Source organism: Rhipicephalus sanguineus, chromosome 11 (genome assembly GCF_013339695.2).
Source record: "Rhipicephalus sanguineus isolate Rsan-2018 chromosome 11, BIME_Rsan_1.4, whole genome shotgun sequence".
Classification (NCBI taxonomy): domain Eukaryota; kingdom Metazoa; phylum Arthropoda; class Arachnida; order Ixodida; family Ixodidae; genus Rhipicephalus; species Rhipicephalus sanguineus.
In genome coordinates this window covers 102,294,782-102,366,870 of record NC_051186.1, presented here as the reverse complement: position 1 = coordinate 102,366,870, position 72,089 = coordinate 102,294,782, and the positions used below count along the sequence as shown (strand labels likewise).

Here is a 72,089-nt window from a genome sequence, read left to right as displayed (position 1 = left end):
CCGATACGAGACAGATTGAACCAACATGCGGCCGCCGCTGCACTGCGAGCAACAGGAACCGCGACTACGAGCCGTCTCGTTCGTTGTAAGTGCATCGCTCCGTAGCTTAACGCAGATAGCGGGCACCTGTTTTTTTATTGTGTGTGTAAAATAACGGCGACGAAAACTGTACAGCAACAAGCATTTTGTGATCGCGAGCTGTCGTTCATCCTATAGCCGTACCGGTGCCGTACTCCTGGGAGAGGCCTAGCGACGCCGTCGGCCACATACCGGCGGGGCGACGCGGTCCTTCGCCGGTGTTGCTCGTGAATGTGTGCCGCTGAAGCGTTCGTGCACGGCCGCTCGTGGTTCGTGTACGATTATGTGCATTTTACAGACTTACGCACAGTACTGCTAAGGCGGATACACCTCATGCGAGGCGAGTGCCAGCTGATAATCAAAATTCGCTAATTAAAAAGGCGTTGAATGTTAGGCGGGTTTATAGTAAAAGATGGGTGTGCCTCAGTGGTATCAATAAGGCCACCGCAAATTTACACGTACGCCATGAATGTTTATAGCTTAATTACACGGAAAAAAAGTGTCCCATTTGAGCAACATTGGATGTCAAGATGTGGTGCCTATATATACTCGGTGACCAAAGTTCGGTTGTGAAGCGCGGGTGGCGAGCGGTTGTCAGTGTGAGTGTTGTATTACTTTGCGAACCCTGTGTGCATGTTTGTGTACGTGTGATCGAGTTTACGTGTTTCGATGCTAATTTAATTAAAGATTCTCAGGCGCATGGTGCGACAGCGAACAGCATTTTTTTTTCGATGGTTATAAAAATTTACTCCCATACTTACCTGGAAAAGCTACCCTATGGATGTAAACAAATACTCCCCTCAGTCCATCCAAAACCTCCGTCCTTAAGGGGGGTAAATTTTTTACTCCCCTGGATGGAGTTTATAAAACCCCCATCGGGGCGTGCGCTAGAGGACAAGTCCATTTACTCCCATCTCGGCTCTTTTTTGCTTACAGTGTATTCATGCCCTCACCGACTACACTTAAGCCGCAAAGGTGCGAAATGGGAGTAAGTGCTGCATTTCGTCCCCGCAACAGGTAGTTAGTCCCCGGAGGGATTAAATGCAAGACGAGGGTGCCGTGTGCAAAGTGAGGGAGGAACTGTTAGACCACAGGGAGCGACGTTTACTCCCACGGAACTTTCCGGCGCAGTGGCGGCCTCGAACGAATGGTCAGCATGCGCGTATTCAGAGTCCGCTAAAGAAATGAACTGTTAACAGTTTATTTAAGTGTAAATGGTCTTGTCAACTACGGCAACTGCGGCAGAAGTAAAGTAATATCGTTCATATGGCATAATAATTAACAAATGTGAAAAAGCTCCCACACACAAAAAAAAGTGCTCGCACCCAAGCTGTATCAATGCGCGGCGTGGTGTTCTCGTCGTATGCACGGCAAGCAAGGACTCGGCGGTTTCGCGGTCTGTTGAGGGTGTGTTCTCGTTTCGTGATTGCAATTGCTGTCACTTGTGGTGCACTGAATCATCTTCGCGCTGTGGTAAACGTGATCTGCTACTGGAATGAAGTGCTACGCTATCGAAATGCTACGCGCCGACCGGGACATCACCTGAGAGGTGACTGTAAACAAGGCTGCCATCAGTCCGCGTGATTTTACCTGTGTGCAGTTGATATGTAACGATCACCGCTTGTTTAACACTCGCGTTCTGCGCGAACAAAACACGCATGATTGATGAGCTCGCGCGATACAGCGTCGCGAGTGCGGCCCCGCCTGCTATAGAATTACAAGCATGATGGTTGGGCCATCGAAACATGGTAACCTCGGTGAAGGCTCAACATTAGCTGTAGCAAGTACAGCTGTTCAAAAATAGTTTTGTTTTCAGTGCTGCCCAAATAAGCGTTGTTTATCAGAAATATTCGCGCCTTTTTAAAAGAAAATTGACGTAAACTCCGCACAATATCTTCTATTGCAAGGTAAACAAGTAATTTGGGAAGATTGGCTGTTAAAATAGTATGTCTAGCTAAAGGCTTAGCACCGCTAACACGGGCAGTCGGCGACGGCATGGCGATTTCGCTCGTTTGTAGCGATGCTAGGAATCATTTATTTTTCTATCTCTCAAATGAAGAGCAAGCTTTATTGATAAATAAGTGGGCCCACAAGCGGGTCGCTGTGAAAGCGTGAAACGTTAAATTCGAGGACGGGTTTTTCGAACTTCATAACACATTCTGAACTGTTCCATTGCACTATATGACAGGTTCTGTGAAAGAGCAGTTTTCGTCTAATTTTTACGCATGCGGCATTTCTAACAGACGACATGTGACGTAACTGCAAGTGCACGAACAGTTTTGCCGGAAATATTAGTGCTCCTGCGATTACTTTTTAAGGAAATCGATGAATGAGAGCTTTGCGCCTCCTGAGAAACGTCTTCCACATCTTGCAGCTATGAACACGCTCTCAGCAGCTGTCGATGGTGCTGTTGCACTTCCTGACGTCGTCTGGACAGCATCCATTCGCATAAAACATCGCACTTTTCATTGTCTCTCCTATAATATAGGGAAGCCATCCTATTTTCTGTATTCAACAAAGTTGTTCAATTTATGTGTACACACGATGCTGCAGAATTGACACGAGTCGTTGAATAAACTTGGTTGTTTCTTTAGACGTTTTCGTTTTTTTGTCATTAAGCAGACATTTTCGCTGAACGATATAACCAACCGTGTTCTGCACAATGAGAAGCGAGCAATCTTGACACGTCGACGGGAGCATTTATGAGAACGTTTATATATACATACATTCATCAAGCGCCCAAATTCGCTCGAAACACGTGCGCAGAAAAACCAATCCAACGCATTTGACACTTTCATGAACGTCATCACCGAATGGTTGCTTGCGAAACACTGAAGGCTGAAGTCTAATATAAGGAATCTTGCTCTTTGACTAACATGGCAGAACGCGCAGCTTCCAGACGGTGCCTGTTCATATATAGCCTCGGTAATATTCACTCTGCTACAATTTGGCGTGTGGTATAGTAGTTAGCGTACGCGACTGCTGATTCAATGGTCACGAGTTCGAATCCTGTGTGTTTGTTGTGAATTTTCTGTAGTTTAGTTCTGAATTTATTTCTGTGTATTAATTGTATATGTCGTCAAATGCGTGTATCAACCTCCAAATTCTCGGTAATTCAACCAGAAACTGTAATCAAATGATTTTTTTTTACCGAGAAGGAGCAACTGTTAGTCCCATCAGGGGTAACTCTTCGTCCCTACGGAGCTACCATGCAAAAAGAGGAATAAATCAGTTACTCCCTAAAAGGGGTAACTTTTACACCCGACATTTCGTCCCTCAAAACAACTGAGGACTAACAGTTCGTCCCCTGACAGTTACTCCCTAAAGGACGAATCGTTCATCCTTTGGGGAGTAATGGTTGTGGCAGTGCAGTTACCCCCCAAAAGGACGAACCACAGACCCCTTTTCGTCCTTTGCAGCTTAGAGTGTACCTTCAAGAATGCTGGGCCAGCGGTACCATTCCGAAAGAATGGAAGTGCGCCAATCTAGTCTTTATTCCTAAGCCGGGAAAACCACCCACCTTGGCCAACCTCCGCCCCATCTCTATCACCTCCTGTGTGGGGAAGTTGATGGAACACGTGATTCAGACTAGACTCCTTCGCTACCTCGAAGACAACCACCTCCTTCCAAACACGATGTTCGGCTTTCGCCCTCATCTAGCAGAGTCGGACGTCATGCTTCTTCTTCATCATCAGGTCGTCATGCAACGCACCCTTGACACAAAAGTCATTGTTGGTCTCGATGTTGCCAAGGCTTTCGACAACGTCCTCCACGAAGCGATTCTTCGACAACTACAGACCCTTGGCGTCGGACATCGTACGTATGCATACGTGCGAGACTTTCTCCCTGCATCGTCTCTCCTGGCAACCGCGGCACACCGCAAGGCTCCGTTCTGTCACCGCTGCTATTTAACGTCGCACTGATAGGACTACCTAAGCTTCTGGCTGACATCCCCAACTTACACCACAGCCTGTATGCTGACGATCTGACTCTTTGGATCACGCAGGGCAGCGACGGCCAGATCGAAGAGGCTCTCCAGACCGCCATCGATCGTGTCGGTAGATACCTCGATACAGTTGGCCTTAGCTGTTCGGCGACTAAGTCAGAGTACATTGTCATCCCGTCCCCAGGACGACGTGCACCAAAAGTACTTCCTGAGATGAACCTCCAGGTCCAAGGTAACCCCATCCCTCGAACGGATCACATCAGGATTCTAGGCCTGCACTTACAGGCAAACGGCAGCAATACTGTTTCGCTCCAACGCATCGACCAGTCGGTGGTACAGATCGGACGCCTTCTCAAGCGGGTCTCCAACAAGCACCGAGGTATGCGAGAGTCCAACCTCCTGCGCCTCGTCCAAGCCTTCATCGGCTCCCGCATCACCTACTCTGCACCTTACCTACGTCTCACCCGCGCCGAAAGCGAACGGCTAGAGACGACACTTCGTAGAGCATACAAAACGGCCCTGAATCTTCCCATGTCCACAGCCACTCACAAGCTTATGGCTCTCGGCATCACCAACACAGTGAGCGAGCTGATTGAAGCTACCCTCACCGCCCAATATGAGCGGCTGTCACTCACACACGCCGGCCGAGCGATACTGCAGCAAATTGGGATCTCACCAACGAGGGCGGCCCCCAACTATGCAGACCTCACACCTGAATATCGTCGAAGTCTCTGCATCCCTCCCATTCCCAAGCGGATGCATCCGGAACACCACGCTAAGAGACGGGCCGACCGGGCACGTCAGTTCGAGAAGCGCTTCAGCGGATGTCCGGACGTCACATATACGGACGCCTCTTACCACCCCTCGAAGCCAGCGATGGTGGCGGTGGCCCTCGCCCCCCACCGTAGCTGGCACACAGCATGCAGCATTCGCAAAACAGAAACGGTCACCGCAGCAGAAGAGGTCGCTATCGCGCTTGCGCTAGTTGACCCTACTACCCAAGTTGTCATCAGTGACTCTCAACAAGCCATCCGCAACTACGATGCCGGCCGCATCTGTCGCCAGGCATTACACATTATAATTTCTGCTCCCCCCTCTTCTACATCCCGTTTACTCCTTTGGGCTCCAGCCCGCGAGTCGTTGAGCGGAAACGCCCAGGTGCACACACTCGCACGAGATCTTAGCTGCCGAGCCGAGTGTAGGGTTCACCGCGCCGCTTCCCCTGATACAACTATGCCGCGCGACTCACAACTCACCACTTATACGGACATCCTCCAGTATTACCGGCCGTGGCTGCGCTAGGCGCTGCACGACCGTGGCTGCGCTAGGCGCTGCGGCGACACCACTGGGGGCACTGGCGGCACCCACGGCAGAGCCGTCAGGGCAGGAGGGCATGGACGTGGACCACGCCCTCCTTGCCTTCCGCGATGACGAATAAAAAAAAACATTTTTTATTGTTCTCATGGTTCAGTCTCTGTCGTCCGAGGGCTTTCGTAAGGGGAGGAGGATGTGGGACAGCACGCGCGCCCATTTCATTTCCTTAAGGCTGGCGCGATCGCGAACTGACGGGGCGAGCCAAGGGACCACTAGGAGAGGAGCACCGTCGCCCTTTCCGGACAACCCCTTCTTTCCCGCCGCTCCTCGCGCCAATCCTCGCATCCTGGCTTGCGGGAAAGGGAACTCGCCCTGGGAGGGAAACAACCCTCGCGGTGGTGAGGGACGCGGGAGGTGAATAAAACAATCGAGCAGACAGGGAGACTGCCTCTCTTGCTCTGCCGACCTGCGAGGTACCACCTCACTGGCCCAAGGTCAGCGAGCCGGACATCGACCGAAGGTGCAAGCGTTACCCTTTGTTTTCTACTAGAGCGGACTATCCCTCTACGCGACCTTTGCGCGTTATTGCCAGAGTAGCAATAAAGTGTTGTTTGTTGTTCTAGCCCGTTGCCTTATTTGCCCGAACCCGTCGAAGCTGCGATGACTCGCGCTACGGGAAGGGGACGTTGACACGTGCACGGTACGACTATTTGCGGCTGTGACCGAAGCTAGGCTTCTGCACCAGCCGTGCATAAAGCGGACCCCTTCAACGTCCTACACGGTGTAAACGCGACTTGGGAAATGCATTTCGCTTTGAGTCGGGCGTCGTTGTCGTCGATCGTCTGCTCTTCACCGTTAACGTCATTGACGAGCCTTTCTCCTTTTATCAAGTTCGCCTTTCGGAAGTGCTTGTCCAGCTGTGAGATCTTTTTGAACCCGCACTGCAGGCGGTACATTGTGAGGCGCCGCGAGAGCTCTGCACGTGCACAAAAGCGAGAGGCAACGCGGTGGAGAGAAGGGAAAACGCTCGCTGCTTACACCCCAGTTTGTCTTTTTCTGCCAGAAATGGCGCTGCCTGTCAAGAGCAGCAGCGCCGCTAAGCGTTGCTTGGGAAGCCTATACCGCGTTCTGGCCGACGGCGTCACTAAGCCTCTCCCAGGAGTACGGCACGGCTATACGATGAACGACAGCTCGCGATCGCAAAATGCTTGCTGCTGTACAGCTTTCGTCGCCGTTATTTTGCACACACACTGCTGCTATCCGAGTCCGCTGTCCGCGTTAAGCTACGGAGCGATGCACTTACAACGAACGAGACGGCTCGTAGTCGCGGTTCCTGTTGCTCGCAGTGCATCGGCGGACGCATGTTGGTTCGATCTGTCTCGTGTCGGCGCTCGCCTTCTCGCTAGACGTTTGACACCGGTGGTTGCATGGCGTAAAAGAGACAATTTAAACTTATTCATTCCAGCAGCTTTTATTTTCTGTGAAACATATTCTTTGCTTCACCGGTGGCCGGTGCGAGCTCGTAGAACTCGCCACGGCGACCGGTGTGGCGGTGCGAGTTCGCTACGCCGCCGGCGTGGTACCGACGACGTAGCGAAGCCTTCTTACCGCTTAGGTGTTGCAGCCGGTGAAACATCGGTTCGGTGACACTCCGAGAAGCAAGCGTTGCCGGTGGTCGGGGCGAGCGCGTCGCCGGCGCAGCTCTCACACGGGCCGCCGGCCGGCTTGATGCCGACGACGTAGCGAAGCCTACTTCTTACTGCTTCGAAGTGGTAGCCGGTAAAACTCCAGAAACAATCCGCTGACGATAGCAACTTACTTTTGTTACCGATGAAATTATTCTTCGCACTTCTTCGTAACTCGGCACGTTGAAGCGAGGTATTCGTGGCGTGTCGGAGCCTTGCACTCGTGTGCATGGGCACTGCTGCTTGACGGGAGAATAACACGGGACAGCCAGCTCGATATGTTCGCGGTCGGACGCTGGCGCCAGTTGAACTTGTCTCTGACCAGAACGGTTCACTGGAGAAAATAGTCCTACATGTCTACACACACCAACCGGCCCTTGCAAATCCTCGCTGCACTGATAATTTTGTTGTCTGTCGACAAATGCTCACACGGCTACCCACACAAGGCACTGGAGCTTCACACCGGCGGGCTAAACAGATGCCCGTACACACACGCACATTCACACACGCACGCGCGTCACGACCAAAAATGGTTTTTAAAACTTCCATATGGAGGTTCTAACCACGTGACACGCACGTCACGAGCAAAATACTTTTTAAGCCTCCCATAGGGAGTTTCTAAGCACGTGATCTAAAACTCCGTGGAGAGTTTAACAAGGTCATGTCGTTCATAAACTCCCTCATTAAGCAAGGGGTGTTTCACGACGACATGTACCCTCTTCACTCCGCTACCACGGAGTACATGATTGGGGCATGGGGGTTTTAGGTGCTCATATGCTGGAAAACCTCCGCTAATTTTTGTTTACAGTGTAGGGAAGCAGCCACTGTGCCATTTTAACGCGATAGCGTTAAAGAGCTCGTATCGCAGAAATTCCGCCGTCGGTGTCGGCACCGTTGGTTGTGAGCGAAAAATCATCACCTTGTCCGTGACCGAAAAATCGAAAAAGCTGCAAATAAAATAAATAATAAAAATGTTGGGTCCGAGTGAGAATCGAACTCAGGCCGTCTGCGTGGCAAGCAGGTGTTCTACCACACAGCCACGGCTCTGCTTGGAGCTGCACTGAAAGTAACTTTGATGCTTCCCAAAAACACGCGTCCTGTATACAGGTGTCACAGTACGAGATGTAATATGGCAGTAATATTGCGTGGTTGATTGGTGTATTCATGTGGGAGGTAGTGGCCAAGTACTACACCAGGGTGGCCAATCCTGCTCTGGTGAGGGAGTGCATTGCTGGCTGTGGTCGCCAGTGAGGCTGCACCCCAGGCCTTTTTACACACGTCAAGGGGACGTCAAGGACCTGAAAAATTACAGGCCCATCAGCTTACTGTCCGTTGTCTACAAGCTATTCACAAAAGTAATTGCTAACAGAATTAATACGACATTAGAGTTTAATCAACCAAGGGACCAGGCAGAATTTCGTACAGGCTTCTCAACAATAGACCATATTCATACTATCAATCAGGTGATAGAGAAATGCGCGGAATACAACCAACCCCTATACATAGCCTTCATAGATTACGAGAAGGCATTTGATTCGGTGGAGACATCAGCAGTCATGCAAGCACTGCGGAATCAGGGCATCGACGAAGCCTATATAAACATAATGGAAGAAATCTACAGCGCATCCACAGCCACTATAGTCCTTCATAAAGAAAGCGACAGAATCCTAATAAAGAAGGGCGTACGACAGGGAGACACGATCTCTCCAATGCTATTCACCGCGTGTTTACAGGAGGTTTTCAGGGCCCTAGATTGGGAAGAATTAGGGATAAGAGTTAATGGAGAGTATCTCAGTAACCTGCGCTTCGCTGATGACATTGCATTGATGAGTAACGCGGGAGACGAATTACAGGTCATGATTATTACTGAACTGGATACGGAAAGTAGAATAGTAGGTCTGAAAATTAATATGCATAAAACTAAAGTAATGTGCAACAATCTTGGCAGAGAACAGCGCTTCGCGATAGGTGGCGAGACGCTGGAAGTTGTAAAGGAGTACGTGTACTTAGGACAGGTAGTAACCGCGGAGCCGAACCATGAGAGTGAAATGACTAGAAGAATAAGGATGGGATGGGACTCATTCGGCAAGCATTATCAAATCATGAATGGTAGTCTACCACTATCTCTCAAGAGGAAGGTATATAACAGCTGCATCTTACCGGTACTTACCTTCGGAGCAGAAACCTGGAGACTTACAAAGAGGGTTCAACTTAAATTGAGGACGACGCAGCGAGCGATGGAAAGGAAAATGATAGGTGTAACCTTAAGAGACAGGAAGAGAGCAGAGTGGGTCAGGGAACAAACGGGGGTTAAGGATATCATAGTTGAAATTAAGAAGAAGAAATGGATATGGGCCGGCCACGTAGCACGTCGGCAGGATAACCGGTGGTCATTAAGGGTAACTGACTGGATTCCAAGAGAGGGCAAACGCGTGAGGGGAAGACAGAAAATTAGGTGGGTAGATGAGATTAAGAAGTTTGTAGGTATAACGTGGCAACAGAAAGCACAGGACCGGGTTGATTGGCGGAACATGGGAGAGGCCTTTGCCCTGCAGTGGGCGTAGACAGGCTGATGATGATGATGATTGCGTGGTACAAGCGTACATTGCCATCGGGCGTCACACCACGTCAATATCATAACGACTTGGTGTTTTAAAGACAGCCACCCATTACAAAAGGCACACACATTACTGCGCGTATTCCCTTAAGACCACGTAGTGGGTGCATCGCAATTTCGAAAAAGTTTCTCGCGCATAATTGCTCCTGGTTTAAAGCATGCTACCCATTACATAAGGCACGCACCTTATTGCGCGCATTCTGTTGAACACTCGTAGTGTTCGAAGTGCGCACTAGGGGCACGATATCGCTATCGCGTTCAACTCTTAAAGGCGAAGCTTAAGCGTCCCCCAATTTTTTCGTCATTCATCGGAGAGCCGTGGCACCCGCTAATAACATGTAAGGCATTATGCGCACTTTGTTGATCTTGTGCCTGATGACGATCAAGAATTATGGCAGAGCCCATTGTAATGGGTTGGAAGCATTCAACAACCTGTCGTTGCGCAATTCGCATTGTGTGAGGCATGGTCACAGAATTCACGTCTTGTGACGCCTGCTTGTTATTTCACTCTTCTATCACGCTATATTACATAGAGTAGTGTGGTTCCTTCCGGATATGAAGCCTGTATAGCGTCTTTTTGAAAGGAAGTTTCAAGCACCGGCATGGTTCTGTGGTAGAACACTGGGCTCCCACGCAGAGGGCCCAGGTTCCAACCCCATTCCATCCTGGAAATCTTTTCTTATTTCGTTTTTATTGCGACAGCAATTATATGGACAGTCTCGGCTGATTTTTGCCTTCGCCGTCGCCGCCGTCATGCACCGTATATGTATGTGTCTATATATATATATATATCATCGCCACAAAGAAAAATAATTCAGAAAAACTTTCCGACACGCGGAATCGAACGGGCGACCTCCCGCTTTCCAGCCCGCGGCGTCAGACGGTTAGGCCACGAAGAGCCCCGTCTTCCAGCCTTCTAACTACTTCTAACGGCGAGCTATTTATATACACTAGAGTGACCTAGAATAGGAGGAGTGTCCAAAGCGCCGGCTCCCACGTGGGCCTTTTGCCGTGAACTCCCGCGCCGCGCCGCTGCTGCTCCGGACCCGTGGGCTTTCCGCGCTCGGGAAGCGCGCGGAAAGCGAGGGGCGTCTGCTACGCGCTGTAGTTTTTTGCGCCGCGTTTCTACACAGGGCACATGAAGTCTACTTAACTTTAGTAATGCGGTGCGGAATGAAGCTTATCCATCTTTAAGCGTTGTGTTAGTGCTGGGGCAACAACAGATTGGAAAAAAAATCATGTGTCAAGCGGCATCAGCGTGGCCTAGTTTCGGTCACAGAGTTCGAAAACGTTGGTGCGTGTGTAAAAACGCGCAAAACGGACACGCACACGCAAAGAACGAAAACGAAAAAAAACTATTCGCACGAGTAATCGGGCAATGGCATCACGCATGAATGAAATAAGAGTAATAAAAAAAGTAAATTGCACGCGCAGTCAGCTGAAATACTTGCGCGCAGTGACTTCACGAGCTTTTTACTCATAGTAGCCGCTGGTTTGCTAGCCATATGCACACCGCTTTATTTGACAATTCATTAGCCTCCACAAGCTCTTTATTATGTACGGAGCACACCGGGAAGACGCAAGGAAAACAAAAAAAAAAGATAAAAAAGAGTAGAGACGGCCATACGACCGCAATGCTGTTGGCTTATTTTTGCTCCTGAGGTAGCGTACAACAAGGTTCACCGTGCGCAAACAATTGAAAGAAAAGCAATGCCAGGTAATCTAACTTTATTCCACAAGTTTTTGCATAAAAGGCGTAATATAGAAAATGCTTTACAAATATCCAGATATCATGAAACAAAGTTGCAAATGCCCCCATCCTTGTTTTACAAGCTGCCTGAACGATAATACGGCAAGAAGATATATATATATATATATATATATATATATATATATATATATATATATATATATATATATATATATATATATATATATATATATAAAATCGCATGTTGCACTGCATCGCTGAACGTCAGTATGAATCGTTCGCGCGAGATGCGTGAATTGCTTCAAGCCTTCACCATACGAAATGAAAAGTTTCAAACAACTCATTCTCAACTTCAGATGTTTTCACGGTTCTCGGAGGTTAGTGTTCGCCCGGTTCAGAGACATTACAAAAAGATGTGGACGAGTAGTTACATAAAATACAAGTTTCTGCGGCAATTGAGTGCGCTAATAGGGCACCCGACCGCAATTTCCCGCTTTTTCCTGATGACCTCAATATAGCGTCCACCACAATTTCGTGCTGAAGCTCCGGAGTACTTAAATAGCGAGTCTGCTCATCTCTTCAATAAATATAAAGAGATGACCAGACGGGTAAAGCAAGCCTCTTTTGTCCTGCAGACGTGTGCGATCAGCTGCGCTGAACTGAGAATCACGTTTGTTTTCGGGCGATCGCTCGTAACAGGAAGTGAGGCTGTTGCGCTGTTATCGTTTCATTGTCTTTGGTTTGTCTTTTTTTTTTTAACGCTAATGCCTTAGATGCCTCATCGAACACTAAAATTGACCGTCGGCGTCCTGCGTAGCCAACACGAGTGATGCACAAAATCATCATGCGATGACGTCGACAGAACTTGTAACGTCACTATGACGTCATTCAACGTGGCGTCATATGATGACGCCATCACATGACATGGTCGCTTTCCACTGCCTCCGTGATCGGCCCCCGGTGTAGGAAATGTAAAAGCAGGTGAGGTGCAGAAAGCTTGCAATGCCTTCGATCCTGTGGGCAGTCCGAAACGACGTTATGTGCAGAAAGCTTTCGGAGAGAGGCGAGGGAGGATCAATGCATCGACTGACGAAAAAGATGGCTTTCGTTTTCGAGTCATCTCAGGCGAATGCATAAGGCGAATACGTTTTCTCATGTAATTTTTTCGCATACATTTTACCTACGCCGTCAGTTCTTCAATATGTATGCGTAAGTCTAACATGTTGACATCGATATTGGTGACCACCACGTTTTTTATAACCTGACGGAAACAAATCGTCAGACCACACATCGTCAGAATTATTTCTGGCTGAAAGCGGGTTTGCGCGCCATACACCATATTATTATTGTTAGTCGTTACGCAAATGGCAAGCATGTAAAGTTTGTGATGCCATGACCTATCGGTCGTGTTGGGCATGAGTACATTCGTGCCCCTCCGTGCCAATTTTCGTGTATACGAAGTGAACAAGACGCGAGTTACGCGAGTAATTTTTTTTATTTTTCGTACCGCGGCCACGCCGACTGACACATTGGGCTTCGCATGAAATGGCTTGAAACAGCAGAGCGCAGGAGGCAGCCTTGTAAAACAAATCGAATGCACGAAATAAAAGATAGGATATGAAGGGTGCAAACGTGTTAGCATGCATGAGCTAGTTACTACGTGCATATGTGCTACGTTCTCCTGGTTATCTCCAGTTTATTCTCTCCTGCAGCAAGTTTACGTTCGTCATCCCACACGAAAGTAAGCTAAGCGCCTTTTCTCATGATGAAGTGCGCGCAAGATGCGTTCCTGGAACAGCCGCGGAAGTGTGGACCAATGCGGTGACAAACCAGCTGCAAGGATATATACAAAAACCCCGTTTCACAACACACAAACGCGTTCTCTGTGTGATAAGTCGCTGCAGTTTCAGTGACCCAGTATTAAATGTTGCCCAAATTTCCACAATTTTAGCTAATAGCGGCCAAAATATCACGCGCGTAGCAGACGCTCGCCGCTTTGACGCGGCTTCCGCCGCGGAGAAAGCCCACGGATGGATGGATGGATGGATGCTATGAGCGTCCCCTTTATAACGGGGCGGTGACATGTCTGCCACCTGGCTCGAAGGCGAAAAAAAAGAAAGAAAAAAAAAAAAAAACTTCCTTGGCCTAGGCCCGGCCACTTAAACCTGCTGGTTTCCCTTAATAAAGTTTATTCCTCCTCCTCCTCCTTGTTTCATGTTGTCCTAACGCCTTACCTACATTGATTAAATCTACGTTAATATACGGGTCCGGCACGGCAGCGCCGCGGCGCGGAAGTTCACCGCAAAAGGCCCTCGCTACTCCCATGTATTCTCGCGGCGCTTTGGACACTCCCCCTCAGGGCTGGGCAAAGATACTTTGAAATTGTATCGCGATACGATACAAGATACCCAGACAAGAAGTATTTGAGATACAGATACAAGATACTTTCGGAATAGTTGTATCCGATACGATACTACCCAATTGTATCTTAAGATACTTCGATACATTTGCACATTTGCTCTTATATATCGACATAATGAAGCAGGAAACGCTCATGAAAAAATCTTTACTCGGAATTTTCGTAACTGCAGCCAACTTTGTTTAATTTTGACAAATTATCTCTTTCTGTACCCAGATTTCTCACTTGCTCAAGATATATTAGTTTCGTTCCGAAACAACTCACCTCAACATGAGAGCTCTTTAAACGCTGCGCTGTCAATAGTTCTTATTTGACACTTTTGTAATTAATGGGTGCCGCTTCTCTACTTGCCGACCAGCTAGCGGGTTGCCATCTGAATACAAGAACGTCAATAAGAAGCCTCCGCACGATGGCGCAAATACCGCTGTGTAGTTCTGCCTTGTCCGTAAGCGTCTTACCGTTTTCGCAATACCGGATCACCCGAAATGCAGTAACAACGCTGGCAGCAACATTTTTTTCGTGACTCATCATGTTTACAATGAGGGCTTTAAACTGCAATGATTTTTATATTCTACTTTTCTGCTGGCGTAAAGCTTTCGTTAGCAACATATTCACTAACGTGCAATCTTTTTAAATTTCTTCTCCGAGAGAACTATCGTGCTGTGGAGAATTTTCTCAGGCATATTGTACTGGGAAAAAGCGTTGCAGGATACCACTGCTATTCACACTATTGCCACTTAAAGCTCCGACTATCACGTGATTTACAACAGCGAAAAGCTTTACGGTGACCTAAAAAAAGAAAACCAGTATATCTTAGTCAAATAGCAAGGCGATTCCCTATCAATCAGAGTGAATACGTTTACAGATTGTTTCACGTAACTATAGAACCAAATATCTAAAAAGTGGTTAACCGCGACTGAATGAAACTAATGGAGTATTATTTACCGTCATGTGGCGCTCATTATAACATGTTTTATATTGCGCTTAATTGGTTGGTTAACTGAAGTCAATTATGCAGCATTTTCAATATTCATTAATGACCAAGTGGGTGCCATCACGTCGTAGAGGGCATTCCAAAACGACCGGTCCAATTTTTGGTGGGGACGTACTACATGCTGCCTGGTGATTTTTTTTCCCGATTTTTTTTTTTTAAAGAAAGCGCACCAAATATCAAATTAAACCACTTGACTGCGCCGCTCGTGCACTACCGTACTGCAGCGCTCTCAAACGTGCTTCGAGCAAAACAACAGGCGCGCGAACTGTCAGCATATCAAGGACGACGTTGTTCCTTGCCGTGTGCGGTCGTCAGAGTTGTTGACGCACTGTGAAGCCGATGCATAAAGCCGCGGCTGGTCATTTCGCCACGGTCCACGTGCCGGTTGTTTCGCTCGAAGCGCGTTTGAGAGCGCTGCAGTACGGCAGCAAACGAGGGCAGTCAAATGGTCATGTGTCGCGGGCTTTCTTTAAATGGGATGCGAATGGAGGACAGCAAAAATAATACTCATGCTGACAATCAAACTATGATCAAAATAACCCTTTGAATAATTGAGTACGAAGAACAAAGATACACTACGCCAAGATATCTTATGTTACGTAAGTGCTTGTTCTACGGCATCTAGCATCAGCACCGGTTGAGCGACCGTTTTTAGAATCTGATTTGCATATAAGTCAATCTCATCACATGTAAGTCAAACTTACATCCACGAGATCTTTTAAATCGCTGTCGTGTGAAATCCGCAAGGCGCAAAGAAGCCCCATTATTGCATTCTTCAGACTTCGTAACGAAGCATCACGCAAGGGAAACTTCAATAACGACACTATAGGAGCAAATTTTCGCGAAAGGTGCCGTACGCGTTGGAGCGCGTAGAGCAGTACAGGGTTTACGAGGAAGCGTCATGGCACCGACAAAAGCAAAAACAAAGAAAAAATAGCGAGAAAGCGAAGTTCGACTGCTCGTAGACGTTCGCGGGCTTGTTTTTGTTGAGATCGCGCGAGCGCCACCACGTGATTGTGCTCTACCAATGGGGACGCGCTGACCTCATCGCCTGCCCTCGCTGCAGAACTCTGGCAGATATATAAACAATGTCACTGTCGTTAGTTTTATTCAAGTAGCATAGTAGCAGCAGTATCAGCTTGAGAAGCGAGTTAAGCCACCGTTAATTGTTTCGCTCGGCGTTGTTTCTATAGCAGTATCTTGTATCTTAAGATACACGATACATTGTTGAAAGTATCGGAAATACAGATACAGATACTCGTCTTGCGAGACGTATCGCGATACAGATACAAGATACTGAAGGAGTATCTAAGATAGTATCTAAGATACATGTATCTTCGATACTGCCCAGCACTGCTCCCCCTATTCTAGGTCACTCTAATATACACTACTTACATCAGTATGCTTTCTGAGTTACCACGTAGATGGCGCGATGTCCGCGCGTGGCGCGCTTTAAAGGTCGGTGCCCCGTTCCTTAGAACGTGGTCGCCTTCGTGCTCTTATCTCGAGGAAAGAAGGGGGCCTTCTTGTGCTTTCCCCGCGATGTCTGCGCTGAAGTGACAGAGCGTACGAAGGTCGCTTCGACACTGCAACGGCCGCGTTTGTGAAAGGGGCGCGCTGTTCAAACGGAAATAAGTAACTACTGGGACAGTTACTTCGCGCTCGTCCTGTGTGTACCTATTCGTTCGTTTCGTGCGTCCTGCTTTATGTGTGAGCAGTGCGCTTCCAGTGTCGAGCTGTGACGCATGATAGTTCGCGCTCGTACTGTGTGTGTTCTTTTCGTGCGTCCTTTGGGCTCGAGCGATGCAGTGGGAATTTCGAGCTGCTTACCGTTCTTCGCATTACATTCCAATTAATTGCTATCGCATTCATTGCTTCGCCGTTGTGGCGAAACTGTGACATTTTTTCTTATTTCGTGCGATAGTGGTCACGGCCACCGGCGGCGGCGGCGGACAACTACGGCGCCAAAAACGGCCTTTGAAATGATCTCATAACAGCTTTCGCTGTAAAACGTCTTCGCCGGTAATTTCTGCGCATTTTCTTTTATTCCAACGAAGCCTTATTGTAGATAAGCATAACCGTGTTAGACACGCTTTATCCAAGAACTCTGTTCATTGAAACGAAATCATGTGCATACGCGCATGATTTGTTTGACATAGGCTTCCCAAGCAACGCTTAGCGGCGCTGCTGCTCTTGACAGGCAGCGCCATCTCTTGCAGAAAAAGAGAAACTGGGGCGTGATCAGCGAGCGCTTTCCCTTCTCGCCACCGCGTTGCCGCTCGCTTCCGTGCACGTGCAGAGCTCTCGCGGTGTACTTGCGGCGTCTCACAATGTACCGCGTGCAGTGCGGCTTCAAAAGGATCTTCAAGCTTGACTGGCACTTCCGCAAAGCGAACTTGATAAAATGAGGAAAGCTCGTCAATCACGTTAACGGTGAAGAGCAGACGATCGACGACAACCACGCCCGACTCAAAGCGAAATGCATTTCCCAAGTCGCGATTACACCGTGTAGGACGTATACCTCGAGGTAAGTCTCATTCTGTCACGTTAAAGATGAATAATGGTCCACATGCACTCCGAAATGAAGCCGTACATGCTATCGGTGTTCTGCGGCGTGGACTACGAATCATATGATTGTTGTTTTGATATGGCATGCTTACAGTAGCAGCCGTGTACTTTCGTGAACAAACGTTTGCGGCGTGCGAAAAAAAGATTATACGGTCATGGCGCTGCTTCCTGAGAAGGTTAGAGTCAAGTCCTCCGTGCCGCTGGAGAATCACCCGCCGATTAAGACGCGAGGCAGCTAGCTGAGCTTTAACCACTGTGAAGCAAGATGAACTGCTCGCCTCGTTTTTTCGGCTCTCGCGTCATGCTTGCAGACTCTTTTTATGATATCGACTTGACAGGTGTATAAAACCTGCGGCGTCAACGCGGCTAGAAAATCGCACAAACTCAGAGGGTGGTTACTTCAAGGTTGCAGTTGCAAAGCATGTATGAAGTGCCAGTTATATTTAGCGGCTTAAATATATATCACCCCAATAAAGTGACAAAAACAAAGCAAACCTGCAAAACGATGTCAAAGCTTGCTGAAAATGCACAGACGTCCGTTCCTGCGTGATAAAGCAGTCTTCCCGACGCGTGAAATGCAGGCGCCGAACTTCTGAAAATGTGCCGAGTTCAGTTGACTTCAACCAACCGCGCAACGCTAACGGTATAACGCCAATGTGAACGTTCAACAACGACGGGTAGGTCTCACGAGCACGGGGAATCAAAACACAAAGTTGTTTCACCTACAACCGTAACAGGACTTTAACAATGCGAAAAGACAGCGAGTAATCATTACTGTAGTCGCTGCGTGCATGCGCCCCGTTACTTACCGATTCAGGTAGTCGGAACGAACGAAAGCGATGAACTCAGACAGCCAAAATAGAAGGCGAGACAGCTATCCACGCTTGCCGCCTTTATTTCTCGTGCGACACGCCCGGGAACCGATACACTTTAACACGTGAATCGTGTGCCTTGTCTGCACTGTTGTGGCTGGCCACTAAACCGCAATACTTCGGACCACGCTTGCGCTTCCGCGGGGTCGCTTCTGCCATCGTGGAAATGCGCAGCTTCGCAGAGCAAGCCTCTCGGTTCAACGTGCCGAGCTGACGGCCCCACAGTTACCCGCACCGAGAGAAGAACGCGAGCGCACGTGCGCTACCGCTACCGTGAAAGGGGTTGAGTCGGCCGCGCGACGGTTCAGTGTTGTCCGACAGAGCCGCAGCGCGGCTGACGCGGCGCTGTCGTCGCGCCGCAAACTTGAGCTTGGGTTCCCTATTAGCAAATTCTGGTGTAACAGCAGCGCAGATTCAACAAACGCGTGAACAAAGAGACCCACGACGAAAAGCGCTGCCATCACATCTCGGGCGTAATGGACGGGCACTATCTGCCACCTTACTAGCGCGTCATGCGCGTCAACCCCTCACGCATCTCACAAAGCAACCTGTTCTACACCGTCACCAAAAAGGTGGCACCCCGGGACCACCCATTAATCTTTCTATCAGCTTTACTATCACCACCTTTAAGCTGACCGATCCTTCGAGAAGGGCTGTATAAATTGAACCAACCTGCTACCATGCTGCGCAGTTTACTGCATCGCTTCCGTGAAATCCATTTTCTTCCGAGGAAAAACCGGTCAGCTCGAGCATCATGTTCAAATTCACCGTTCTTCTGCTGCTGTGCGCTGCAGCTATCAGCACGCGGTCGCAGGACGTGTTCCGGGGCTGCGCGGCGACCTCAAGTGATCCAGATTTGCCGGGCAAGTGCTTCCAATTGCCGGAGTACCAATTTCGCAATAACAAAGCGTACATGGGGCTTGCCGAGGAAGTTCTGAAGCTACACTCCAACCACACGACCGGCCGATATGTGGACACCATCTTACGAATCTCTCGAGTCGTAAATCAGGTGAGGATCCTGTTCGTGGTCCGTGCTGTGCACTGGCGAGCGCAGACGTCCACTTTGCTGTGTAAAACCCTCTTCCCGCGGCTACGATTCTTAGAACAAAAGAGACAAGGCTGCGCATCTAATCCCGAGGAGTGCTGCAAGCTCTGGTCTGTGTAGGCAGGACACACGTCTCTGTTTACCCTCTCTATGCAAACCTGAATATACACCGTTTTGGGGGGGCAGCAATACTTTGCAGGCGCTGTGGTAGGCTGCACAAAGTACGAGAAAAAGAAGGCAGCTGCTGCCTTGAAGAAAATACAAGACCACTTAGTCGAAACGATGCCTCCACTGACGCCCCCGTTCATGGAATTTTCTTAGCAGCACACACACACACATATATATATATATATATATATATATATATATATATATATATATATATATATATATATATACAGGATTTTTCTGCTAACTTGCCCCTAGTATTCCAAAAACAAACGCATGTGCCACGCGTGCCGTATTGGCCCATTATTGCTCTCAGCCGTACACTGCACGTCAGAATAGTTTTCCGAATCCGCGAAGCTGGGTAATTAAAAAATCTCTTAATTAACCATTCAATTAGTAACTCTAGCGAAAAATCTTCAATGCGAAAGTTGTTGCACTTGTTCTCAACGTCAGCATGTTTCATTCATGCTCAGATAACTGCGAATACGATAAGCTGGGTAATTTACGAAGATTGCATAAATCACCTTGAAAATGGTAACTTAGAGGGAAGATATTGTTACGAGGCATTCTGCATGAGCACGCCGTTGGAGACAACTCAGGGACGAAGAGACAAAGAAGAAGCTGGAATGCGGCGCGAGATGCTAGCAGCCATTCGGTGCCACAGCTACTTGTAAATATTGTAATATACCCGCTTCTGTCTCTTCAGTGTATTCCTGATTCCCGTGACAATATTCAATAAAAAAGTTTTAACGTTTGCTAAGCAACATTGGATTATTTCATCTGTGCTAAGATAACTGTCACATTTTTGAGTGGCAAAATTAAAGGGACCGACAACTGATATTTCTCGACCCGCTTTTTTTTACGGCGCGACAGAAAGCTCACCTTTCGCGGTGTTTGTAGCTGCAGTGGTTAATCCCAAAAGCACGTAGTTATTTTACAAGCAATATTTTTCTATCTGAAAGACTCTAAGCACGGACGTAACTTTCTTCCAGCAACGCTGAGAATTGATAGCGATGCCGCCAGTCCTTCTCGCGATTTGTGAAAGCTATCGTTGTTCTGCTTTCGCAGGAGTTCCAGTAACTATGCTTAACCACCTTTATTTAGAGCTTTTCAATTATTTTTCAAAAGAACAAGCTGTTACAATGAGATGATGTGGAAATGTACGTACACCTTCCCTATACTTGTACCGCGTTGTGTGCGCATGCACACAACGCGGCAGCCAAGCCAAGCCATCGGAAACGTCCCTACGCATATGCGCCGCCGCGCCGAGTAACAGCGCGCGTCATTCTGAGACGAAGTGTAGGTAGCAAAACTATGTCGCTCGAAAATCTTAGCGACCTGGAAATTGCGTACACGGTTGCATGAGCACGCTGAAAAGTTGCTCAAGACGTTCTGACGAGCATGGAATCATTACGTCACGCGAAGGCAGCGCCACTTTAATGCATACTACTAACGCAGACCTATATGTACATTTTTATGGAATAATACCTTTTAATATAAAGAAACGAACAATATTTCAGTACTAACAAAAAAAAAGTCGTCGACCGCCTACAGCAATGAACGGTCACGGGGCCGGGTAACTCAGATCGTTCATGTTTTTGCCGCCAGAGGCGCCACAGGTCATTTTTCGCGACTTTCATTTAAGTAATGAAAGTATGAATCCACCTTTCACGAAGAAAACAGGGTTGGTTGGAGTCAATGCGACCGACAATCTTTCCGTCAATGGAGCCATCTCATTTCATGTTCTGGGCAGTTGTCGGTCCCTTTAAAATGTATACGTGGAGCAAGTTAACTGAAGCACCCGGTGTGTAATATATATTGTAAGCACATTTATCGTACTTCATCGTTCTGACTTGTACATAACCATCATCATCGCCATTGGGTTGGTTGGTGGCTGTTCTGAGCCGAGGCAGACATCGCGGAATAAACTCTGCTGCTGGCCCTGCCTGGTGAAGTCTTCCTGCGTCTTTCAGAGTGGTGGAGCTGCTGGGCACGTGAACAATTTATTTGCTGCGACGACGGTGGTCAGTGACGGACTGAAGCGGGGTGACGAGATAGTTCACTGGGGAAGTTCGTCGTAGAACGGTGTATGGGCCAACGTACCGGTGAAGAAATTTCTCGCAGAGCCCTGACGCTCGAGTCGGGGTCCATAGTAAGACCTTATCTCCGGAATGAAATGTCACGTCGCGTCTTTTGCTATCGCAGCGACGTTTTCGTTCTTCTTGAGTGGCTTCCGTGTTGCGCCGAGCAATTTCACGGCATTGCGCTACTCGAGCTGCGAACTCTTCCGGTAGAGGAGTACTGGACGGAGCTGGACCAAAGAAGAATGCCGTGTCGAAGACTGATGATGCAGATCGTCCATACACAAGGAAGAAAGGGCTGTAGCCGGTAGATCTTGTCGCGGTATTATATGCGAAGGTGACAAATGGCAAAATATTGTCCCAGTTTTTGTGATCCGGACGTAGGTACACGGAGATCATGTCAGAGAGCGTTCGGTGAAAGCGCTCAGTAAGACCGTTCGTCTGTGGGTGGTACGTAGAAGTGGTTTATGCGTCGTTCTACAGGCCCGTAGGACTTCCTCGAGGACGTGCGAAATGAAGGCTTGGCCCCGGTCACTCAGAAGAACACGAGGAGCTCCATGGCGCAAGACGATGGACTGCAAGAAAAAGTCGGCGACTTCTGTAGCAGCACCGGACCGAAGAGACGCAGTCTCGGCGTATCTTGTCAAATGATCGACTGCAGTGACGATCCAACGGTGACCGTTAGACGTCAACGTCAAGGGACCATACAAGTCAATTCCGACAATATATATATATATATATATATATATATATATATATATATATATATATATATATATATATATATATATATATATATATATATATGCGCGTCATTGCAGTGCTCGACGTCTCTGCTTGCGTTTGTGCTCCTCTTGCTGTCTACTTTTGGCGCGTCAGCGTTCTCGTACAGTCACTTGGACATGCTGCAGTTTTCTGCTAAAAGCGTCCAACAACATTTTAATATACAACCATTCATTTTTAAGTCAGCAACAGTTGTTTTCTTCCTTCAGCGTTTCGTCATAGCAGCATGACCTATGACCATGGGTCGGCAAACTCACTCTTTAGTCGAGTCACTCAGACTCAGATCGAGCCTTGGGTCTGAGTCCAAGTGAGTTCGCCCGACGAAAATTTTAATGAGTCCGAGTGAGTGCAGTAGGGAAAAAATCTGGTGAGTATGCGTCCGAGTGAGTTCGTTTGAGGAAAACTTCGGTGAGTCTGAGTCCGAGTAGGTCCAAAGCGCAAAATATATTTTAGAAGGATTGATTGTTGGGCGAGTTGGTAATTCATGATGAAAGCAAATAGCGCGAAAAAACGTAAGACAAGACGAAGAAGGCTACAGCACAAGCGCAAAATATATTTGTTGAGAGAGTCCAAGTAAGCTCCGCCTTTCACTGCCGACCTATAGTGCTATCTACTCATCTTCGGCATTACTATCAGCCTTACATATGCTTACGTTTATATTGAAGTATATTCACAGATATCTCAACGAACTAGCGTTCATGGGCCACCTCAATATTCACTGAACAAATGCGTGAGTTAAGGTAGGGGGGGAGAGGTGTCATGATCTCCCCCCGCAAATTCTTGATAAGAGTTCTTTATAAAAATAGGTCGTGTGAGTCGCGTATTTCATTAAAATGTCAGTATTTGGAGGTACAAGATCAAAAGGCATATCGTAGAGCAACACTTATATCAGAAGCTGGTGTTTAAAGGCGTTGACACCAGGATCGAAAAGCTATTTTACGCTAACGGACTCATGAGCGGAATCACTCAGACTCACTCAGATCCAGCCGTGAGTGTGAGCGAGTCTGGCTGAGTAATATTTCGGCGAGTCCTAGTCCGAATGAGGCCGGTTGTGAAAAATTTTGGTGAATGTGAGTGAGTCCGATTGGGGAAAATTTTGGTAAGTCTGAGTCCTAGTGAGCCCTACGCGGAAAATACATTACTTGAGTGAGTCTGAGTGCGCTCCACTCTTTTGCCGATATGCATACGACCTTGTACAAGCGAAGCTTACGCTATACTATGAGCACTTTAATCTCGTAACGACAATAACGTAACGACACATCGAGACACGAATACAAGCACAGCGCCATTGTCCAACAACTTCAGTTACGAAGCGAAGTCTATAGATGGCTTGCACGTCACGTCATGGACGCAGCTTCTGAAAGGACCTGGTACTCCACGATGGCGGCTTTGCCGACAAACAAGTTGCGTCTATGTGAAAACGACGCGGCAGGAAAGTCTCTGTGCGCGAATAATGAAAGAACCTGCGTGTGATGTTTTGATAACATGAACGTGACACCGGAAACGTCGCGTCCCCACATGCTGGTGCTCCAACAGGGCGCTTTCTGTGACGTCAGTGCAAGCCATCTATACAAGGTGTTTCAAGAAATGTGTCCGAAGATCCTCAAAATAAGGAAAGAGAGCTAATTTCACGCTGCCTTCAAAATATATTTTTAAGCGGCGGTAGGCATCTTCAGATGAGTAGAGGTATCAATTAGATCATTAATAAAAGAAATTAAGGTAATCAACTTTTGTGCCCCGCTGCGGTGGTCTAGTGGTTGTGGCGCTCGACTGCGGACCCGAAGGTCGCGGAATCGAATCCCGGCTGCGGCGGCTGCATTTTCGATGGAGGCGAAAATGTTTGAGGCCCGTGTACTTGGATTTAGGTGCACGTTAAAGAAACCCAGGTGGTCGAAATTTCCGGAGCTCTCCGCTACAGAGTCTCTCATAATCATATCGTGGTTTTGGGACGTTAAACCCCAGATATTATTATTATCAATTTTTGAATTACTGGAGACAGGCGGTCGAGTTAAATGGGAAAGTTGCAGCACTTCCTGTGAAGAGCCTGTTGCCACTTTTAGATTTCGCAAAAGCAGCCGCTCGCAATCATTAGCGAATACTGAAATCTGAACGATTTAGCGGGTGAAACTGAAACTGACAGTCTCACTCAGAAGAGTGAGACTGTCATACTCTTCTGAGAAGTCCAGAATGAGCGAGTGTCGTTGCACCAATCATCGGTCGACTTCGCTTCGTGATTGTCCGGGTTTCGTTTTCGATTAGAGCACGTATGGCGCACGAACGTGGACAAATGCACAAGAAATAACACCACTGCAACCGCCGTCGGGAACCGTGACGGGATTCGGGGTGCCTGCTAGTTGCGCTCGTCGGAGTTTCGGTTTCGCCGCTGAGTTTGGTTGAATTTCATGCCTCCGCAATAATTACCAGGGCCGAATTTTTCAAAACCTCAAAGCGGCAATGGCCTCTTCGCAGGAAGGACAGCAAGTCTCCCATTTCGCCCGACCGCCTGTCTTCGCTTATCAAAAAGTATAGAATATATTTTATTTATTTTGGCCGCATTTGCTGTATCTAGTCATCTTAAAATGTCTCCCACAACAGAAAGTTATTACATGAAGGCAGCGAGCAAATATTCCATTTCCCTTATTTTTGATTATTTTAGTACACATTTCTTGAAACATTTTGTACAAATGTAAAATTTCATGCTTAAAAACGCAGAGTCAGTCTGTCCGTGTAGTGCAAAGGCATGCGCAGAATGGTGGGGAGCCAAAAAAACCGCTTTATTAATCTGGGGGAATAATGAATCACTTGCCATGTAACACTACGCTTAACGCACATGTGAAGCCTTTAACAAACAGAGACAAGTAACTTTCAAATAATGCCAATTTAATCTGCAGCACTACATTTTACTTGCACTACAGCGCGAACGATTGGCGGTGAAATGCCTCATGTAATCCTCTTCAATCACTTCGCGCATTAACTGCGGCCTCTGCTCAGGTGAAACCTTGCTGTGTTTAAACCGAGCCACACAGCCCCAAGTCAAGCCGGTGAATTGCAAGGTATAGTCTTGCACCCTGTTTTGCACGTTGTTGTGCTTCAGCGCTGTGTCTCCATCTAAGCTTTTTTTTATTCTTTTTTATTCTTTTTTTTTTAAAGCCGAAAGCCTTAAGCGATTACGTTGGCGCTTCCGTCCGCGAAACATTGCAAGACGTTAAGGTATCGCAGTGTTGCCGAAAACCCGCGTGACCTTTTCCCAGTCATGACGTCATATTATGACTTCACCTATCCGCAAACTTCGTTACTTCATGACATGACGTCACGTGTGGCGTCATCACACGACGTCGTGGCTCGGTCAAAGGTGGGAGGATCACGAAGGCAGTGTAAAACTACGTGAGGTGCAAAAAACTTGCAATGCCTCAGCTCCTGGAGGCAGCGCAAAACCCCGTTAAGTCGCGAACGCTTGCGAGGGAGGAGGGTAGGACGATCAATGCAATCGACTGAGTAGATCGTCGAAGAAAATAGCGCTGGATGAACAGGGACACGAGAAGAGGATACACAACAAAGGCGTTGTCCCCCTTCTAGTTGTGTATTTTCCCCTCGTGTCCCTGTTCATCCAGCGCTGTTTTCGTTGACGAAGTTGTACTAACAAGCCCCAATGGACACTATGCTCGACTGAGAAGAAAAAGATGGCGTTCGCCATTGAGCCGTCTTAGGCGTATGCGTAATGGACCGTGCGAATTTTTCTTTCTCGCGCGTTGTTACTTTGCATTGACCGTTTCAAACTTGACGTTTGTTTCATTAATGACTCGTCTCGGACTGTTTCAGCGGGCCGGAGCTTTCACTGGAGGGATTCTCGTTCGATTGGAGTTCCTAAACATCAGAAGTAAATGCGTTACTCCCGGCCGTTACTCCATTTCTGTTTGCAAGCCAGTTTGGGACAAGGTAAGAACACTGCGGCAAGAAGACAAGGTAGATTATTCTTCTTTGGAAATGTTTTGTAACAGTTTGTACATTTTTAATAACAATATGTGGGGTTTAACATCCTAAAACCACGATATGATTATGAGACGCCGTAGTGGAGAGCTCCTGAAATTTCGGCCACCTGGGGTTCTTTAACGTGCACCTAAATCTAAGTACACGGGCCTCAAACATTTTCGCCTCCGTCGAAAATGTAGCCGTCGCGGCCGGGATTCGATCCCGCGACTTTCGGGTCAGCAGTCGAGCGCCATAACCGCTTGACCACCATGCCGGGGTAGTTGGCACATTTTTAACGCGATAGCGTTAAAGAGATCGTTTCGGAGAAATTTCGTTGTCGGTGTCGGTGTCATTGGTTGTTGATGAAAAATCAGGGTTGTCCGTGAGCGAAAATTCAGAATAGAGAAATAAAGAAACAATAAAAACTTCGGTTCGAGTGGGAAAGGAGCCCAGGCCTTTTGCGTGGCAACCAGATGTTCTACCACAGAGCTATGCCATTGCTTGGAACTGCTTCCGAAGAAAAAACTATGCGAACGTCCGGTAATGCGAGTGAGTGAGTGAGTGAGTGAGTGAGTGAGTGAGTGAGTGAGTGAGTGAGTGAGTGAGTGAGTGAGTGAGTGAGTGAAAAGACTTTATTTGATTATCCGGCGGACGACTATCCTAGCCCCGCGAGGGGAGGGTCATCGCGATGCGGCCACGCATCACCTCTGCGTGACGTTCTCTACTCGGCGAGCAGCCCTCGCTACTCCCGCCTTCTTCTGGCACCCGCGCCTGCCCCTGTGCTGGGGTGGTAGCGAGCACCTGAAGCTTTCGCTCGGGCGCTGCTTTTCGAGGGCAGCCGAAATCAACTGGACGGCCCGTGTCTGTTCTTCTCGTTGGTCGCTTCCCGCGGCGGGCGCAAGCCACGGCGGAATCGTCGTCACTGTCCTTGCCTCCCTCGGATTCTGTTCACAATCCCATAAGATGTGGGCCGCTGCAGCTCCTTCCGATCCACACATGCTACACAAGTCACTTGCATATACGCTAGAACACACGTGTTTCATGAGCACCGGCGTGGGTAGCGACGCAGTCTGCAGTTGCCGGAACGTCACCGCCTCGCTTCGGGTCAGGCCCGGGTGAGGCGCGGGCTGAAATATAATGCAACGAGTCTCATTAAAGGAAGTCATGAAGTCGTGTTGCTTGGCAGAAGCGTAGAATCACGCCAGTCGCTCGTTGTGCATTGCACAACGAGCGAGAGGTTTAGAGCACCACCCATTACACAACGTTCAAACATATTTAATCATTATCATCAGCAGAAACTTCAAAAAAGTGAGCAAGACGCGTAGGTTCGCGTGCTGCCTTGCGGGCGTGTTGTGGGTACTTCGCTTATTCGCAAAAGTAAGACTTAAGGCATAGTCAGCACTTCGCAACTGTACTTGCAGTATAGGCAGTCTAGGACAGCTTTAAACGGCCAGTGTCACTCGCACAGACGTTCCTTTCGTTGCGTCACGGCTGAGGTGTCCACCGGAAAGCGAAGCGAGGCTACCGATTGAGCAGGTGATGTGACCGGGGCCCGAGAATGCTGTCGCGTTCTCCTCTTGAGAAGAAGCTCAAGCGTCCTCCAACTTTTTAGGGCGCAGCTCTTAGGCGCCCGTTCCTGCGTTGATCGGCGTCGCCGTTGGTGTCTGTGGCGTAACCGATAGAGCGAACGAGGACGAAAGACAGCGAACGCGGAGTCTGTCGATATCATGAGCCACTGGCCTCTAAGCTCGCTTTCTTCCACCGTCAAGCTTGCTGGCAACACCACCTGTTTTTTCTAGGTGGTGTTGGCGCTGGTCCCTCGGACGGAGCTCGTGCGCATGCAGGGCTGGCACCAGCACTGCGGATGGCTTCGCTTATCGTAAAGGGGCGGTCGGCGTCTCGAGTGGAAGCGCTGGAAGCTTCTCTTGCATTATGTAAAGAATGTTACTTCGCTACAACTGCGGAGAGCGAAACCTTCAAAAACAGTTGGTGTTGCCCCAACACGAACCTGCGCTCAGAATTCGCATTTGGCAGTAGCGCCATCGTTGGTGAATCTTTTCGCGTCGTTGACCACTAGCACAAAAAAATTATAGATAAACGAAAGTTTTCTACATGACGAGTTCTGTTCCGCCTATTAGTATCTCTTTAGAATCTACGCGCCACTTTGTAGCAAGGTCGAAAACTGGGTTAATTGGTTGTTACATGGTTAAAGGTGACTGACTGGCTGAAACACGTCCTGAATACATATATATATTGTGCAACATTCCACTCTCAACAGTTTTTCATCGGACGCACAGGTGTTAGAATTGCATTTCTTAGCTCCGTACGTCTGCGCAGCAAAGGCACCGACAACAGAGAAGACAGAGCGCAGGGTGTGTCTTCTTCTCTGTTTTCGGTGTCCTTATTGTTGCGCAGTCGTACTGAAGTATTCGATTATGAACTTGCCCAAAATGCTGCTGTCAATGCTTTTTTAGCGTGCATATCGCACATGCAGCGGAAGACAACGAGTGCATACTTTGATTTTCCAGCAATAAATCTTTAAGTGTTGGCACAAATGCACGCCTTCGTTTATTTCCACGTGCATCGTGTTTATTTAGCTAAGCTATTTCATTTGAATGACATAGTAGATTTTCGCTACTATTGTCTGAACGTATGACAGAGCGACAAATGTGACATGACGCAAACAATGCGTTTGGAATCTGATGCTAGTTTCGCATACCTTGCCCCCCTCCCATTTTTTGTTTTCTGAGAAAATTTAATAAGGCGAGTCCACTATACTCGCGCTCTGAATTTCACCATTTTCCATGCCGCTATACTTACTGAAGCCACGATTTCGGCTGATGTCGCCTCTCCAATGCGCGAGACTATCTAAACGACATCCGTAGTCTAGTGATGTCTTTATTAAGGCGAAAGCCTTAGATGCCTCATCAAGCGGGAAAAACAACAGGCGTCACGCGTCGGCGTCTCCAGTCGCTGGCGTCCACACGAGTGATGCAAAAAATCATCACGTGATGACGTCACCATATGACGTCATCGTGACATCAAATTTTGTGACGTCATTATTAGCGATGTCAATAATAATGGCGTCACAAAAAAGATTGCGACGTCAAAATTTTTGACGTCACTATTAAGTCATCGTGACGTAACGTCACATCATGATGTTATCACATGACATCGTAGCTATGGTCAAAGGGGACCCGGAGGCACCTTTCACCACTTGACCATAACTACGATGGTCCCGAAGGCAATGTAAAACCAAGTGAGGTGCTTCCCTCCCTGGAGGCAGCGGCAAACCACGTTAGGGGCAGAAAGCTTACGGAGTGTGGTGAAGTGTAGTGACGCGTTGACGCGGTGGTGTTGAAATGTGGTGGCACCGTAGTGTTGTGAGACGTGTTCGGAGGCAACGGCAGCGACGACTAAGCAACGAAAGGAAGACGACGACGGCCGCGCGAAATACCACGTGTGAAAACCAGGCCCGCCAAACGAAGAGAAAGTTCGCGGGGAAAAGCATGGTGAAGGCCCTTGGGGAAGACCAATGAGAAGAGGGCACGTGGAAGAGGAGAAGAAAGAGGAAACGTTCGAAGACTGGTCGAGGCAGAAGGGTTGGAACAGTCTGGAGCGAGGATCACTGGTGTCGCGCGACTGCGAGTCGGGTTCCGGACCCGACGCAAGAAGTCCGACAAGGCCATGACGCTCCAGCTGCCCACGGTATACCCGGAGGTATACGGTCTCAAGGAGTTCCGGCCGTGACTGCCCAGGTCACGTCCTTGGTGTTCGAGCTCGACTCCCGATCCAAACTGCCCGTGGAGGGCAGAACCTCCTGTGTGGCTGTTCCCTGCCGGAAACGGGCCCGTGCGTCACAAGTGGAGCCTAGGAGCAGCCACAGATCTGGTGAGAGCAAGCAGCCTACCCCGTCTTCGGGCAAGCTCCGACGTGCTGGTCAGCGACGGTGACGTCGTCAGCATCGCCGCCTCATCAGACGCCTGCCTACCAAGCCATCGCCGCCCTCAACACCACCGGTGACATTTTATCTTTATGAGTGTTAGAGCGGGACGGTGGAAGACTCGTTTTAGGTTGTAATTAAGACAGATCTTCTAGTTTATTTTTTTTTCATTTTCATTCTCATTCCTACTTAAAGTTTCTTACTTTTCTTCTTTCCTGTTAACACGGCTTCGTCATTTCTTTTCTCTGAGCCTCCGTCTCAGAGTAACGACTTAGAATACCGCAAACCTGCATGACACGGAGGGTGGCGGCGCAGGATCAATACATCGACCGCGAAGAAACAAAAGGTGGCTTTCGCGTCGTAGTTGATTTAAGTGAGTACATAAGGAACGTTCCGAGTTTTTTGTTGTATGACTTCTGATCATAGTCGCCCATTGGTTTTCATAAAATAAGGGGAATCTGGTGCTGCGATCGCTCAAGCACCATGGGAATTATGGGAAGTACAGACTTCGGATTGGATTGCGTTAGCTAGCGAATTCTCTACAGGTCTTTTTCTACAGTTTCAGTTTCGTTCGGCGCGCAGCAGTTGCATCCTGCCGCAATACCTACGGTGTTCTCTAGCTTGGGTGCGTGTTGGGGTGCGGCGCAAAACACTGAAGCGGTGTCTTTGTTGTTGTAAGTGGCTGGAGTGTGCTAGGCCTCTTGGTTTGCGGCGATGTGGAGGCTTTACAGGTTGTATTTGACAGTTTCAGCAAAGCGCCGTTCACCCACCGGTCCGCATTTATGTAGCGTCCCGTAATCTGTGCAAGGAACTGCATAGATATCACTTTTTCATATATATATAATCGCGTCTTGCCAAGACGCGTTAAACTTGGCTGCAAAACGACGACGAAGTGAAGAGGACCACCGCCATGCGCCGCTAAATCCCCCTGCGTGGGCGTGAACCACGGATACCAGGATCTACTCTGCTCTACGCTGAATCGGCTTTGCAGTGGAGCGAGAGATGCGCTGTAGGTGTACAGCTGCTCGCATGATCGTTCTGCGCACGGGCAGACGCGCCTGGCGTCGCAGCAGAAAGAACGTTTAGTGTTTCTCGCTCGATAGAGTATTTTTATTTCCGTAAACAGGTGGCACGTACATTATAGTGAAAAACACGCATGTTTTTTTTTACATGTAATAAAATATTTCGTCATTTGGTAATGCCAAATCTGGAATACATTTGTAGAGCAATGCATAATACCCTGGTGATTAAATCTGCAACGGTTTCACTTCAATCTCACGTTCACGCTTACTATCTGCAATCGGTTTTACATGGAAAGAATCAAGCAAGTCTTAATTGAAAATAAGTTCATATGACCGCGCATCTCAAGAACGAAATACATCCCAAGCAGATCGGAAGCCTGTCCTTCCCATAGTGGTTGAAACGCCGCTCAAGGAGCCCGCATAGACACTATAGTGTCGAGTGGGGATTACCCACTACCCTACCTGGTGGGGAATCTGGCGCTATAGCATTAGATTCTCCACTAGGTATTATAGTATGAAACTACCTGTAGTCGCCCAATTCCTACTCTTTTGCTATGGAAGAAACACTGGGGCACGGTATTTACTGCGCACGGCATCTACGACACCATCGACCAATACCAATATTCGCTTCTAAGTCTTCCTTCCGGCCGACATAATTGCGTAAATATATTATGAATCCTGTGCACGTCTGCGATAGCACTCCTCTGGTTGTATGACACGCTGTTCGAATGACCTTGCGTATCTAAACATGGGCGTGAATGTGTGTTCATTGCTGGCAAGAGTTGATGCACCGACGCATCACTTGATTCTTAATATTTATAGTACAGTCCCGGTGTGTTTGGACAGTTGCTTGAAAAAGCAAGTAATGTATGAAACTAATACCTCACGACAGGCGCTCATGGCATGCATGTTCTTTGCATGTGTAGAGACATAAAAAAGGCTTTGGATATCCTCATGGGCCGGGAGAGCCACTGATATACCTCTACACGGCCTTCTACTATATTTCAAATTGCGATTACAGTGCAAGGGAAGACACAAGACAGAGACCAACGAAGATGACCGCTCCTCTTCGTTAGTCTCACTCTCGGGCCTTCCCTTGCGCTGTAATCTCAATTTGAAATGGAATACCAACTAGCGTGTACTCAGACCTTGCTTCTACTCGAGCTTAGGCCACGCAATGTGTCGGGATCGGCAATCGATGCACTCAGGAGACGAGTTGGCCTAGAACGTCATTCCGGTCACCGTATGACAGTCACTCCTTCAGTCCGGACGCAATGCTATAATAATAATAATAATAATAATAATAATAATAATAATAATAATAATGCCGCAAGTCTTATATTTCATGAGTTGAAGCTTCACCCACAAAGACTGTGGGCAACGCGCTGCGCAGGCCTCGCCGTGATGTATAGGAAGCTTCGCGATTGTTTTGGAACAATCCGTTAAGATTGCGCGCCGCACGAGAATGTTCCAGCTTTGTCGAGAGATAACGCCGCCAACAGCGATATCGCTGGAAAGTTCGATAGCACCTGTATAAAAGCCGACGCACTTCGCCGCTTGTCAGTTGATCGACGGACGACGCCCTGTTCGCCGCTATCATTGTACAGCGTGTATTGCTGTAGTTCTAGTTCTCATTTTCCCGGCCACAAGTTCGGCCAAATAAACAGTTTCATTCTGCAAACGCCGACTGCTTTCTTCGTCGACGTCACGACCACGTGACATCTGGTGGAGGTGCTGCTCGTTCATGTTCCGGACGCCCCCGACAAGCCTTGAACCCAGCCCACGTCGCGAAGAAGACACCGACACCATCAGCGGCAGTCGAGCCAGCCGCAGACTGGAAGGACTACCCCCACAATACGGACCCCTACCGGACAAGACCAGGATCACAACGAAGAAGACAACAGCCACAATGACAACCGCTGTGGCGCCTACAACGGTCGTCATGCATCAACCGAGGGAGCCGCCGACATTCCGCGGATCACCATGCGAGGATCCAGAAAGCTGGCTGGAGGCATACGACCGAGTCTCCACGTTCAACAACTGGGACTGCGACGAGAAGCTACGCCATGTCTACTTCGCCCTTCAAGATGGCGCAAGGACCTGGTTCGAGAATCGAGAGTCCACGCTAACATCATGGGACCTCTTCCGCACCGGATTTCTCAACACCTTCACGAGCGTCATCCGGAAAGAAAGGGCTGTAACCCTTCTCGAGACCCGTGTACAGCTCCCCAATGAAAACGTCGGACTGTACACCGAAGAAATGACTCGACTATTCCGCCATGCCGTTCCAGCCCTGTCCGAAGAAAAGAAAGTTCGCTTCCTGATGCGGTGAGTGAAGGAAGAACTCTTCGCCGGACTTGTGCGCAACCCGCCGAAGACGGTCTCGGAATTCCTTTCAGAGGCCACCACAATCGAAAAGGCACTAGAAATCCGCACTAGGCAGTACAACCGCCGCATTCCTACGACGACCTACGGGGAGGTTCAGGCGCTGCAGTCTGATGACCTGCGTGACACCATCAGAGCGATTGTGCGGGAAGAGCTGCGCAAACTGTTACCTTCGCCGCAGCATCAAGTGCATTCAATCGCCGACGTTGTCCGCGAGGAAGTCCGGCAATCGCTTGGAATTCCCGAAGCACCGCAGGCTCAGCCGGAAGCAATGAGCTATGCTGCTGCAGCCCGACGCAACGCCCCACCCCCTCGCCCACGTCAAGACGCCGCGTCGCCGCAGCAGTTCCGCCGCCAGGCACCGCCGCCACCACCACCGACGCCATACCGCCCGCCGACAGGACAACGCTGCGCCCCCCGAAAGACCGACGTTTGGCGTGCCCCTGACAACCGGCCGCTCTGCTATCACTGCGGGGAAGCCGGCCACACATACCGCCGATGCCAGTATCAACAGATGGGGCTACGTGGATTCGCCGTTAACGCGCCGCGCCCGCAGCCAGGCGAACGGCCTCGCGACATCGACGACTACCTCACCGGAACACAGTGGGAAGAACGACGAGCTTCCCGCTCGCCGTCGCCCGGCCGCTATATGTCACCGCACCGCCGGCAGTACACTGGCCCAAACCGGGGCCGGTCGCCTAGCCCGTATCCGGGAAACTAAGGGCAGCAACCGATGGAGGTGCGGTTGCTGTACGACGAAATGCCGAAGATCCTCCGCGGCCGCCGACGACGACAACGCGACGAGACCTTCAGAACACGACGCAAACCGGACGGAGCCCTCACGACGAAACTTCGCGGCCCGAAGAAAACCTGACGACGCAACGTAGAAACAGCGGGACAAATCGACGAATCCGTGATCCGACGCCACGACCTAACCGCAACGCAAGACGACGAACTAGCGACCTCGATGTCCTTATCGACGGCCACAGCATCACAGCTCTCGTCGACACCGGAGCCGACTATTCCGTCGTCAGTGGGCCATTCGCCACCAAGCTGAAGAAAGTAAAGACCGCTTGGAGTGGACCCGAAATCCGGACAGCTGGAGGCCACCTGATAACACAGATTGGTGTCTGCACGGCGAGAGTCACCATCAATAACCACACTTATCCTGCGAGCTTTGTAATCCTACAAAACTGCTCCAGGGATGTGATACTCGGAATGGACTTCCTAAGTGACCACGGCGCCGTTATCGACCTGAGGTCTGAGTCGATAATACTAACCTCAGACAAAGCGCTCCCGCCCCACCCGACGCCAGGGAACCATGCACTGAATGTGATAGAAGAGCAGGTGACCGTTCCGCCGCGCTCCAGCGTCATTATTTCCGTCGGCACTGAAAAACCTGCAAACCTTGAAGACGTAATCGATGGCGATCAGCAACTACTCCTGAATCGTCAAATTTGCGTCGCAAGAGGTATCGCCGAGCTGCATGACGGTAAAGCAGAGGTACAGCTGACAAACTTCAGCCACGAATATAGGCACCTCAACATGGGTACGACGGTTGCCTACATCGACGAATGTGTAGCCGCCAGCGATGCTTTCGCCCCCTTCGATGCTGCCGAACCTGCTTCGACGAATAGAGGTCCCGAACCGGATTTTGACGTCAACCCGAGCCTTCCGAAGGTCAAGCAAGACCAGCTCAAAACCCTGCTCCTGCAATACAAGCACTGTTTCTCGTCGTCCTCGCGGGTCCGACAAACGCCCCTTGCTAAGCACCGCATTATAACAGAAGAAAATTCTCGACCACTCCGACAGAGCCCCTACAGAGTTTCGACGCGAGAACGTGAGGCCATAAAGAAACAAGTCGACGAAATGCTATGCGACGATATCATCCAGCCTTCAAAGAGTCCGTGGGCGTCACCCGTGGTATTAGTGAAGAAGAAGGACGGGACACTGCGCTTCTGCGTTGATTATCGGCGCCTGAATAAAATCACGAAGAAGGACGTGTACCCCCTCCCACGGATAGACGACACCCTGGATCGACTTCACAACGCAACGTACTTTTCGTCGATGGACCTCAAGACCGGCTATTGGCAGATCGAAGTAGATGAAAGAGACCGAGAAAAGACCGCTTTTATAACACCCGACGGCCTCTTTGAGTTCAAGGTCATGCCTTTCGGTCTTTGCGCGGCACCTGCGACGTTCCAGCGTGTCATGGACACCGTACTGGCTGGATTGAAGTGGCAGACGTGCCTTGTGTATTTGGACGACGTCGTCGTGTTTTCCTCGACATTCGACGAGCATCTCCGGCGGCTTGAGGCAGTACTTCAAGCAATCAAGACCTCTGGACTGACCCTGACGCCAGAAAAGTGCCAATTCGCATACGACGAGCTCCTGTTTCTCGGTCATGTGATCAGCAAGTCGGGAGTGCGCCCAGACCCGCGGAAAACAGCGGCCATCGCCGACTTCGCGCCTCCCACCGACAAGAAGGCCGTCCGCCGATTTCTCGGCTTATGCGCCTATTACAGACGCTTCGTCAAAAGCTTTTCACGCATCGCCGAACCACTCACGCTTCTCACGAAGACTAACGTGGAATTCAGGTGGGAACCGGAGCAAGTGCAAGCATTTGAGGAACTTAAACGACGCCTGCAGACGCCACCCATACTTGCGCATTTCGACGATTGCGCCGATACTGAAATACACACCGACGCAAGCAGCGTAGGACTCGGTGCCGTCCTTGTGCAAAAGACGGACGGGCTTGAAAGGGTTATCAGTTATGCTAGCCGGTCATTATCCAAGGCAGAAGCCAACTATTCCACAACAGAAAGGGAATGCCTCGCCATCATCTGGGCTACGTGCAAAGTTTCGCCCCTACCTCTATAGGCAGGCCCTTCAAAGTTGTCAGTGACCATCACGCCTTATGTTGGCTAGCTAACTTGAAGGACCCTTCAGGTCGTCTCGCACGATGGAGTCTGAGGCTTCAAGAATTCGACATTACCGTCGTGTACAAGTCCGGACGAAAACACTCTGACGCCGACTGCCTCTCTCGTGCCCCCGTCGACGCGCCGCCGCAAGACGACGACGATGACTGCTTCCTCGGAACTATAAGTGCCGACGACTTCGCCGAAAGGCAACGAGCCGACGCGGAACTTGGGGGCCTTATGGAGTACCTCCAGTGCAAGACCGCCGTTGTTCCGAAGGTATTCAAGCGAGGACTGTCGTCGTTTTTCTTACGGAACGGCGTTCTCCTGAAAAAGAACTTCTCGGCACTTCGAACGGACTATCTTCTTGTCGTGCCCTCATCATTGCGACCAGAAGTCCTCCAGGCCCTACACGACGACCCGACGGCTGGACACCTCGGTGTTTCCCGCACGCTCGCCAGAATACAGGAAAAGTACTACTGGCCACGCCTTGCTGCCGACGTCGCCCACTACGTCAAGACTTGCCGAGATTGCCAGCGACGGAAGACACCGCCGACTAGGCCTGCGGGACTTCTGCAGCCAATCGAACCACCTCACCGGCCGTTCCAGCAAATCGGGATGGACCTGCTGGGGCCGTTCCCGACGTCGACTTTCGGCAACAAGTGGATCGTCGTAGCAACTGACTACCTCACCCGCTACGCCGAGACAAAGGCATTGCCCAAAGGCAGTGCCGCGGAGGTAGCCAAGTTCTTCGTGGAGAACATCGTATTGCGTCATGGCGCCCCAGAGGTCCTCATCACAGACAGAGGTACCGCCTTTACAGCGGACCTAACTCAGGCTATCTTAAAATACAGCGAGACGAGCCACCGCCGCACCACCGCCTACCACCCGCAGACCAATGGCCTCACCGAGCGTCTAAATAAGACCATCGCCGACATGCTCGCCATGTACGTCGACGTTGAGCACAAGACGTGGGACGCCGTCCTTCCGTACGTGACCTTCGCTTACAACACGGCCGTCCAAGAAACGACGCAGATGACGCCGTACAAGTTGGTCTACGGAAGGAGCCCGGCGACGACGCTCGACGCCATGCTACCCAACGTCACCGACGAAGAAAATGTCGACGCCGCCGCTTACTTACAACGTGCCGAAGAAGCTCGACAGCTGGCCCGCCTGCGCATCAAGACCCAGCAGCACACCGACAGCCGTCGCTACAATCTTCGACGACGCTTCGTCCAGTACCAGCCCGGCGACCGTGTCTGGGTCTGGACGCCAATACGACGACGCGGACTAAGCGAGAAGCTTCTTCGACGATACTTCGGACCGTACAGGGTACTTCGACGTCTCGGCGCACTCGACTACGATGTTGTCTCCGACGGCATCACGAACTCTCAGAGGCGCCGAGCTCGACCCGAGGTCGTGCATGTGGTGCGCCTTAAACCGTACTATGCTCTTTAACGCACCTGAGGACTCTAATGTTTGCTTTCTTTATTAGTTTTCTTTAGTATTGCATGTATTCATGTTCTGTTTTTAAGCATCGGGACGATGCTTTTTCAGAGGGGGGCATTGCCGCAAGTCTTATATTTCATGAGTTGAAGCTTCACCCACAAAGACTGTGGGCAACGCGCTGCGCAGGCCTCGCCGTGATGTGTAGGAAGCTTCGCGATTGTTTTGGAACAATCCGTTAAGATTGCGCGCCGCACGAGAATGTTCCAGCTTTGTCGAGAGATAACGCCGCCAACAGCGATATCGCTGGAAAGTTCGATAGCACCTGTATAAAAGCCGACGCACTTCGCCGCTTGTCAGTTGATCGACGGACGACGCCCTGTTCGCCGCTATCATTGTACAGCTTGTATTGCTGTAGTTCTAGTTCTCATTTTCCCGGCCACAAGTTCGGCCAAATAAACAGTTTCATTCTGCAAACGCCGACTGCTTTCTTCGTCGACGTCACGACCACGTGACAATAATAATAAGAATAATTATAAGAAGAAGAAGAATAATAATAATATATGCGGCTTTACATGCCTAAGTCCCGATCTGGTCATGAGACACACACTAGTGGAAAGCTCCAGGAATTTCGACCCGTCTAGCGTTCTTTAACCTGCTCTGACTTTGCACAGTGCACGGGCCTCTAGCATTGTGCGTTCATTCAAATGCGACTGCAGCGGCCTTGATCGAGCCGGCGACCTTCGTGTAAGCAGCCAAGCACCGAAACCACTGATTCACCGCGGCGGACGGGACGCAACATTAACGAGGCACGATTGGTGGAGAGGGCTCAACGGTCTCAGAAGTGGCCTCAAGACTAACATTTCGAGAGCCCGATAGCGTTTTGATTTGCAAATGATCCTAATGCCTTCTGCATGCAATACGGCAAACTATATTCCTGTTGCTTGCTCGATAATAGTAATCGATAATCCCTCGTAATAGACAGTTATAGTTTAGCGGGCTTAGCAGAATAGCGGGATCGAAATGCGCATGTGCAGTACGCTAAACGACCCGTAGCGTTTTCCGTCGGCATGCTTTTTTTTTCAGATTTAGCGTAACCGTGTTTGCGTGGTTAACGTAGTGTACGTAAAACATGGCGGGGGTTTTGGACGCCCGCTTCGAACTGAATTCAGAGTTGATGTGCACGGATATTCTTCTTTCGTAGCAAACGACTGTGTGAAATGGCTTCGCTTGCCTTCGACCGAGTATTCCAGACAACTTAGCGTAGTTTTTGAGATCGTTTCCCATTTCGAACGTCCCAAGGCCGAACTAGAAGATCGGTGTAAACATATCTGCAACATAAAAATTTTCACTTTTCGTGCGTGTGGATACGAGCATTCTCAGTTTTTTTTTCTTTTCACTTTTTTAACGCATTCACCCTCCACTAGGTGATGCCACCGTCACACGTTGGGCACGTAAACGCTATGCGCTAAACTAAAACGCGCTCTCCGCAACGAACGTTTGCGGCACGGTAACGCTGTTCCCTTAACCCCCGCTATGATGCTAACGTTAAACTATAACTGTCTAATAACAGCCTGTACTCAGAGCTGAGAAAACATGTCGCCCTGCCTCGACCACTTGTGTCTCGATCTGTGCACACCATGTGGCACAGCCCTAAATGAGCCCGCCATGGCTGAGCTAGACTTCATTTATGTTTGTCCAAGAAGACCGCCAGGGTATGGCTTTCTCCGCCCTTGTTGATATATATATAGCGATGCAATGGGTAAGACATCTGCAGTCGCTCATTACGTGCTAACCGATTATCGAAGACCCTCAATTTTATACAGTCAGCCGCACACGCTTTAGGATGAGTGCTCGGGAATGGCTAAAACCTATTGTCTCACATGTGCCCTCGCATATGCCAAGAGTGCGGCACGCCAGCTTGTCGTCTGCACAGTAGCTGCGCTGGTAGAGGTCGCGTGGGCACTCACTGCTGTACAGAAACGTGCTATTGAAACTTAATAATATACCATCGCCACCATCTTACAGTGCTAATATATGGGCTATCACGTGTCAATTCAATATCGCCAGACCCCAGAGTGGTTGTGACATTTCATCACATTTCATCAAAAGAGCGCGCATGGAGGCCTTGTGCATGAATGCCTGGACTGTCTGTACATTGGAACGTCTGCTTTTATGGCTGCCTGTTTATTACACTGGTGTTTCTCAGTATGAAACGCAATAATTTTTAAGAGAGCCTGCACAATTGGTCGCCCAAATAAGTTAATCTTGCTTAATAATCCAGATGCTCTATCATCTGCACTATATAGTAAATCAAGGTTTATATGTGTCACGAGCGATAGCAGACGACGCTCGGTTTTGTGTCTCGCGCTTTCGCGCGAAGAAAAACGAAGATCGACGCCGAGCTCGCGCGCGCTCGGGCAGCTTCGAAAAATAAAGAAAAGGGTCTGGTAGTCCCTTGCTGGTCTCCAATGTGTTCGGTCGTCTTTCTTACGCCGCCTCAACATCATAGCTCACATACCTTTCAGAGCATTGTTACCTTTTTTGACATTTTTCATGGCGCTCTTTGGCCAAGCATGGCCCTTGCGCCATTAAATCCCACATATCATCATCATCGGAACCCATAGATTCCGACGGCCACAACGGCACGTCAATGCAAGAGGATGAAGAGCGCCGCTACCGTCCTGTACTATACTTGAGTAGGTCGCTCAAAGGTGCAGAGATAAATTATTCTTCGACGGAACTGGAAGCTCTCGCAGTTAAATGGGCATTAGAAGAGCTGCGACCATACCTGATAGGCCGAAAATTTCTAGTTGTCAGCGACCACCACGCACTTTACTGGGTTTTACGCTACAAGGAAGGAAACCAACGTCTTCTTCGTTGGTCGCTGATTTTGCAGGAGTTTGATTTTGACGTCATCTATAAGTCAGGAATCCTGCACAGCGCACCGGATTGTCTTTCTAGGAACCCTCCTATTGTTGCTGACACAGGCCAAATTCTTGCAGTGTCATATCCCTCACTGCGATCCTGTGACAACATGGGTGAGGAACAGCGTCAGGACGCATTTTCCGCTAAAGTCCTCGATCTACTTAGGGTTGCGCTGGGCACAAAGAAACAACAGAAACGGGCCCAGAAGAAGTTCGTTACGCACAATGAAGTGTTGTATAAGAGAGACCAAGGCCCGGTCAGCAATCGATTCCTCCTCTGCCTCCCTTCCCAGCGGCAAGCTGAGGCACTTCGGGAAATGCATGAAGGCCGATACGGTGGCCACATGGGCATCAGGCGAACATTCGATGCCTTAAGGTGCAAGTATTACTGGCCGAAGCTCTATGCGGATGTCAGGCGGTACGTGCGTCACTGTGACCTTTGTCAGAGGATGAAGATGTCGACATCGGTGCCTTACGGTCTACTACAGCCAATAGAAGTCCACAGCCCTTTCCACACAGTAGGGATGGACATAATAGGACCCTTCAAGACTTCAAGAGGTTACAAGTACATCATCGTAGCCATTGATTACCTCACAAAGTTCGTTGAGGCAAAACCACTGAGGAACATAGAAGCTGCAACCGTCCAGAAGTTTGTTGAGCGACGGATCATCTTGAAGCACGGATGCCCAGCCACGATTATCACAGACCGCGGTACTCAAATGATGGCGCGCTCTACTGAAGCCTACTTCAAGCATCGGGGCATCAGACATGCTGCCACCACCGCATATCACCCCGCAGCAAACGGCTTGTGCGAAAGATCCAATAAGACAATCAAGCAGATGATTGCCTTGACTACCGCCGGGGGAGAAAAGTGGGCCGATGTTCTCCAATATGTTGTATTCTGTTACAACACGGGGTACCAAGACACGGTTCGCCAAACTCCATTCTTCTTGGTGTACGGTAGGGATCCGGTGCTGCCGTTAGATGTTGTATACAGCCGCCGAGAGCTTGAAGAGCTCAAAGAAGAATCTGGCTATTTCGCGGTAGTGCGCGAACGACTGCAAAAAGCCAGGGAGCTCGCAGCTGCGCACATCCGACTGGCTCAAGAAAAACAGAAGGAGCACTTCGACAAGCACCACAAGGACGTTGTGTTTGAAAGAGGGCAACTGGTGCTCCTCAAGGGCTCCACCATCCGGTGTGAAATCCACAACGTCGTACACTGGTCCTCCCAAGATAGTGAACAGACTGTCTCCCGTGAATTACGAGATCGAACTCGCAGACAACATGGGAAGTGACATAGTGCACGTAGAAAAACTGAGACCCTATCTGAGCCCCATTGCTCACATGGAGCAACCTCATGCTTCGGACTAGTGCGTACATGTGGGCCGTGAAGTGTAAATATTTGTTAGTGTTTGTGTGTACTTTGGCGTTCGTGAAAGTGGAAAGACTTTGACTGACTTTTGTAAATATTTAAAAATCGGACTGTTTAGGTTAGTTTAGTTCTGTTTCACCAATCTTCTGTTTGTATTACGTCGGGACGACTAGTTTCAAAACCCGGGCATGTCACGAGCGATAGCAGACGACGCTCGGTTTTGTGTCTCGCGCTTTCGCGCGAAGAAAAACGAAGAAGATCGACGCCGAGCTCGCGCGCGCTCGGGCAGCTTCGAAAAATAAAGAAAAGGGTCTGGTAGTCCCTTGCTGGTCTCCAATGTGTTCGGTTGTCTTTCTTACGCCGCCTCGGAACCCATAGATTCCGACGGCCACAACGGCACGTCACAATATGGTTAGTGTGCAAGTGTCATCCAGGTTTCATCTTATCAGAGGCTAACTGATCATGCTGCGTTCTATTGCTACGCGTGCAAGATAATACGTTTAAGCTGTCAATTTCTCTGGAAAAAGAAACTGCTGTGGTACTACACTTATATTCACGACGTACTACACCTGTATTTTGCGTTCGCGAATCGCTCTCTCCGGCATGTCTTCTTTTATCGTTCTAGCCGCACCAGATGTGCCAGGCAATCTTCTTCTTGTACAATGGCCGCAAAGAGCTCCAGCGTTCTTGGTGCAGGCCCATACTACACATACGCTTGGTACGTATTAGTTATACACGCCGTGTCTCGAACGGCAAGCTTGTATGTACATATATGTTATTTAGCCATTTATTTAAATCACACGTGGTATTTTACTTTTCGCATGAGTATTCAATAAGGGGCCACCATATAAATGTGAAGGAGTGGCTATTTCATTACAACTATTTTTCTAGATATTAGTCTTCATTCTTAATAATCTGCTCACTGCAGCCGCGAACCGAACCCACATCTCGTATATCATGCGCGCTATGCTTCACGATCAGACTTAGTGCCCAACCCTCAACTATATTTGACGCTGTATGTGCTGTGCTAACACTGCCAGTGTTTGGTAACCCATGTATGTCGTATCTAATTCGAAGGATGTCACTTCACTTGACAACAGTGGAAACTTCTATTTTTTTACTACTTTCACTTCCCTTAGCTTACTTCGTTTTCTGTTGATTTGCTTCCAAATTTCCATTCATGCCCACCGCGGTTCCTCAGCGGCGAAAATATTGCATCGCGATGTTCGAGGATGCGGGGTTTATTCCTGGGCAATGCGACCGCATTTGGTTGGCATTTGAATGCTAGTGTATTTAGATCTATGTGCACTCCAAAAACAATGCCGATGTTGTCAAAATAATCTCGAGTTGCACAGCATAGTGTGCCTAAATATTATGTCGCTTTGGCAAGGAAAACGGTAGCATTTTCTTAAGTTCCCAATAAGGACCGCGATTGATTCACATGTCTCTTTCCAGCCATGATTATTGTTTATTTGTTTGTTTCATACTCTGCAAAAAATACAGCAGGTGCACTTCTTTTTATTTATCGGGCGAAAACTTAAAATCCAGGCGATTGAAGAACAACTTTCCACACAAAGCTGGCTATAGTCGCTGTAAATGTAAACGCCTTTCTTATCCGTATTACAATAAAGCCATTCTCTTAAGACTGCACACTACTTGTATGTAGTTCAGTTTTCTACAGTACCACTGCATCGATTAACGATAACTGTTTGGTGTACTGACGAACGTATTCTGTCATTCTTTTTTATTTCAGGCTAACCAGTAAACCAACCAACATTCCAGTTCTGTGACCCCCTGAAGCGTGCATGCGCCAGGCGTGAGAGCCGCAGACTTAAGGATGAATAAATGAAAACCACGCATGCAGTATTGCTGTCTTGTTACCAATAAAAATGATGAAGCTTCAGACGGCAGCGTGTTACTTCACTGACCACCGAGCCGTCTTTGTGGCAATAGAGAAGCAACCTGCCGTTGAGCAAAAATAAATATGCATGTGCCACATAATACGTTTACCGTGTGTGTGTCATTGGAGCAGCAGTAAGCATGACAATCAAGCTAATCCTAGACAATCTGGAAAGCTAATAACAAGCAGCTGAACCTTTGTTAACGCTATACGTATATCCTGGCATAGCCGAGCTAAGCCACTGCAATTTTTTTTGCCTCCTGGCATCGCATAGCACGTGGTCTTTTTGCGAGCTGTCGGGTGACCAATAATCCCTCGCATGCTATCTGAAGGCGTCACGTTTGCCAGAAGGAGACCCTAGCTATGTACGAACGAAAGAAGGTGAAATGAAGCGCTCGTTTTTTCTTCGTTAGACATAACCTTAATGAAAACCCACCGACAATCGAGCCAAGGAAATTATAGGGGACGTTGTTTTAAAGAGGGTCTCCTCATAGTGAGGGTATCGCTCTTGCAGACTTTATGCCTTCAGGTAGCATATGAGGCTTTGTTGGTCGGCTGCCAGATTTTAAAAAGATATCGTGCTACATGTAGCCAATAGACAAAAAATTTGCAGTGGCTTAGCTCGGCTATGCCACGATATACGTAGCGTTAGCAAAGGTTCAGCTGATTATTCTTAGCTTTCCAGATTTTCTAGGATTATTAGCCTTCTTCTGTTCATTCTTCGTACGCTGAACCGCTAATTGCCAGGCAACTACTTCGGGATCCGATAAGATAAGCTTCTCGGCTCTTCTGCGCCGTTTAGCAGCCTTTGCGCTCTCCTTCTCTATGACGTTACCCGCCTGCAAACGCCAGTCAGAGGCGCAACAAGCGGCTACAGCGCAGTGTTAGACGGCGACTGCACAGCGAAGACGAATAGCTGCGCGTGCGCCGGCGCCAGTGTGTCTGCCGTGGCTACGACGTCACTCCTCTCGAATGCGCAGACCAGCAGCGGCGAGTCGCGCGCGGCGGTGGCGGAGAGCGCGTGAGATGCCGGCTCCGGTGAGCCAGCTGTGTGACATCACTGATCCTCGCGCATGCGCAGCACGGCTCATGAGGATCCACGCGAAATCGGCTCCGGCTAGGCAAGTGTAGCTAACGCTACAAAAAACAATGCTCCACAATCGCCATCGTGGCTACGAACGGCACTAACACTCCCAAGTTTAAACGTACAGATATACCCCATAATGTGGACATGAGGACGACGCCGCCGTAGCTCAATTGGACGTGTTGTTCGAAGGTTGCAGGTTCGGTCCCTGCCAGCGGTAAGTTGTCTTTTCATACACTTGAATTTCTCTATATTTATATCATGATTACTACAAGTAACGTCCCCTACATTTTCCTTGGCTTGATTGTCTGTGGGTTCTCATTAATGCTCTCAATGAGTGTGTATTGCTAATTGCGAAAAGGTCTGCACTGCTGCGACTTTCCTTCATCTTCTGTTGAAATACACATGCTGAAAATTCGCGATGTTTCTATATCCTGCAGCCATCATTTCTGATGATTGCTGAAAGAAGCAAGATAACGTTTGATGTCTCACTGGGTGCTTAATTGTGCCTTCTCGTCATCGCCTTCTCCTCAGCTGCCTCATAATCAAACTCGCTACACAGCGTAGGCCAAGCATCTGTGCATGCTTCTGAAGCAAGTGCAGGCATATCAAGCGGCTCCAAGGTTATGTTGACGTGGCCTGAGATTGCGTCCGTTCTTTTTTTAAGCCTAGTGCAGTAAAGAAACGATATTTTCCTGCATTCCAGCTAATGATAAAAGATATCGTGATAGGATGATAGCCAGCACAGAAAAGGTAGCAGCGGAAGCGAGACCAGCAACTAAAGTTTTATTGCAGAAAAGCATACTTTGCAAGCTGGCAAGAAATTTCGTTAAAACAAGGGAAGTTCCAGATGCGCCCTTCCATATACCCAGCCATGGCCTTGTCAAAATTAGGGGAACGTTTCTCTGCACAGCTATCACGATGCTCGTGGAATAAAAACTTCAGAGCTTTTTCCCTATGTGAAGTTAGAAGACGAGCGAAGCTGTTTGTTCAGTTTATCTATATTTAAAAAAATCACAGCATATCCACGGAGCGAATGATGATGAGTGGGCGAAGCTGCGGAGGTTCATCGCTAAACCGTGAATCTTCCGTGAATTCTGCCCAGTACATCATCACCGACGTGAGATCGGGCGCGTTTATACTAAAGGTTCGATGAGTTATGACGACTTGCAGCTCACTTTAATTTTACATGTACGCTGTGAATTTTCATTGTTTAGAAAACCATTGCTTTAGAAAACATCTGGCGTCTTTCGTTAAGCAGCTGGCGTCTTTTCGTTTTTGCTTTAGAAACATCTGGCGTTCTTTCGTTTTGCTTTTAGAAAACATCTGGCGTCTTTCGTTAGTTTATTTCATCAATCAACGGCGTTTTGAACAAAACATTTATTGTTTAATCACGCACAGGAGAAATCTCACCAGGCACTACCTTGGAGGTAAACAATGGCTGCTAATGGGAATGAGAGACAGAAGAAGTCGGCTTTTAGCTAACACTTATACTTCTACTTCTACTAACGTTTCCTACCGGAACATGCCAATGGCTGCTAATGGGGAATGAGAGACAGAAGAATTCGGCTTTTAGTTAACGCGCACGCTGCGAATTTTTTATTGTTCAACAACGCACAGGAAAAATCTCCCACCGGCACCACCTTGGAGGTCAAAATCTGGTACTAGCGTTACGACTGGTTACGCGCTACTACGACTACGAGGGACGAACGGGTGCCGCCTTAAGGAGCTTCGCCACTAAAATTTCTCTCTTGAATTGCCATTTTCCTAGAAACGTCATCGGTTACTCTTAATACCATACTGGCCGCTGCATTGGGTCAAGCGACGTACGCATGTTACAAAGGCGTGGCGGTAGGACATTTTTCTAGGCGCCATTTATTTTTAGGAGGGGCTCCGGACGAAAGAGGAGGGGGAAAACGTGGCTGCTGGTGGTGGTGAACCGGGGTACAACTCCCTTAAACAATGAGTCGCGACACGTTCCGCACACCGACACTTCCTCGTGGCAGTCGATGACACACATTGACGGATCGCGGTCACCGTACAATCACGCTGCAATTGGTCACGCACGCCGGAGAACGCGCAAGAGTGTGTCCAGCGAACTACGGACGATCACGCATGCCACATCGGTACCAAAACAGATCTGCGACCAACTCCCGTTCAAATCTAGACTAGGCTCCTGGGAAGCGCTCGTCTGGGTTACAACCAACTCTCCAATGGACATACTTGCTTCAATAACATTTGCTGGCAGGCTAGTTGGTGATGCATAGTTTATAGGTAAAAAAACAGCACAAACTTGAAGTCAGCACTCTGTCCCGTGTCTTCCTTGTTTTAATCGTCTGGTTTGTGCAGTTTTTTTACCTATGGACATACTTGCATTGGCTATTCCGAGCATCCTGGCGGGCAATGTGCTTGCGCTTAATGTCGTTGGCGCGATCCACGTCCCTCATTTCAGCCGGGTCGCGCCGTTTGGATTCATGCTTTTGTTTCTCCTGGCGCTCTGCGCTGGCGCGCAATGTGGTCATGTCATCTCTTGAAGGCGGCATGGGTTCCGCGCGGCCTCCAAGAGATGGCGTGACCACGCCGCGTCGCCGTTTCGGCGAAGCCCGGAAGTTGAAGCCGCCATCTGTCGCTGTTGCGCAGAGGCAAGCGAGACGGCCGAACATTTAATACTGGATTGTGCCCGTCTCTCTCCACGCCCAGCCGAAAGCACCACTCTACCACAGGCACTCGGATTTGCTCCAAAAGAGAAAGACTACGATGCCGCTGCCGTGTCGACCACTAAAGCTCGTCTACAAATGTGGCGGAGGGCAACAGTGAACTGAGATCAGACCGGTCAGTCGTGACACTTCTAGAGTGCAGCCACTTGTGATAGTGTGTGCTTCGCTATCTATCCCAAAATTTTCGAGTTTTTTTTCTTTTCTTTATTAAATGCGAAGCATTTCTTAGCGAACTTCTGCGACTTTGAGCGTATCTATCTATCTATCTATCTATCTATCTATCTATCTATCTATCTATCTATCTATCTATCTATCTATCTATCTATCTATCTATCTATCTAGCCGCCTACGACTTTGTACTTTCCTGGTCGCTTGGTTAATCAAATGTACACCAAAATTGGTATGGCGTAACATGAATGTATGACGAACATAAATGACAAGTCATAACATGAAAATCATGACACGCATGTCGTGTACAGTACGATTTATATGCCACAATCATGGTGCGCTGGCGGCCGTTTTGCTAGCTTGGTATACACCAAAATTGGTATCTTGCCACTTGACTGTGTGACGAACATAAATGACACGAGTTAACATGAAAATCATGACACGCATGTCATGTACAGCATGACTTACGTGCCACGCTTATGGTGCGCTGGCAGCCGTTTCGCTAGTTTGATCTACCGCCAAATTGATATTGCGTGACGTGACTGTGAGACGAACATAAAGAACACACGAGTTAACATGAAAATCATGACACGCATGTCATGTACAGCATGACCTATGTTCCACGCTCATGGTGCGCTGGCGGCCGTTTCGCTAGCTTGATCTACCCCGGAATTGGTATTGCGCGACGTGACTGTGTGATGAACATAAAAACACGAATTAACATGAAAATCATGACACGCATGTCATGTGCAGCATGACTTACGTGCCACGCTCATGGTGCGCTGGCGGTCGTTTCGTTAGTTTGATCTACCCCGGAATTGGTATTGCGTGACGTGACTGTGACGAACATAAAAACACGAGTTAAAATGAAAATCATGACACGCATGTCATGTGCAGCATGACTTACGTGCCACGCTCATGGTGCGCTGGCGGCCGTTTCGCTTGCTTGATCTACCCCGCAATTGGTATTGCGTGACGTGACTGTGACGAACATAAAAACACGTATTAACATGAAAATCATGACACGCATGTCATGTGCAGCATGACTTACGTGCCACGGTCATGGGGCGCTGGCGGCCGTTTCGCTGGCTTGATCTACCCCGGAATTGGTATTGCGTGACGTGACTGTGACGAACATAAAAACACGTGTGAACATGAAAATCATGACACGCATGTCATGTGCAGCATTACTTACGTGCCACGCTCATGTTGCGCTGGCGGTCGTTTCGCTAGCTTGATCTACCCCGGAATAGGTATTGCGTGACGTGACTGTGAAGAACACAAAAACACGAGTTAACATGAAAATCATGGCACGCATGTCATGTGCAGCATGACTTACGTGCCACGCTCATGGTGCGCTGGCGGCCGCTTCGCTAGCTTGATCTACCCCGCAATTGGTATTGCTCGACGTGACTGTGTGACGAACATAAAAACACGTGTTAACATGAAAAATTCGGCAGATCCCACGCACCGTGGGAATCGATGTTATGCGAAGCATGCGCGGGATGGCGACTGTGGCAAAACGTTGCGGAATGGCGCTAGAGAAATGTGGAATTGGCATACGAACACTGATATGCTGAAGAGTCGTATATGTATTATATAATCAGTTGTTTACAGTTGCGTAACGATGTCAACAGCAACATGAGTGTTACCATCACCAGACGCGGTAAGCTGATATGTAGTGCTTATATTCTTCAATACTTGATAGCGCGAATCCGAACAGCGCAAAGAAGAAACACATATGCACAGGACAGGCGTTTCTCGTAACTAAGCTTCATTCAGCAAAGTTCCCCTGGATACACACAGCCGAGTGGCACACGCAGGCGCACTGCACGTACATTACAGTCACAGTTGCATTTGTTACAGTTGCGTTACAGTTGTTATGCTTATACTTATCTGTTATGACGTGAACGCACGCACGTTTTGTGAACACATGTGTATGTGTATAAGGGGTTCTTGACAGTTCTTGAACAAGGTCCTCATCACCGTGATGAGTGAGCACCAGCAGCTGTACCGGACTTGTTAATCGGATCCGTTCGTGATCGCGGCTACGAGGGGTAGTGGAGTGCGAGGTGGTGGAAATCCTGCGTGCCTCTTACGATGAAATGATCTATGACGCCTCCCGTCTTGCACGTGGCAGCGAGGTCTTTTGATGCCCTGTCCAAATTCAAGCCGTCCTTCACACAATATAAAGACCAAGCGTTGCTGGGTCTTGATAAATCAATGTTGCAGTCACCGGTAATGATGAGAGGCCTGGTTCTCTCGGCATATTTATTGTAGGAAGCATTGACCCCAATTTTTGCGTAATCCACGTGGTCCACGTTGCGGACCACCTGAACAAGTGCATAGGAGTTGAGCGTCTTCCAGAGATGTTCTGTCTTCAGCTTCCTCAATTTCGTTGTGTCCGCCACGGTAGTGTAGCGGTTACGGTGCTCGGCTGCTGACCCGAAGGTCGCGGGTTCGATCCCGGCCGCGGCGGTCGAATTTTGATTGATGCAGAATGCTAGATGCCTGTGTACTGTGCGATCTCGGTGCACGTTAAAGAATACCAGGTAGTCAAAATTAAAGCCCCAACAATAATTATTATTCTTATCACTTTGCTTGCGTGTCAATGTGTCCGCGTTCACAGTGCTGGTTGAGACTATGTATTACCTGTGGCACATACCCCCATAACATAAACTCTGGTATGCGGGTATGTGCCACACGTGACTGAGAGAAAGGGTTTCATGACGTACGCGACAGGTATTTTGCGTCATTCATGTCATGACCAGTGAATCGTGTTCCCCATACATTGATCCCCTGTTATGCCAATTTTGGTATTTTAGAAGTTATGGAGACGACCGGGACAGCGCTCAGACGTAGGCGGCTAGATAGATAGATAGATAGATAGATAGATAGATAGATAGATACGTAGATAGAAACGCCCAAAGTGCCTGACGTTCGCTAAGAAATGCTTCGCATTTAAAATTATGACACACATGTCATGTGCAGCATGACTTACGTGCCACGCTCATGGTGCGCTGGCGGTCGTTTCGCTAGCTTGATCTACCCCGGAATTGGTATTGCGTGACGTGACTGTGACGAACATAAAAACACGTGTTAACATGAAAATCATGATACGCATGTCATGTGCAGCATGACTTACGTGCCACGCTCATGGTGCGCTGGCGGCCGTTTCGCTAGCTTGATTTACGCCGAAGTTGGTATTGCGCGACGTTACTGTGCGACGAACATAAATAATAGGCGTTAACATGAAAACCGTGACACGCATTTTCCTTAGTGACATACAAGACGATGTATGCAGCTCTTTGCTGGTTTGTTCGCATTACATCGATTCCCACAATGCGTGGGATCTGCCGGCTTTTTTTCTCTTCCTTTCTTCTTCTCTTTTTTTTTACCCGGCTAGGCCACAGTATCTGCGGCCACCCGCTGCAAAGAAAACAGCCATCTATCATCATCATCATCGTCGTCGTCGTCGTCGTCGATGGTGTGTTGGAGCTATACACAACTTCGCAGTACGAATCTTCCAAAGCTCGCGGGCTGTTCCGTGTTCCGTTTGCATGATGTACAAGCCCATTAGCACCTCAGAAACGTCGGCTTTCTCTTTCGTTCGTTTCGGACGGATTTTCTTAATCTTACACTACAAACTCACCTAACAGTCCCTTTTTCGGAGAATTGATACATAACATTTAACAAAGGTCGCATTTACAAGCCATGTCTACCTTTCTATTATGGCGTCCAGGGTACCGATGGAATGAAAGAGAGAGAGAGAGAGAAAGCATGGAGAGGAAAGGCGGGAAGGTGATACTAATAGCTGGGGTTTTAAGCGCCAGAACCACGATTCGATTATGAGGCACGCCGTAGACGAGGGCGCCGGAAATTTTGATCGTATGGTCTTCTTTAAAGAGCACTGGCATCGCACAGCACACGGGCCTCTTGCATTTCACCTCCATCGAAATGCGACCGCCGCGGCCGGGGTCAAACCCGCGACCTTGGGGTTAGCAGCCGAGCACCGTAACCGGTACACCGCCGCGGCGGACATCAGGGAAGTGACGGGACGAATATATATATATATATATATATATATATATATATATATATATATATATATATATATATATATATATATATATATATATATATATATATATATATATATATATTGTTACGTGAATGAAGACTCGGTAGACTGTAGTCCGTAGATTATCTACACGATATATTTACAGGAGTGGTTGCAGCGCTGACCGGTTCAGCCAAGAGCCCGAGGAGAGAGAGATCTTCCTTCTCTTCGTCCGGCGCACACGCGCATGGTGCAAGGGGCTGGCAGTATGCATGTAGCATAATCCCCGGCGGCAGAAGCGCCGTCTCGGCGCATCAGATGTCAACGTCACTGGGAGAGTGGTAGGGCTGCAAGCGTGCGACATGTACGATATCGCTGGCCGGTGTGGAAGAGGAAGGCGACGAGGCGACAGGAGCGATTTCATAAGTCACCGGGGTTACCGCACGAACGACTCTGTATGGACCTGTGTATCGAGACATCAGTTTTTCCGACATCCCAACGTGACGGGTGGGCGACCACAGCAGGACCAAGGAACCTGGCGAGAAGTGCACGTCTCGGTGTCTGCGATCGTACAACCGCCGTTGGTTTCCTTGAGAAGTCAAAAGGCGAGTGCGGGCGGTTTCACGTGCATGGGCAGCCCTGGTGATAGCGTCAAGGGCATATTCACTGGTCGGTACTGCGGGAAACGGGATGGTGGTGTCCAGGGGCAACGTTGGTTGTCGGCCGAACAACAGAAAAAATGGAGAGTAACCGGCAGTGTCGTGGTCGTGGCGCGAAGAATTGTACGCAAATGTCACGTATGGCAAAGCAAGGTCCCAGTCGGAGTGGTCGGAGGAAACATACTTCGCAAGCATGTCTGTAAGTGTTCGATTGAGACGCTCCGTGAGGCCATTTGTCTGCGGATGGTAGGACGTAGTAAGCTTGTGCCTCGTTTCACATGACCGCAGAATGTCGGCTATGACCTTCGACAGAAATGTGCGGCCACGGTCCGTAAGCAGCTGGCGTGGAGCTCCATGTTGCAAAATCACGTCGTGTAGGAGGAAGTCGGCGACATCGGTGGCGCAGCTTGTTGGAAGAGCTCGTGTGATGGCGTAGCGCGTGGCGTAGTCTGTGGCCACAGCTATCCACCTGTTGCCAGAGGAAGACACGGGAAACGGGCCAAGTAGGTCTAAGCCAACGCGAAAGAACGGTTCTGACGAAATGTCAAGGGGTTGAAGGTACCCGGCGGGAAGCGTCGATGGTGTTTTGCGGCGCTGACATTTCTCACACGCCGCAACATATCTTCTGACGGAGCGTGCAAGCCCTGGCCAAAAGAAGCGTCGGCGGATGCGGTCGTAAGTGCGCGATACACCAAGGTGACCGGCCGTTGGAAGGTCATGAAGTTCGTGAAGGACAGCCGAGCGGAGGTGTTTCGGAATAACAAGCAGCAGGGCTGGTCCATCTGGGTGAAAACTGTGGCGGTAGAGTGCACCATCTTGGAGGACGAACGAGCGATGGGACCGGTCGGTAGACGATGATTCTAGGCGTTCGATGATAGTACGCAAGGACGCATCACGGCGTTGCTCGTCGCCGATGTTTGTTAGTAAGGAAAGTGAAAAGACGCAAGCGTCGGCGTCGGTGTCAGAGATGGTGCTCGATTCATCGACCGGGTAGCGAGACAGGCAGTCTGCGTCCTGGTGTAGGCGGCCCGACTTGTACGTCACTGTGTAGCTATATTCTTGGAGTCGCAGAGCCCAGCGACCAAGACGGCCAGTAGGATCCTTTAGTGACGAAAGCCAACAGAGCGCATGATGGTCCGTTATTACAGAAAAGTGCGTGCCATATAAATATGGGCGGAACTTCAAGACTGCCCAGACAAGAGCAAGGCATTCACGCTCTGTAATGGAATAGTTGCGCTCGGCAGCTGTAAGGAGGCGGCTGGCGTACGCGATAACGCGGTTGTGTCCCTGTTGTCGTTGGGCTAGGACGGCTCCGATCCCGTGACCACTAGCATCGGTTCGGACCTCCGTCGCAGCGGATGGATCGAAGTGGGCCAATATAGGCGGCGTTGTCAAAAGTGTGACGAGGCGAGAAAAAGCGGCGTTTTGAGCGGGACCCCACGTAAAAGGCACGTCTTTCTTCAGAAGTTCAGTGAGTGGTCGAGCGATTGTTGCAAAATCTTCCACGAACCTTCTGAAGTAGGAACAGAGTCCCACAAAACTCCGGACGTCTTTGGCTGATTGGGGTACAGGAAAGCTCGTGACTGCACGAATTTTCTCTGGGTCCGGCTGCACACCTGAAGCATCGACGAGGTGGCCCAAGACTGTAATCTGCCGGCGACCGAAGTGGCACTTCGACGAATTCAATTGGAGGCCAGCTTTGCGGAAGACGTCAAGAATAGCTGCCAAACGCCGAAGGTGGGTTTCAAATGTAGGCGAATATACAAGGACATCGTCGAGGTAACAAAGGCAGGTTGTCCATTTGAATCCTTGTAGCAGAGAGTCCATCATACGCTCGAACGTGGCTGGGGCGTTGCACAGACCGAACGGCATAACCTTGAAGTGGTAGAGGCCATCGGGAGTTACAAACGCAGTCTTTTCTTGGTCTTTCTCGTCCATAGCAATCTGCCAGTAGCCAGAGCGTAGGTCTATTGAAGAAAAGTAGCGCGCGCCGTGTAGGCAATCAAGAGCGTCATCAATTCAGGGCAAAGGGTAAACGTCCTTTTTTCGTAATTCGATTAAGATGGCGGTAATCAACGCAGAAGCGCCATGTGTCGTCTTTCTTTTTAACCAGCACGACGGGAGACGCCCAAGGGCTCGACGAGGGTTCAATAATGCCTCTGGCTAGCATCTTGTTCACTTCTTGTCGAATGACCGTGCGCTCTGCGGCAGACACCCGATATGGTCGGCGGTGAATGGGAAGAGAATCACCGGTGTTTATGCGGTGCTTTACAACAGAAGTCTGGCCTAGTGGTCGATTATCGACGTCAAAGATGTCGCGGTAAGAAGCCAAAAGGCGGCTTAGAGCGGCTGATTGCTCAGGTTCGAGGTCCGGGGCTATCATGTGACGTAATTTCATGTCGAGGCGTGTGGTATCCGGCGGGCGACAAGGAACATCTGAGCACACGTCCGCAGCGAAAATGGTGACGTGGTCATCTGATAATGATCGGAGCGTGGCGACTGAGATGCCTTGGGGTAGCACTTGCTTCGTGAAGCCGAAATTTACAACAGGGAGATGTATCCGGTTAGCGGCTACGGTGACAACGCAGTGTGGTACAGTGATGTCGCGCGCCAGAAGGACATCAGCAATAGGCGTGACGACATAGTCCCCGTCAAGCACCGGTGAAGACGTTGCCATTTCGACGAATGTCAGGGCTTTAGGCGGCATGCGAATAAATTCTGTGGTACAAAGGCTGTTCTGGAGCTTGGGGCTAGTATCGGGCAGAAGAGGAAGTTCCAAGCAAAGAGTACCGGCAGAACAGTCAATCAGGGCAGAATGTGTCGAGAGGAAGTCCATCCCTAAGATGAGGTCGTGAGGGCAACTGGTGAGCACGGTAAAGAGGACGGGAACGTGGCGGCCGGCAATGCTTATTCGAGCGGTACACATTCCTGTGACGGCAACAGTACCGCCATCGGCGACGCGTACGGCTTTAGTTGTAGCAGGCGTGAGTACTTTCTTAAGTCGACGGCAGAGATGCGCACTGATGATAGACACCTGAGCTCCAGTATCAATTAGCGCTGTCATAGAAATACCGTCCACTTGCAGATCAATTAAGTTCGTGTTCGTAGGGAGCGTCAACGGAGGATTTGGTTCAGACGAAAATGATGCAGCACTACCTCCAGGAGCTGCACGACCTAGTTTTCCGTCCGGGACGAGACGTAGTTCGGCGGCGATGAATAGCGGCGTGGTTGAGGCGACGGGGAACGACGGCGTTGGGGCGACGGTGACCGAGCAGTAGGGCGGCTGTTGGGTGCGTCAGAGGCAGCGTACGTACGGCTGGGCGGATACCGGTGAGGTGCAGCGTATGGGCGAGAAGGCGACGAGAATTGGCCCCAATAAGGCGGCGTCCAGGTGGTTCGGCAGTGACGGGAGACGTGACCCACCCGGTGGCAGCGGAAGCAGATGGGCTTGTCGTCGGGAGTTCTCCATTCCGATGGGTTGCGGGATCTTGGAGGGAAATAGGAGTCGTTGCGGGGTGCACTCGTTGGCGTCGGTCGGTATTCGGGTCGAGAGACGGAGCAGGGGACAGGGAAACCGAGATTGGCAATTTCTTGACGCACGACGGCCTGAATAACAGAGACCGTGGGGGGTGCTTGGGCAGCGGCTTGGTCAAAGGGAGGTGTGTGGAAGGGCGCTGGACTTGCGGCTTCAAGCTCCCGTCGAACGATGCGCGTCACATTCTCCTCAAAGGGTGGTGTGGCGCCGAGATCGGAGCACGTTGATGTGACAGCCGTGTTCGGTAGCCGAGCGAATTGAGGCAGTACGCGGCGGCTTTTCGCCCTTTCGAAGCGGCGGCATTCCTTAATGATGAGGTCGATGGTCGACACATTTGTGTAGACGAGCAAATTGAAGGCGTCGTCCGCGATGCCTTTGAGTACGTGGCCCACCTTGTCAACCTCGGACATTTGTTCGTCGACTTTTCGGCACAGCGCGAGTACGTCCTGAATGTACGAGACGTACGACTCGGTCGATGACTGGACACGGGTGGCAAGTTCTTTTCGTGCTGTCATTTGGCGACCGGACGGGTCCCCAAAGATGTCGCGTAGTCGCTCCTTGAAAATGTCCCAGCTGGTGAGCTCGGTCTCATGGGTCTCGAACCAGACACGCGGGGTGCCTCCCAAGTAGAAGATTACGTTGGCAAGCATCATGGTGGGGTCCCATCGGTGAGTTTGGCTAACACGCTCGTACATGCTGAGCCAGTAGTCAACGTCAAGGCCAGCTTGGGCGGTAAATGTACCGGGGTCGCGGGGGTGGGACACTGTAAGGTACGTTGTGGTGGGCGCCGCAGCTGGAGACCGAGACGAGCTGTTGTCAGTGGTAGCCATGGCCGGAAACTGGACGGTGAGGCCGCTGCGAAGCTTCGTGGTGAGGACGGGGAACGTTCCACCTCCACCAAATGTTACGTGAATGAAGACTCGGTAGACTGTAGTCCGTAGATTATCTACACGATATATTTACAGGAGTGGTTGCAGCGCTGACCGGTTCAGCCAAGAGCCCGAGGAGAGAGAGATCTTCCTTCTCTTCGTCCGGCGCACACGCGCATGGTGCAAGGGGCTGGCAGTATGCATGTAGCAATATATATAGGTTATTTAAGCTAACCTACGCCAAGTACATATATATTTTTTTCAAATTTCGTGCACACCACAGAAAAGCTGGAACAAAACTATGTGAAATAATCCGACCTTGCTGTCCGAGCGTTATAACATTTGCATTGGATACCTAATGCTAGAGTTACTGTTTTAAAGGTTAATTAGGCAAGCTTCGTTAATCACTCGGCTTAATGGCGTGCAATTTAGCATACATGAACTATTCCGACGTTTCAGAACAACTCCTATTGAAAATTCCTCGCTAGAGTTAGTCATTACAAAGTTAATTAAGAAATATTTGACAATTATGCGGCATAATCGATTGGAAAAATGTAACGTGCCTAGTCAAAACAATACTCCGCAAATTCGACTCGCTTAGCGCATATGTTAGCTTTTTAAATAATACTCGTACATTGTCTGATGTGCTTCATTTTGTGCCTGCTGACGTGTGGTGATATCGAGGCAAACCCGGGCCCTACTGAGAGGGAAGCTCTGATGAAATTGCTTGAAGAGCAGAATAACATGATGACTACGATGAATAACCTGATATCGAAGCAAAATGGAATAGAAACAGATTTAGTAGAGCTGAAGGAAAGCGGTTTAGAAGCTAACTCGTCTCTTTTACAGTCCTTACCACCGGAAATTAAGAGCATGAATGCAACTGTCGCTGCCTTAGAAACACAGGTGTCATTTTTGCAGAATAAGTTAGATGACCTAGAAAACAGAGGTAGACGGAATAACTTCACTGTTTACGGGATACAAGAGGATGACACTGAGACATCGGACAGCCTAACGATAATACTGCAAAATAACTTATTCAAGGACAAGTTAGGAGTCACTGCTAGTGGCATGGAGCGATGCCACGGAGTAGGCAAAGAGACTGGCAGGAGCCGCCCAGTTATAATAAAACTCTTAGATTATCGTGAGAAACTCTCCATTCTTAGGGCTTGCTAAACTTAAAGTGAACAAAGCTTTCTGTAACGGAAGATTTTTCATTCAGAGTACGCCAAATTAGGAAAAAATTGTGCAAAGTGCAAAACAGGAAAAGGAAAGCAATACTAAGGTTAAGCTAATTTTCGATAAGCTTAGTGTAGACGGCGTCATGTTTGGTTAGAACGAAGCTGAAGAGAAACGCTTCAAAATTTCTGAAAGGAAATGACTTCATTGTAGCAGCAGTATGCTCCTCGCAATTCTTAACATGAACTGCCACAGTGTCGTCACTAAAACTGCCAAACATGAGAGCATGCTTTTTTAACTAGACCCCGACATAGCTGTATTAACCGGAACTTGGTTAAGCGATGATATGTTTGACAGTGAATTGGTACCGAGGAATTACAATGTGTTGCGTAGGGATCGTGGGAGAAGAGGAGGAGGTATTGCGGTACTGTATAAATCGTCACTGTAACTACAAAGGATGCCTGATGTTACAGATGCAGAAAGTTTTTTTGTAAACTGTATGTAAACAAGGTTAAATATATCCTTGGAACTGTCTACATACATCCAAACTCTACTGTTGAATACCTGGAACGCTTGTCAACTTCTATGAATTCGTACGTAAGACAAGATGACAAATTAATTCTAACTGGAGATTTCAACCTGCGAAATATCAGCTGGGACACTTTTTGCTGATATTCTGCTCAAAGTGCTGAACACGTTATGGCTGACCTATAGCTTTTAACTTTGATCTGCTACAAGTCGTTAAAGAATTCACAAGAATTAAGAATGATTCAAGATCCATTCTTGACGTCTTTCTTGTTAGTGGTAGCATAAAAAGCAGTATTTCATGTTCAGTAACAGCAGGTATATCTGATCATCGAGCGGTTGTCCTCACACTTAACAATGTTTTAACCAATCAAAGTAATAGGGTTCAATATCCTTTCTCAATTTTTCACGGGCACAGGATCAGTGTATAATAGATAGGCTGGCTTTCAATCAAAATCACTTTGCGGGCCTTACCTGTGGTGCAGATGACCTTTGGCATTTTTTTAAAGGCCTGGTTTTTTGATTGTATAGAGCGTTTTGTTCCTAAAATAGTGAAAAAGACTGAGCGTCGTAATCCATGGATTACACTGGAGACATTACAAATGAGACGGAAGCTTCAGCGGTTAAAATAAAAACGCCAGGCCTGCGCGGAAACCGCAGCACAGTCACAGCGAAAGCTGGAAGAGCGGCGTTTCTAGAGGCCGTTAAGCTCTCTTGGGGCTACAATACAAGTACACTAGAAAGGTACCCACTACGCCATAATTCACAATTTTTGTGAAGTTGGGAAGCACCTGCTAAGCCATTATTCGTCATTCTGCGAAGCGAGGCGCCAGCTACACGTCTGCAAGGCATTATGTGCACTTTGTTGACGCGACGACTGATGGCGATGAAGAATGATGGCTCAGCCCTTTGTAATGGGTTGGAATCTTTAAACGGCCCACCAGTTATGTAATTTGCATTGGGTGACGCCCGTTCGCTATTTCCCTCTCCCGTCATGCTGTATAACATACGTTGACGTGGGAGAGAGGCGGGGGGGGGGGGAATAACTTTACTGAGACCCCTAGGAAATGGATCATGCGCTTATGGGCTTCCTTGGCAACCAATACAAGTGCACTTGCGAGGAACCCACTACGCTATAAATCATTGTAATTTTTGAGAAGTAGGGCAGCAGGCACTGTGCCATTTTACAGCGAAACTCATTTCACCGGCCGTTTTTGGTGCCGTAGTTGTCCGCCGCCGCCGCCGCTGCCGCCGCCGCCGCCGGTGTCAGTAACCAGTATCGCTCGAAATAAGAAAAAAATTCAAGGAGGGAACGAGGTTCGAACCTGGGCCCTCTGCGTGGGAGCCCAGTATTCAACCTCTGAGCCATGCAGGTGCTTGAAACTGCTTTGCAAAAAGGTCCTATACAGGCTTCATGTCGGGAAGGAACCACGTTAGCATATGCAATATAGCGTAGTAGAAGAGTAAAACAAGCACCAAGAGTCGCACAACGCCAGGCCTGCGCGGCGTTGGTGCTTCCCAACTTCACAAAAATTGTGAATTATGGCGTAGTGGGTACCTTTCTAGTGTACTTGTATTGTAGCCCCAAGAGATCTTAACGGCCTCTAGAAACGCCGCTCTTCCAGCTTTCGCTGTGACTGTGCTGCGGTTTCCGCGCAGGCCTGGCGTTTTTTTTTTTTTCGTCATTCTACGGAGAGCGTTGGTACCTGCTAAACGCATGTAAGGCATTATGCGCACTTCGTTGATGCTGTGCCTGATGACGATGAAGAATTATGGCGGAGCCCTTCGTAATGGGTTGGCAGCATTCAACAACCTACTCGTTGCGCAATTCGCATTGTGTGACGCCTGGTTACAGAATTCGCGTTGTGCGACGCTTGGTGCTTATTTTACTCTTCTACCATGCTACAGTAAAACCTCGTTGATACGATCACGGCTCGTACGAATTTCGGGGTGATACGAATTTTTCTGTGGTCCCGGCCAGGGCCAATTAGCCTACAATGTATTGGAGTACGGTTGTTGCGAACCGATTTTCACCCGGCGACGTTTGATACGAACGTACGCTAGCGCACCGGTACGAACAGGGGCTGCCCGCGCTGTCGCGAAAGACGCGGCAGTCGCGGCGGGTGCGGGCATGCGCGCTGCGCGATTGTCAACGGTGCGTAGTTGCCTCAGAGATTGTGCGCTCGAATCTTGGAGGCTTTTATGCGCCTTTGCGATTAGATTGCAGGTGGTGTTGACGTCGTGTTTGTTTTCTTTTTTTTCCCACCGCGTTGACGTGTGCTGCCGTGCTCGAGGCAGCAGCGTCTTTGTACTGTGTTAACACGTGCCTGTCACGTCGATGCAAGCCATGTCCTCGCAATCAGACGTTCTATGAAACAAGACTGAAAATTGGGCTGCGGTTTCATCATGAAGTCCCATGAAAGGTGGATGAAGACCCCAAGAGACGAAGCGGACGGTCTTGGCGAAGGAGCTAGGCCTCGCAGCGTACATGCACACATGCCAACTCTCCTATTTGTACGGGACACAGACAGACAGACAGAGGAACTTTATTGTGTCCTGGGACGAGGGTTCCTAAAAACCCGCGGAGGGCATCGCCCGCGAAGGGGTCGGGAGCCAAAGGTTCCCGATCGCTTCACAGGCTCCCTGGACCGCCCGGAGTTGATTCGCAAGATCCGGACTTGCGATGCATTTTAAGAATTCTGTCTTGTTGACGTGATGCTTTCTTGTGCAAACGCGCAAGCGGGGGCACCGCCACATTAAATGAGAAAAAGTTGCTAGCTGATCGCAAGCTGAGCACTTTGCCGAAATGTCTGTATACACGGCCATAGTGGCCGGCGACGGGAACGTTCTAGTCTGGAGGAGTCGGAGGGCGATCTCCTGGTTCCGAGTTAGCTCTCTGTGCGGATCTGGAAAGGTTCATTGATTACACACGCACGCACGCACCGTATATTTACGAGTACAAGTATGATCGTTAACGTCTGAAAACTTTACTGGCAATCATTCAGAGCTGTTCATGACGTCGGTGCGGCCCTGGGAAACACTAAATCAAAACGTATGCCAACTTTCTTTTGTCGCATACTAATTTTCCATGTTTTCTGGTGATACGAATTTCGGTCGATACGAATATTTTTGGTAACCCCGTGAGATTCGTATCATCGGGGTTTTACTTATATTGCATATGCTAACGTGCATGGTTCCTTCCCGACATGAAGCCTCTAGAACCTTTTTGCAAAGCAGTTTCAAGCACCGGCATGGCTCAGAGGTTGAATACTGGGCTCCCACGCAGAGGGCCCAGGTTCGAACCTCGTTCATTCCTGGAATTTTTTTCTTATTTCGAGCGATACTGGTTACGGACACCGGCGGCGGCGGCGGCGGTGGACAACTACGGCACCAAAAACGGCCGGTGAAATGAACTCATAACAGCTTTCGCTGTAAAAACGAGCGAAAATGAACAATGATGAACACATGCAAGAAGCTATTAATCAGCTGTCTGTAACAGTTAAATAAAAAGTTCTCAAAGATCAACACTACTGTCGCAACACATTACTGCCAGACTTTATCAAATCATCTCCCGAGAAGTTCTGCAGTTAACCGATACTAAAGCTCTACTGTACACTCATTTTTACACGTCGGAATTGCGTATCCTTAAACCCAGAAGCGCCGACAGCATGTACACACGGACTCGGCAGGTGCGCTAGGCCTACCTTCGCTGGGAGTCGTACGGGTCATATTGAGTGCTACCGATATCGGCGCAAGTGGCTGACGAAGGTTGAAGAATGCGCACTTTATCGTCAAAAGCTTTGAATGCATTAAAATGCAACCGAGATTGAGCGAAAGTGCGAGAATCGCCAGAGATGCGCTTGCATTGTGGTGATGTTGACCGGCGTTGTTTTTGTGGCGTACGTGCCGCGCCTGCCGCGGCACCGCATGTCCGAGCGGACGCCAGATCGTAACGTCGTAAAGTATTCATCAGCCAGCCCTGGTAAAAGATCGCCGCAAGTGTACTTGTAAGCGCGTGACTACAACTCTCAGATTTGGGCATGAGCGGCTGTACGGCCGCTCATGCCCAAATCAGCCAGTTTGACCAGCCAGTCATCAGCCAGCCCTGGTAAAAGATCGCCGCAAGTGTATTTGTAAGCGCGTGACTACAACTCTCAGATTTGGGCATGAGTGGCTGTACGGCATTTAACATATCTGACCTTTAACATATCAGGACCTTTAACATATCTGTAATAACTATTCGGGTGCACTTGTGAAAACCATTGTTCGTTTGTTTGTCTGTTAAGATATGTAATTGTATACCTAACTGTAAATACTGCACTGACCTGAATGTTTTATTATTAACATTGGACCGGATACTAGCCTTTCCTGGTTATCGGTCCAGATATCTGTATAAGCATTATTGTAAGAAAAAATGAAAATAGAAGCACTTGACTTGACTTGACTTGAACCGATATAGTCCCAGCTGATATTTGGAATTTACGAATGAAAACAGTGTTGAATATTATGCTGTTTTATAGTAAAAGGTCAATGTGCCAACAGTATTCCAATATATCATTAGATATTTACACGTGTTCCATGTATATTTGCTGTGTAAATACGCACAGCAGAGCTGTTGCCACTGGAAGGGGGGCCAGACATCATGGATATATATTGTCACGTGGTCGTGACGTCGACGAAGACAGCAGTCGGCGTTTGCAGGATGAAACTGTTTATTTGGCCGAACTTGTGGCCGGAAAATCAGAATAGAACTACAGCAATACACGCTGTACAATGATAGCGGCGAACAGGGCGTCGTCCGTCGATCAACTGACAAGCGGTCAAGCGCGTCGGCTTTTATACAGGTGCTATGGAACTTTCCAGCAATATCGCTGGTGGCGGCGTTATCTCTCGACAACGCTGGAACATTCGCGTGCGGCGCGCAATCTTAACAAAACAATCTACCATAATCGTGAAGCTTCTCGAACACTGCTTCGGGGCCAGCGTCGAGCGTTGATAACAGTCCTTGCTGGTCAAACTCGAACACATCAAAATAAAAGCAGAAGCGGGCGTGGCAATATATATATACCGGTTACCAGGTGTATGGCTGTGTGCAGCGCCAGTAGTGCATATGTTCAGTGTTGCTGTGTTGTGTATGAATGAGTGTGCGGATGTGAGTTCTGTGTATGTGTGAGGTAAGCTTAAGGCATTTCAGTATGTTCACTGTTACATTGTAGAAAACGTACGAAGGATTTCTTTTTCTTTCCCTTTTTTTAAACGTTAGTCCTAGCAGCAAGGGTGATTCTACTCTTGGAGGGAGTTCATGCACTCTAGCCCAACCAGCATTGTAAAACTCTGCGAGGGAGTAGCGCAATTCCAGCCGAGAGTCTATGTACTCCATTTCAAAAGCGTGACTTTACTCTGGCGAGGGAGCTTGTTCACTCTCGTTCAGCCAGTGTACCAGAACTCTGTCGAGAGAGCGTGCCTACTCTATGCAGCAGAGAGTTCCCAGCACTCCTGAAAAGGGAGTGAAATATGAGACAAGCGTTTACTCTCGCAAAGAGAGTTGCTAGCACTCTCTTGCCGCTGTGAGTGCTTGTCACCTCTGTTATTTATGCTGTATCTACAAGGATTAGAAGCTAAATTAGAAGGGAGTAGACTCGGCTTCAGCCTCTCTTTTGCCAAGCAAAGAAAACACGTTGAACACTCATTACCAGCATTGGTGTATGCAGGTGATATAGTATTAATGGCCCACAACAAGGAAGATCTGCAGGGATTGATAGACATCTGCGGTAATGAAGGAGATAGGTTAAATTTGAAGTTCAGTAGGGAAAAATCGGCAATCATGATTCTTAATGATAATGAAGGCTGTGAGCATAAGATACAGGAAGTCACGCTGGAGATAGTGGATAAATACAAATATCTGGGCGTATGGATAAACAACGGGGCTGGGTACCTAAGGGAGCACGAAAGATACGTAATGACTAAGGGCAATAGGAATGCAGCTGTAATGAAAAATAGGGCACTGTGGTACTACAATAGGTATGACGTCGTGAGAGGGATTTGGAAAGGGGTAATGGTCCCAGGTTTGACGTTCGGCAATGCGGTCTTGTGCATGAGATCAGAGGTTCAGGCAAGATTGGAAATTAAACAACGTGGCATAGGTAGGCTTGCTTTGGGAGCACACGGGAATACCCCATATCAGGGGGTACAGGGTGACAACATGGGATGGACATCGTTCGAGGGCAGGGAGGCTAGCAGCAAGATAGAACTTGAGGAGCGATTGAGAAAAATGGGAGAGCAGCGTTGGGCTAGGAAAGTTTTCAGTTACTTATACATGAAGATTGTTGATACTAAATGGAGGAACCGAACTCGAAAATTGTCAAGCAAGTATTCAGACAACAGCAGAATACCAAGCCAAAAGGAAACATCGGTTAAGAAGAAGGTGAAGGAAACAGAGAGGGACATGTGGAAAATGGGGATGCTTACGAAATCATCACTGGAGACCTACCGAACTTTCAAGCAGAAAATTGCAAAAGAAAAGATCTACGATAATTCTCGGGGTAGTTCTCTGTTGTTTGAGGCCAGGACGGGAGTATTGCGGACCAAGACGTACCGAGCCAAATACGAAGGCACAGACACGTTATGTAGTGCGTGTGGAGAGGAGGAGGAAACGGCTGAACATTTGATACTGTTCTGTAAAGGGCTTCACCCTACAGTCCAAGATAATGGCGCGGAATTTTTCAAAGCATTGGGGTTTAGGGACAGTGAAGGCAAAATAGACTTTAAACGAGTAGAAATATACCAGGAGGAGGCTAACCGATTGGTGGCTTATCAAGGCACGAGTGAAATGCAATCCTTCAATACATTATGATAGTACTTAACTTTATGGCTAGATGGCGTGAGCCGCCGCCCGATCTAAAGGGCACAGACGTATACATCCCTTCATCCAAGGTCTATTGGAATCGCACCTTCAGTAGGAAGCATTTTCTTGTCTGGCTGAGATGTTTTTCATGCGTTTCTTATTTTTTTCCTTTTTTTACTCATGCAAACTCATTGTCTGTTTGATTTTAAGAATGTTGGAATAACGTTACTCCCCTGTTTTGTTCTTTTAAGCGCATGTGCGAACAAACTCATTGATTGTTTTCCCTTGTTGTTTTTCTGTTTCTGTGCCCTTATACACGTACCACGCTGCCAAGACCTTGTAAAAGATCGCAGTGTCTATAAATAAATAAATAAATAAATAAATAAATAAATAAATAAATAAATAAATAAATACTTTGCGCAATTTAGCTGAAACAACTCCTATATTTAACCTGCGGTTTCTAACGCCCACCTAAATTTGTTCCATTTGCACTACTCCCCCATTGAAATTAGGATAATGTGGTCTAGCTTAAAGGTGTACTGACATGAATTTAAAAATTTTTCGGGTTGTTGCTCTAAATGAAAGCACGGGTGTCGAGAACCCTAAAAGGAGTGTCGTGGTCTCTGGGGATGCATTGCATATATTTTTAATACCGCTTCTTTCAACCAGCAGTTTCGGTTTCGAGAGGGCGGCTTCATAGTGACGTGTCAAGTCTGCCCGTGACGTCACGGGCAGACTGCAACCCACGAAATATGCACCTGTTGTCCTTTGCTGTCAGTCGAACGTGGTTCATGATGAGTGAACTGTCGTCCAGTGCCTCCGACAGCGATTTCTGCGATTTAGGCTGCATGCAGAACCCAGACTTCGCAAACCAAGTAAGCTGACTTGAAACGTGATAGGGCTCTCCAAGCGGTGAAGCTGCCTTGCAGATGCTGGAAGATGAAAGCTTTAAAATGAAACTTAAATATTTATACGTGTTTCCCGGATGCGGTGTGGGGAGAGCGTTAACACTACATGCCAAGGAAACCAAAAACGTCCGTTTTGCTGCACTTCAAAATCGTGTCAGTACTCCTTTAAACTCATAGCGTCCAGATCAGCAACATCATTTCCACAAAGCTACTTCGGCTGAGCTGGCCTCTGTCATTTTTAAACACGGCAATTAAGCTCTCAACATTTGAGACTCTTACAAGCCAGAGCGACGCTGCAGCACATGCTGTGGGATTGTGCCGGCAGCGAGCAGCAAGAGTCTCCTAGGAACGGGGTAGACATATTAGTCTCGAACCGCGGGGCGCGCGGCCCTGCTCAGCCACGACCTCGCCGATCAACTGTGGGCCGTCCGGCACGCCGAGGCAGCCGCCCGCGTCCAAGTACTCGAGGTGCACCTAGGCCGGGGTGCTTGTGGCCTCACCCCGCTTAATACCGCCGGACGTATTGTAGCTAACATCTTGTTTACTTCTTCTTGAATAATCTGGCGCTCCGATACGGACACCCGATACGGTCGACGGTGAATGGGAACAGCATCACCTGTGTTGATACGGTGCTGCACAAGAGAAGTTTGGCCGAGTGGTCGATTGTCAAGGTCAAAGATCTCGCGGTAAGAAGCCAAAAGGCGGATGAGGGCGGCTGATTGCGCTGGGGGGAGGTCTGGGGCAACCATGGGGCGTAATGCCATGTCGAGGCTTGTGGTATCGGGTGGGCGACAAGGAATATTGGAGCATACGTCTGCTGCAAAAGAGGTGACGTGGTCATCGGCTAAGGACCGCAACGTGGCGATTAAGATGCCTTGAGGGAGGACTTGCTTCGTGAAGCCGAAATTTATGACGGGGAGATGTACCCGGTTAGCGGCTATAGTTATGACGCAGTGAGGCACAGTGATGTCACGTGCCAGAAGTACATCAGTAATCGGCGTGACGACGTAGTGCCCATCCAACACGGATGAAGTCGTTGTGAATTCGGCGAATGTTAGGGCTTTAGGCGGTAGGCGGATGAAATCCGAGGTGCAGAGGCTGTGTGGGAGGTCGGGGTGAATATCTGGCTGAAGAGGAAGGTCCAAGCAAAGAGTACCAGCGGAACAGTCTATCAGGGCAGAATGGGTCGACAGGAAGTCCATCCCTAGGATGAGGTCATGAGGACAATTATGGAGCACCGTGAAGAGGACAGGAACGTAACGGTCGGCTATGCTTATGCGAGCTGTACACATTCCAGTGACAGGAACAGTTCCGCCATCGGCGACGCGTACAGCTTTTGTAGTAGCAGGTGTGAGGACTTTTTTCAGTCGGCGACAAAGACGAGCACTGATTATGGACACGTGAGCTCCAGTATCGACTAGAGCCGTCAAAGAAATACCGTCCACATGCACATCGATGAGGTTCTTGTTCGTAGGAAGCGTCAACGGAGGATTTGGTTCAGAAGGAGATGATGCAGCACTACCTCCAGGAGCTGCACGATCTAGTTTTCCGTCGGGTACGATGCAAAGTTGGGCGGCGAGGGGTGGCGGCGGGGTTGGGGCGACGGGGAACGACGGCGTTGAGGGGACGGTGAACGAGCAGGAGGGCGGCTGTTAGGTGTGTCACCAGTAGGGTCTGTACGGCTGGGCGAATACCGGCGAAGATCTTCATATGGGCGGGAAGGCGAGAAAAATTGGGTCCTATATGGCGGCGTCCAAGTGGCGCGGCAGTAGCGGGATACATGACCAACGCGGTGGCACCGGAAGCAGATGGGTCTGTCGTCGGGAGTACGCCATTCCGCTGGGTTGCGAGATCGTGGAGGAACGTATGGGTCACTTCGAGGTGCATTCATGGGCATTGGTCGGGACGAGGGGCGAGAGACGGGGCAGGCGACAGGGAACCCGAGGTTGGCGAATTCTTGTCGTACGACCGCCTGAATAACGGAGACCGCGGGGGTTGGTTGTATAGTGGCATGGTCGAATGAAGAGGGCTGGAACGGCGCCGGACTTGCCGCTTCAAGTTCCCGTCGAACGATACGCGTTACACTCTGCTCAAAGGGCGGTGTAGCGGCGGAATCGGAGCAGGTGGACGTGGCAGCCGTGTTTGGCAACCGAGAAAATTGAGGGTGCACACGACGGCTTTTGGCCGTTTCGAAACGGCGGCATTCTTGAATGATGCGGTCGATAGTCGAGACGTTTGTGTAGACCAGCAAATGGAAAGCGTCGTCCGCGATGCCTTTCAAAACGTGACCCACTTTGTCAGCTTCGGGCATTGCCTCGTCCACTTTCCGGCAAAGAGCAAGCACTTCTTGTATGTATGAGACATACGACTCAGTAGGTGACTGGACACGGGTAGCGAGCTCTTGTCGTGCAGCTGCGTGGCGACCGGTCGGGTTCCCAAAGATGTCACGTAGCTTCTCCTTGAACGTGTCCCAGCTGGTGAGCTCGGTCTCATGTGTTTCGTACCAGATGCGCGGGGTTCCGTCCAAGTAGAAGAGAACATTAGCGAGCATCATGGTAGGGTCCCACCGGTGAGTTTGACTGACCCGTTCATACAGGCGAAGCCAGTAGTCGACGTCGAGGCCAGGTTGCGCAGAGAATGTCCCAGGATCGCGGGGGGTGGGGACCGCAACAAAGGTTGTCGTAGGAGCCGCAGATGGAGATGGGGACGGGTTGTCATTGGAAGCCATGGCGAGAGGCTGGATGACGCGGCCACTGCGGAGCTGCGTGATGAGGACGGGGAACGTTCCACCTCCACCAAATATGTTACGTGAGTGACAGTCGCTTTTACAAGTCGCTATTCACAAGATATATTTTCAAGAACGACTGCAGCGCTGAGCAATCTGGCTCCGAGCTCGAGCAGCTAACGACCTTCGTCCTCTTCGTCGGGCGCACACGCGCGTCGACAATATGGATTCCGGCAGCCTACATGTAGCAATATTAAAGTTTATCGTCACTCTCACGAATGACCCTATATATGCTTAACCTCCATCTAATATAGTGTCAATACGAAACTTCCGTTGTTCGTTTGTGCGCTAACCATCAACCGCACAACAGGGCTGTCACAAAAGGAAGCCCCCACACTGCTTTGACTTCAAGTGACCCATGACGCACTACCCTGCAACCAGTGTTGTACACGTTCCTCTAACACAGGAACGAAAGCTCGTTCCCCGTTCCTTCTCAATCTTGGAACGAGTTCCCGTTATAAGTTCCTTTAGCGTGAAAGGAACTCGTTCCAGTTACATTTCGAAAATTGGAACGTGTCGTTATATTAACGTTACATTTGAATTTTTCATCAACATGTAGTGCCGGATAACCCGGCGAAATAACGTGAGCAATTTAAAGCTAATATTGAGCAACATATATTTAACGAATTTGAGATCACCGGCGGTAGGTTATATGTAGATAAAATGAATCGAAAAAAACGCTCCGAGGCAATTTTTTTTAGTGACCACCGGCCATACTACAGACATGTCTAACTGCAACTTTCGTGCTCGTCTATTACAAGTGCGACCCATGAGGCACATTCACGTGAATCTTCAAATGCGCAGTCAGAATACTGAGCTTCCGATATTCAAATAGAAATTCCCACACATGCATCTCAAATCAGCGAGTGGCCGCGGACCTTGCGTTTCTGGCGTGGTTTATGGCGTCATTTGTCGAGAAAAGAGCGATTGCTGGTGCCTTTGAGTATAAATTGTCATTTCCAGGCCGCGCGCTGCGGTATAATGTTTGGCTCACGTGCAGTGTTGTGTACGTTACCGAAAAAAGTAACTAAATGCGCTACTCGTTAAGCTAACAAAAAAGTAACGCGTTACCATCCTGCGTTATCTAGAAAAAACGGTAAGGCGTTACCATTACAGCTACCGAAAAAAAGTAACGCACCTCTGCCGTTACTCCATGGTCAGAAATTATAGTCAGTGCGCCCTCGCTGCAGGAATCCAGATACCAATTTAATATACATCATATTTATATTTCGCATAAAACCTCTAACCAGAAAAAAAGAAACTATTTTATCTGAAATACAGATATAACTGTAAAACTTTGCAGAACTGTGTGGACTTTAGCCGTATTATAATGGCCTGATGTTTACTGTAGAGTTGCTTGTGATAGCTTATAACTCAGTGACATATGGTAAAGCTCTTTCTAAAAGTGACAGTAAAGACAGCGAGATTACATCATCAACGCTCTCCGGAAAGTATATAAACATCCCTGATCTCTCAACAAATTTACAGTGAATCTGACGGCGTGCTTCTACCATATATGTGCGCAGATCTTGTAGGAATAAAGAAATCCCTAAAGAGCACAGTCCCAAAAATCGCTTTTGCCCCTCAGTTGCCGCGAAAAATTGCGATTGTTTATGCGAAGGCGTTCAGCCTTCCTCGCTCCGGAATTCAACAACCAGGAACGTATACCCGCAGCTAGAAGCATATAAAAGCAAATTTTGTCTTTAGAACATAACTAATAAACTGCGCTATAGTATTGCAAGGATAACTTGATGACAGCTACAACTTGTAGAATTAAGGCAACAGCTGTATTTCAAAACTTTCGTCGGACAGCACGTCCGCACCTACTGTAAACAGGCACTTGACGGACCCGTCAAATGGTACTCCTATTGTCAATACCTGTCAGACCGATAGCAGTCCTCCGCTGCGACTTAAGGATAGCTCTGGGACTGTGGAACCTACGAGACGAAGAGGACGTTCGGGATAATTTAAATAAAAAGTAACGAGTTAGCCGTTACAGATACGAAATGGTAACGAGTACGTTACTAAATTACCGAAAACAGTAACACGTTACCGGTAACGGCGTTACTTGTAACGCGTTACCGCCAGCACTGCTCACATGTTCTCAGCCTTGACTAACAATCGGCAGCATTTTCCGACCATGCTGCAAAAGTGTTGCAGGGCCCCTTTAAAGACACTTCTCTGCGCTTGTGCGTCAACGCCCTGCTTCAGCTATATGTTACAACAAAGCTACACGCAGCGAAGCCATCAGTTTTCATCCTGTGTTGCATTCTTATTCTGCTTGCCAGGATATCTACTACTAGGACTAATAAAGTACCTTGAATTTGCACGCTATTCTGGCTTGTGCCTGGGTCGTATTGTGACAACTGATATCAGGGATATGACAAATCCAAAGCATAATAATGCCTGGTGTTTAATGTGTGAAAACCACGATATCACTGAGGGAAGCCGTAGTGGAGGGCTCCGAAAATTTCAACAATGGGCCTCATTCATGAGGGTAGTCTGCGCATGCGCGGTGGCGGTGACGGCACGCGCGCTATTTTTTCGGGGGTCACAGCGTGGCGACGGGATTGAACTGAACACCACCTGGCGT

The 72,089-nt window shown here is 48.9% G+C and overlaps 2 protein-coding genes across 3 annotated transcripts; both read left to right on the top strand.

Moving 5' to 3' along the window:
* The first annotated feature begins 3,647 nt into the window (after positions 1 to 3,647).
* LOC125756429 (uncharacterized) lies at positions 3,648 to 5,326 on the top strand. Its single transcript, XM_049411222.1, is given in 2 exon segments — positions 3,648 to 3,918; positions 3,921 to 5,326. Coding segments are annotated over 2 exon segments (1,677 nt in total).
* Positions 5,327 to 18,793: 13,467 nt separating this feature from the next.
* Positions 18,794 to 44,169, top strand: LOC119374035 (uncharacterized). Of its 2 annotated transcripts, XM_037644093.2 has the most exons (4): positions 18,794 to 19,213; positions 26,101 to 26,217; positions 42,889 to 42,981; positions 44,017 to 44,169. In XM_037644093.2, the coding sequence occupies exons 1-4, from the start codon at positions 18,959 to 18,961 to the stop codon at positions 44,026 to 44,028; spliced, it is 477 nt and encodes a 158-aa protein (XP_037500021.1). In that variant the 5' UTR covers positions 18,794 to 18,958; the 3' UTR covers positions 44,029 to 44,169. The 2 variants fall into 2 exon arrangements, with proteins under 2 accessions (XP_037500021.1, XP_037500022.1); XM_037644094.2 differs by lacking the exon at positions 26,101 to 26,217 and having other exon boundaries at positions 18,796 to 19,213.
* The last annotated feature ends 27,920 nt before the right edge of the window (positions 44,170 to 72,089 follow it).

Excerpts from the sequence above, each read along its gene's own strand:
- LOC119374035 (XM_037644093.2), top strand. The coding sequence starts at position 18,959 with ATGTTCAAATTCACCGTTCTTCTGCTGCTGTGCGCTGCAGCTATCAGC. Across the intron at positions 19,214-26,100 it reads TCTCTCGAGTCGTAAATCAG|CGGGCCGGAGCTTTCACTGG; the intron begins GTGAGGATCCTG and ends GGACTGTTTCAG. Across the intron at positions 26,218-42,888 it reads GCAAGCCAGTTTGGGACAAG|CCGCACCAGATGTGCCAGGC; the intron begins GTAAGAACACTG and ends TTATCGTTCTAG.